Source organism: Mustela lutreola, chromosome 9, assembly GCF_030435805.1.
Source record: "Mustela lutreola isolate mMusLut2 chromosome 9, mMusLut2.pri, whole genome shotgun sequence".
In the NCBI taxonomy this organism is placed as follows: Eukaryota; Metazoa; Chordata; class Mammalia; order Carnivora; family Mustelidae; genus Mustela; species Mustela lutreola.
The window spans coordinates 115,128,522-115,186,061 of record NC_081298.1 but is presented as its reverse complement, the minus strand read 5'-3'; the positions used below and the strand labels follow the sequence as shown (position 1 = coordinate 115,186,061).

Genomic DNA, 57,540 nt, shown 5'->3' with positions numbered 1-57,540 from the left:
CAAATCTCTTTAATTTCTGACTTAACAGAAGACGGATGAAGACTGGTATCTGACTCTGCATTCAGTCTGTTGTGATCGCCAAGGTCATGCGGCCCCTGAAAGGCCCCAGTAAAGGTGAGAGATGGAGAGGAAGAAAGGCGAAGACCAGCCTATGACCATGGTTTGAAACTTGGGGATCCCCTGGCAGAGTCCTGGGGACCACCCACTCTCCTCTGGAGTCTCTGGATCACACTTTGGAAACCATTGCCTAAGCTTAAAAGTGTGATTTTTTTTTCTCTGGTGTGTCTCTCCATCCAAGCAATATCTAAGGGGCTTGATACAGGAAGTTGGTGGGAGTGGGGGTCAGTTTCAGGGCCAGTGATGCCCCAGCTACTGGTTTGAGAAGGAGAGCCTTGGAGACACGTGTGGACACATAAGAGCCCTGCGACAGCCTGGCTGGGCTATCCCGGAAGTACCATCAGCAGGCGTCTGGCTGGGAAGAGGCACCTTAAGTCCGAAGTAGAGCTCTGAAGAAGAGGCAGGCTGGTAGCCGGAGCCCTGCTGCCAGAGCCCAGGCGCTGTCTGAATCCGGTGGCTGGGAGAGCTGGGGGTTGGGGGGTGGGGCGGGAAGGGTGGTGGCAGAGGTGGAGGGTGAGGGATCCTGCTCAGGTGTGAGCCACAGCAGCTTTTTGGAGGACGGCAGTTCTGTCAATTGTAATGACGACAATAAGAATATACTGCCAGTAATGTGGGATTACTATTTATTGAGCACTTGGACCCAGGCAGTGTGCCAAGCACTTGACCGAAATCCTTTCGTTAATCTCTCACCCCTAACCCTTTGAGGTAACTATTAACTGTAATCCCTCTTGTAGGGACAAAGTAAGGTGGGAGCAGTTAGAATTACCAACCAACGTCACACCACTGCCTGTGGCAGCCGAGCTGAAATTTGAATCCAGGTCTACCAGACCAAAAACTCTCTCCCAGCTCCCAGCAGGCAAACTCCTAATGGAGGAAGATCCAAGTTCAAGGGCAGGAAGCCTGAATGTGACTGCTTCCCACTGGATGAAGCATGGGGACAGAGTGGACACCCCTTCCAGTTTTAATCACCCTCTTGGGGGCTTCAGAGCTGAATATGGGGGTCATCAAAGACTGCGGGCAGGGAGGAGCCAAGATAACAGCACTGGGTGTATGGCCCCTGGCTTTTGGGGCCCCCCACCAATGACCCTCCCGATCCAACTCTGCTCCCACCCAGCCACCTTGCCATTGTTTGCCTCCAGTGGGGCAAGCGTGGGCATTGGCATGCCACAACCACCCCCCAAACCTTCCCCCCTGAAGGTCTATAAGAACTACATCCCTTCAAGCCCTGCCTTGGGGTCCTTCAGAGCCCTTCTCCCCATCTGACCGTCTGGCACAAGGCCACCTCCACAGCCCGCGCCTTCTGAGCTCAGGCTCCCAGAGGTGCGAACTTCTCCTAAATGAGCTCTATCTGCGGTTCCCTGAAAAAATAAACAGGGAGATTGTGTGAGAATTCTCTTCCAAGGCATTCTCCCCTCTCCCTCTCCAGAGGCTCAGAGGAGTTCAGCTTTGCACGAACTTTTAATTTGCGTGCAGACAAGCACAAAAGGCCCAACCGGATATACCTGTTATTTCCCAATGACCTGAGAGTCCGAAGTTTATGTTAAGCCTTGGGTTATGGCTCAGCTTGCACGCAAGGCTCCAGGACTCCTGCAGGCAATTGAGAGGTGGCGCTGGAGAGGACCGAGGAGCCCCAGAAGTGACAGCACATAATTTAATTCCCCCTAAGCTTTCCAAGCATGCAGACTGTTCCTTTTTTGTCAGCCTATAACCTAAGTGATTTGTTCTACTCAGGCAAGAAATGTCTAATTTAAACCATATTGCAGCTAAACCCCGGTGAAGAGAGCTCCCTTCGGCTTGGTGGGTGTGTGTGTGTGTGTGTGTGTGTGTGTGTGTTGGTGGTGGTGAGGCTGCAGGGAAGCTGAGGGGAGGCAGACTCCCTCCAGCCCAGGTCCCGACTGGAGAAACCGGCATTCTTGGGCTCTCACCACCGCACTCACTCTTCCTTCTCATGCTTCATCCCCTCATGAAGGGGTTTAGTTTTAGTCTGAGTGTTTCCAGGAGAGCTCGGGCTGCCTGTGCCCTTTGTCCCGGGTTAGAGTTCCACGTGAGCCACCAGTGGCTGTGGGACTCCAGGCAAACTTCTTTCAACTCCAGTCACCATTTTTGCTTTCCTGAAACACAGCCGGGAGTGGTGCAGACCAGTTCTAGTGGCAAGTCATTTGGTGTCCTTGTTTCAGAGGGAAGCGATCTGTACCCCAACCTGGCTTTGCCTCTAACTAGCCAGGGATTTGAGACAAGAAATCTCTGGGCATCAATTTCCTCATCTGGAAAATAAGTGAGTTGGATGAGGTAGTCTTTGAAGTTCTTTCAACTCTAAATGATTATGTATGCCCTAAATCACTTCCAGTTTGACAAGATAATAAGAATAGTAGCAATTATTACTATTATTGTTATTATTACTATCTGTAAGTCCCTTCTATGGTTCCAAAGAATTCACTAGCCAGGCAAATCTTCTTTTAAAGTTTTCAAAAAAAAAAAAAATACTTTTATATGCCTTACTTCCACAAAACAAGGAGGATACCAGCCCCCCGCCCCTCCACGGTGAGATGTGATACGAAAGTTCTAGTCCGACTCATTCCCGGCAAATTATTGAATTTCCCCTGTAACCTCACTAGACAGCTAAAAATGGTCTCTGAATACAGCCTACACTTGAAGGCTGTTCCCTCAGCTAAAAATGCCCCCACCCTTTCTCTGCTGTGAAAAGCCTCATTTCCCTTTTGTTCCCCTCTGCATTAGGAAAGGAATTGTTTCTCCTCTGAATCCCTTGAGCACGTCGCACTATTATTCCATTGACTTCATTCTGTCATGTTATTTTTGGTTTCATATCCAATCTATCTCTGCTTAACTAGACCCTCAGGACCTGGGGAGCGGGGACGGGGTCTGTGCACAGCTCGGCCTCACTGCTCCCCCTCTCCTCCCTCTCCCCCTCTCCCAGCACCTGGTATATATTCAGTGTTCCTAGAAGAATTAAACTGTTGAGCTCTGTGGATTTTATCACAATGGGATAAGAATGCTCTGTGGGTTAGAAGTTCACAAGCCTGGGCTGAGCAGCACTGATCCCCAACCCCCTAGGATCACTGATTAGGCTGGTGACCACAAAGGGGGGGTTAGGGCTTGAAGGGCAGGTTGGGATCCCAGGAGCATGTATTGTGAGGTGCAGGGGAAAGCTGGCTTTTTAGTGGTGGGCAAAGCCCCTAGATAAGACGGACTGCATATTCTCTTCTCCTTACTTAGCCAGGTTTAGAACCAGCTGGTCGACCCTCTTGTCAGAATGTTTCATAAATAGCACCCAACTTGGATTACATGGGAGTGTTTCTAAAATTTAAAGAATAATTGCTATTCAGGTTTACTTGCCCCAGGCTCTTCTTTCTTCCAGGATATGGTAACTCTCTTAGGAATGGTTTCCTTTGCCCCACTCTTTCTCCAAGATGGACCATAACGTGCATCAATACCTTCCTTGCCTTTGGTGTAAAGTCATGTTTGGAGGCATCAAATTCTGTGTGGGCTTCTCATTTTAAAATGAACAAGAATTTAAAAAAAAATTTTTTTTCTAAATGAATGAGGATTTGAAGTTAGCCTAATTAAGAAAAGTTTAGACAAGGTGCTTTAAAACACCGTGGTAGAGAGAGAAGGAAGAGCTGTGCTATTGGAAAGGGGATTTCATGTTCAGCAAAGCCTTTTTACAACGAGAATGAACAAACAGAAAAGTGTTGTCATGAAGACTGGCAACCGCCCCCCAAAAAGTTTCTGAAATGCACCCTTGATTATTGCCCTCTTGCAGAAGGAATCATGGGTGCTGTACGTTTTAAGCAATTTCTCCAGAAAAGGATCCATTTAATTGAAAAGCTGAACAGAATTAGAGCTTAGATAACTGTGTCCTTGGAGGAACCTTTTTCTTAAAATATGTGAATAATCTCACCAAAGACATCTGAAAAAGAATCTTATGGTTGTTGTACATAGGCCACTAATGGCAAAGAAAGTTAGGGATTTAATTTTATCCAGGCTGAAGAAAAGCCAGAGGAGGAATAGAGGTCATTTCTGGTGACCAGGAGATCACTGTATTGGGAATTCCGTGGATAATAGGTTAGAGTCCTTTTGCTTTAATAATTGGGATAAACATGGCAGATGCAACTTTACAAAACATTCTGAGAGTGAGAGAGGCAGGCAAGGCTGAGACAATTTACATGAATGCTGGGGAAGCAAAGCAGATAAAACCTGTTTGCTACCACAAGTGCAGACGGGGAAGCAACATTCCAGAAATGGAGGAAAAATGAAGGAGATCTTGGGTCCCTAAGGGGAGAAGCTAAGGGGAGAAGCAAGGCAGCGCTTGCTGGCCTGGAATGCTGGCTCAGAAGAAAAGGAAGGGTCGGGAGGGTTATTTTTTAAGAATATGTCTCAGCAGTTATAGTGAACATGGCACAGCTGGCCCTCAAAGATGGGTAGGAGGTGAGAAGGGTAGCCAGGGCCTGTGACAGATCGGGGGAAAGGGGGCTTGGGGGAGGAAAGAGGGCTTTGAACCAAGGACAACATCTGGCAGCTTAGGTGGAAGGACTGCCAGACTTGAGGTCCAGAGACCGAGGAGAGAAATGGAAGGGCAACAGGAAGGACTTTGGGGGGAAGGCAGCAGGGTGGGGAGGGGATTCTCCTTTCCAGATCTGAGAGGGGACTTCCCACTGAGGAGATCCATGGAGGAGGGACAGGAAAGCCACCAGCAATGCCAGGAAGGCGTGTGGTATGAGGACCAGGTCTCCAGAAACAGTTTCTGCAAAGATGGTGACACCACAAGCCTGTGTTCCTTCACATCCGCTCTAAAAGTTACAGGTCTGTTTTATCAACACTCTGTGAAGTTGGCCTCATTTGTGGAATTCTGCAAGACAGCTTTCAGTCACTGGAGGCTATATGTGACCTAAGAAGAACCAGGCCCTTCTCTGAGGCCCCAGGGCCCTGGAGCCAATTCGTTGGGCTTCAAACCTTTTCTTGGAGATTTTGAGAACAGTGAAATTGGAGAGAGTGTTTACCTTAGAGTAATGTCAGGGAGCAAGAATTTCTGTCCCCTCCAAGGTCCTTCTAGCTGACTGAGAATCAAGTTGATGTGAGACAGATTAACAGGAGAAAATCAAATTTCATAGTGTACTAATGGGGAATCCACACAGATGTGGAAATTCCAGAGACAGGCAGGCAAAGTGAGGTATATATGTCCTCCTGAACAAAAGAGAAGGGGTAGGAGTCTGGGCCTTTGAAGGGAAGAAATGCAATTTATAGGGCAGTAAGAAAAAGAGCAGATGTTTGGTAATTAGATTTTTGCCCTGCCCTACAGATGGGTCACTCAGATAAAATTTATCTCTGGTAATAACCATTCTTCTGGGAAAGATTTCCAATTTAGATTCTTCTGTGTAGTTAAGGGAGAGGCAAAGAGTTTCTCTCCACCCACAGGGTCTCAGTTGCTTTCAGCTCAAGATAATCTTCAGGCCAAAGGGGTCCATCTTGGGATGGCCTGTCTTTGGCCCTATGTTCCATCCTCTGAAACTTGCTGAAGTTTCACACATTAAACTTGAGCTGGTAGATTGTTTTGTCTCACTGAAACACTTCTCCTTGGTCTTGACAATAGGTCAGTTTAGTTAAACTCACTTTAGGAGGTAGTGATGCACACGTATTCTCCAAGTTAGATCTATGGTTCGAGTAATCAGGTATTAAATAAGAGGCATTTCTACGGAAACAAAAGAAAAGCGGTGGCTAACGATTAGATCAAATGATAAACCAGTCTCTGTGTTATGAGGGTAGCCAGTTGAAAAGACTTCTAGATGTCAGGCTGGAAGCATGGTCACCTAGAATGACGACTGGCCATGGTAATCAGACAGATTTTCCTGGTTTATGGATCAAATGTCTCTGGTGATCCTTTGAGTGGCCCATAAAGCCACAGGCACAAAGATTGTCTATACCTGAGCTACTGTGGTGATTTCTCTGAAGCTTATGTCACATTGTTCATATTAAGTTTACAGGCCTTAGGAAGAAGGGAAGTTTTAGTTCTCATTTGATTCTAACTCAGAAACATGGGAGAACGTTCAAAAACATTCGTTTGGAGAGTTGCAGCCAGACATTGGAGGACACTAGAAGAAATCAGGATCTAGTCCAGTGAATAATGAATAGTGTTAAAATATAATATTGACAGGGGGCACCTGGGTGGCTCAGTTGGTTAAGCATCGGCCTTCAGCTCAGGTCATGATCCTAGGGTCCTGGAATCAAGCCCCACATCAGGATCCCTGCTCAATAGGGAGCCTGCTTTTCCCTCTCCCTGCTTGTGCACCCTCTCTCTCTTTGTCAAAAATATCTTTAAAAAAAAAAATCTAATATTTACAAAGGTGTGTTATGAAAACATAGCCTCTCTATAATACCCTCATTTTTATCAAAGACACCCAAATATTAACTTATTTGCAAAATAAGTCTCATTCCCAAAAAATAAAAACAAAAATTAAAAAACCTCCCAAACTCAGCCTGATTATTTACATACGTGAAACAATAATGGTTGACCATACAGGCTTTTTAAACTTTGCTTTGCTGGAAGTTTTCATAAGGAATCCCTAGAATGAACTTTTAAAAATCTCTTGAGGCGAGAAGCCAAGCCAAATCTGGCTTGGGAAGCCAAAACTTCCTATCTGATTTCATCTGCAATACTTATAGATTTGGATGAATTCCTTTCTTCTTGAGATTGCAACATATTCTGAGTTCCCTGCACCTATCAGGAAGTGATAGGCTTACCTGGTAAGTCTGCTGGGGACTCTGTAAGCAAAGTCACCATGACAATATTTCCAAGGGGCCTTGTGGGCTCCCTAAAGTCAACCTTAGTTTCTTAAAGCTGTCTGTTTATATCTGAGACTATGACATTCCAGCCAAAGCCTTGGTGACATATCCAAGATTTCCAACTGTGCCCTGTCATAAAGAGAACAGATTCTTACTGAACTTAGGCAAATAAATTTATTGACATAAAATGTAAGACTACTCACTGAGAGTTTCTGAATTCTGGTGGGTTCAAGTAGTAAAATAAAATAAACGTTCCAATTTATTCATGAAAGTCTATTTTATCAGATTGCTGTCAGCCTAAGAGAAAAAGTTTTCTTCAATCTAGAAAAAGCAGGATTTTTAAAAAGTCAGTGATGTTTCAAACAAAAAGTCATAAAAATTATAATTATCCTCCTTAGTATAATCAGGCCCTATGTAGACTATTAATTCTTGTTTTGCTTAAATCCAGTTTTTTGACTAGTTCTGGATTTTTTTTTTTTTTAAATCTAGTTCAGCTTTATGGTCTTGAGATTGTCAGAAACCTGTACTCAGAGTTCTTTCCATGTACCTCCCTGAAGATAAAGCACATCTGCAGGAAGCTTTTATAAAAGCATTTGAGTAAAAGTATAACCGTCAGGAAATAATAAAAGATTCAAAAATGGCCACAGTTAAAGATCTGATTAGAGTTCATCACAATGCAACTGACAAGGAAATTTGGTTAGTTTTGTGATGCACAACAGGTCAAGATAATAACATCCCAGGACATGAGGTTTCTAGGCATTTCATATACTTTGTAGAACACTGATTTAAAATACACACACCCTGATTTTAATAATATATCTACATAAATGTCAACTAACTGGCTTTACTATTACTTATTAGACAATGCTTCCCATGTAATTTAACGCACCAAATGTGCCTAATTATTTTAATTTCTCAAAAACTTGTTTTTGAAGAGTTCCAGGGGCCCTCTGCAAGGTTCAGTTAGATTGTGGTCAAAAACTCATTTTAGAATTCAATTTTTGGGAAACATAACAAGAAATACCAATCAAAATTGATTAAATAGGATCCCAAATCCCTATGAAACAATATCAAATGATCTCTGTAAACAAAATGACAATAAAAGGTTTCAAACAGGTAACATAGCTGTGAGCAAAATTTAGCTCTTTTAATAAACACCAAGACTCCATTTTCTTAAGTAATCAAAGACCTCATAAATTTAGGAGACTATTTGGGCAATACAGATCATCGTGTTTTAGGCAGATAACTTAAAAGAGAAAGAAAATCTTTGTTTCCAGTTTCTCTTTAAGCACAGACACATAGTTTAAGAAAATTCTGTCTTTTTCACAAAGAGAAGAGAAAATCTTACTTTTGCTCCAGTGTATTTTTGATATTAAAATTAATTTAGTTACTTCAACTTATCTTAATCTTAGCCAGTACTGACCGTGCACAAGATTTTATTCCAAAGAGTCTTTTTCCGTAAACCTTCTGTAACTTTTCTTTTTTACATTCAGATTTTGCCCTAAGTTTTCCCTCCAGTCTCACTTTAGGACAAAATTACTTTCTTTTCCTTCAACAAAGATGTGCGCTTTTTTTTTTTCCCTACCAAAACCACATACCTTACCTTCCTTGCATACAGAATTATCTCCTTTAACTCCAGTAGTCTTAATTACATTTATTAGAATTCTTCATGCTTAGAAACCTTAATTTTTAGTGAAAACTAAATAGTAAGAAATTGTGAATTGTCTGCTCTATCAGAATTTTTCAGATTGGCAAAGTTATGAATGCATTTCATAATTATTTTTATAATTATAATTATATATAAATATAAATATAATTCATAATATTTCATAAAAATGAGCTTTTTCATAATATAATCTGTTGATAAAGCATAAAACATGTTTACAAGCAGACCCCAATTTTTTTTTAAAGATGTTATTTATTTATTTGACAGAGATCACAAATAGACAGAGAGGCAGGCAGAGAGAGAAGGGGAAGCAGGTTCCCCACTTGAGCAGGGAGCCCGATGCGGGGCTCGATTCCATGACCCTGGGATCATGACCTGAGCCGAAGGCAGAGGCTTTAACCCACTGAGCCACCCAGGTGCTGCAACAGACCCAAATTTATCTTGAGTTTCTCTGTAATAAGACAAAAGTAGGTACGTTATTTTCAGCATTTAATGTTCATTATTTAACCTCATTTGGAAATTATCTGAATAATCAAGGAATTTAACTTTACTCACCATTTAACTTAGCAACAAGTTTAGGCTACCAAAGATTTCAGAAGTCATTTAAGAGTTAGCCTACAAACTTTTCTTTGGCAAGAGAGTTAACATGAACTTATCTGACTTCTAGTAAACACAAGCAGAATAAAAGTTTTATACTGAATGCTGATTAAAGATATGTCTATTTTAATTAAACCAGCAACCTTATATTAACTTTCGTTTCAGACATTTTCCCAAATCACAGGAACTTGAAAAACACTGAGGTTAGTTTCTAGCTTTCTGAATGTTAAATTGCCCAATCCTTACAAGTGTTTGTCTTCCAACTAACTAAAATAGACCTCTTTTACAGATTAATTTTAGCAGTACCATCCAGAGACAGAGAAAATATTTCACATTTACAACCTACAACACACAAAAATACAAACACAACATGCAAACAAAATCTTTTACAGCTTTTGCTTTTTTACTGATATTTGTGGAGAGAAATTTATAGGCCCAGTTTCCAAATATTTCCCTCTCCACCTCTGTGGCCCCACAAAAGATTTCTCCCTGAAGTTTCTATTTCAAAGAAGGGCTCTTAGGTTCTAGAAAAGGAAGGTTGGGGGGAAGTAGTTTAGTCACAAAGACACAGAGAAAGTACCCAAGTTCCCCCTCCCCCGCCAAGTGGATATTTGGAACAGATCTATTCTCAGATGCGCTGGAGTTTGGACATTAGAGTCTTTTTAGCAATTTGGATTTTAAAATAGCTTCTTCCCTATTCCCCTGCTCCCTCTTTCCTTCAATCTCAGGAGATAATGGTCTGTGTTCATATTTCAAAGACATGATAAGATTTATAATTTCAAGGGACAAAGGAGGAATGTAAAAAAAAAAAAAAATTCCCTAGAGATTCAGGATAGTTGCTATTTAAAATTTGCCTTTTTTTTTTTTTTTTTAAAGTACAGGATAATTTTGTTTCAGTATCTTGCTCTTTTATAACACCCATAAATATTTTGAGAACAGGTGAGCTTTAGAGGTTGGTAAAATATAGGTGGGCTTTGTCTTGTTTCTAAATTGCATTTCTGGTTTTGGAGAGATCTGTAAAATAATGATTGTCCCTAATTCCCCAAAGATCAAATTACAGCCTGAATAGTGAAGGACTGGCCCACCTTTTAAGCTAAATTTGCTTCTCTTTATCAGGGAGACTTTTAAGTAAAATGGAAACCAAAAAATTTATGCCTCTATAGTCTATATAAAACATTTTAACAAAATCCTTTTTTCTGGTATGCCATTAACTTTGGCTTCTACTAACCCTGATTACTGGCCGTTTGCAGATCATTTGTAGGAAGGCCTATAAGAAATTCTGGTCCTGTTTCTTCTTGTGAAGAGAACATAGTGTAAATATAGTCAAGTATTCTTTTGTAATTTGGCTCTAAATTTGGTAGTATCTTCTAGATATTAGATGTAAAAGGGCTTCACAGTTTTAAAAAATCTGCTGCTGTCCGGGAGACATGAATTCTTCTGTGATAAGCCGTCTAGGATACACCAGCAAAGGACTTTGTGTAGGAATGCCTGAAGCAGTCAGATCCTGATTAGGGAGCCCTGGAAAGCAGGAACAAAGGGAGCCTTATTGCCGGTCTCAGGAGCTTTTGTTAAATTCCTTTTCTGGCTTTCAGCATTTCCAGGAGCAACCTGTATACTTGAAACCTAGAGATTAGGCCAGGGTGCTGCTCTCTGTAAATCTTATAGGGAAAGGGAAGTTAAAACAGGCAGATGAGATTTTTAAGAAGGGGAGTTTATGTTGGATATGGATATTTATTTTTAAGTCTTAAACCTAATTTCTGTTTCTTTTTTTTAAATTTTATCAAAGGAGTCCTTACAACTAGTCAGACTAGTCATTATACTAATAAGACAATTGGAGCTCTTCCTTTTATAAATATATATAAAATTATATATATTTACACATTTAATTTAATGTTTATTTTAGATATTAAAGATTTAATATGTGTTTTATAATAATTTTATGAATAAAATTTTATATTTATTTATATTTAATTTATATGTTTATTTTTATATAGCCTAAATATAACCAACTTAAAGGATCCATTGCCCTGTTGCTGGTGAGTAGGATCTATTAATAGCAACTTTAACTAGTAAGCCTTCTAATGGCTTAACCGAGGATGCAGGAGGTGTCTGGAGAGGGCAGAGACGATGCAGCCTCCATGACCCAAACGTTTACTCCTGAAAGTAGTCTCCGAAGCAAAAGCTTTCACTGCAGAGGCAGGAAGAACTGTGGAGTAAGAACAGTGTCCCCCCAGATTGTGAGCCACCTCCAGCCATAGACCTGCTCAGCCGTGACACTGAGCAGGTGCTACAGGAATGGGACTTTCCAGCACCAACAAGCAACGAAGGTTGAGATGACGAAGGTCCCCGTAGGCGGGTGCCTGTCACGACAAACTCCATGGCTGGACAGAGAGAAAGAGACTGAAGACCCAGTCTATCTGATTGGCCACCAAGGTATAGCCCTGTTCATGTGTTCTTTGGATGGTGGAGATCAAAGAGAATGTTCTCACTGGTCACAGAGCCAAGCTCTTAGAACATACAACAGGACGAAAGGAAAAATCTCATCCAGTGTATGCACATGACCAGCTTTATCTAAGCCTTGGGTCTCCTGGAGCTGAACTACCACCTACCAGAGATATACCACAGGCGGGGGTTTTGTGATATTTTCCAGTGTACCTCATTGCACGCTCATTTTGTTCATGGGTGACCTTGTGTCAATCTAACCTGTTCCATGATCAACTGAGTCTAACACCTCTTCTTGAGGTGGCAAGTGCTCTCATGATGTTTAAGTGCTCAACCCATATCCACCATTTTGAGGCTTTGGCTAAGGTGTACCTTAGCAACAGCCTTTACCTCACATGCCCATTGGCCCACAGCAGAGTTCGTAGGACAAATAATGTAAAAGACACAGGCAAAAGAAAACAAAGACAGTCTCTGGGAGGAAACGGATCAGCAGCCAAAGAGTACCCTATCAAATTTAACCAGAGTCATTTAGTCCAAGGAACTAGTTTCACTAACACTTTCTCCTGCTCATCTAAATTTAGGAAGAGAGAAAAAGGACTCATCTCATCATTCTCACTTCGTCAGACTCTGCACATAGAGATTCCAGGAGAAAGTAAGAAATCTTGTTTTCTGCCAGCTGTGAGTCAGATGTCCTGGGATCTCTCAGCAGCAGTGTCAGGGAGAAGGGTGCCCTGATCTTTTATGACATCCACAAACATTTTGAGAAAAATAGGTGAGTTTGGGAGATGGGTAAGGATAGGTGGGCTTTGACTTGTTTCTAAATTGTTAAAGTACCCCGCTGACTATGTCAACTGTCAGAGAACAGAAAATCCTATCCCGATCCTATCTCTGTCAGAGAACAGATAATCCTGTCCTATCCTAAGTCCAAGGTCCTTCTAGCTGGACTAAGAATCAAGCTGACATGAGACAAGATTAACAGGAGAAAATCAAATTTCATAGTGTACTAACAGGGAATACACACAAACATGGAAATTCCAAAAACAGGCAGGCAAAATGAGGTATATATGTCCTCCTGAACTAAGGAGATGGGGGTAGGGGTTTGGGACTTAAAAAAAAAAAAAAAAATCATAGGGCAGTAAGAAAAAGAGCAGATGTTTGGTAATTAGATATTGGCCCTGCTCTACAGATGGGTCACTCAGATAAAAATTATCTCTGGTAATAACCATTCTTCTGGGAAAGATTTCTAATTTAGATTCTTCTGTGTAGTTAAGGGAGAGGCAAAAAGTTTCTCTGGAGCTCACAAGGTCTTGACTGCTTTCAGCTCAAAATAATCTTCATACCAATGTGACTGGTCCCTAGAGTAATAATAGCATCAACCACTCCCTTGGTGCCCAGTAGGCTTAAATCTCCTGGGATAATTAGCTTAGAAAATTCATGAGTCAAGATGTCCATACAGTGGGCCCCACGAAGTCTAAAGAGGAGGGATGGATAAAGCCGAAAGCCAATAGACTAAGTGTGTGTACATGCAGAAACATTCATCACTGTGCCTATTTGTAAAAATAATTTATACATATACAAACATATTTTTTCCTACACATTTAGTCCAAATGTTTGTTAAGATATCTGAAAACTACTCCAGACCAAAGCCCACCCCATCTTATTTTTACCTTAAAGGCAGTGTTATAGAGATACCCAAATGATCCAAGAAGAAGATCTTAAATACACAAGGATTTCCTAATTTTTTCCCTTTTTTAAAAAAAGATTTTATACATTTATTTGAGAGAGAAAGAGCAAGAGAGTACAAGCAGCAGGAGAGGTAGAGGGAGAGGGAGAAGCAGGCTTCCCACTGAGCAGGGAGCCCTATGAGGGGCTCGATCCCAGCACCCTGGGATCATGACCTGAGCTGAAGGCAGATGCTTAACAGACTGAGCCACCGGGGGACCTCAAGGATTCCCTAATTTATCACTGCATGCATGATGTAAATAATCACCCAGAGTGCTGAGTTGGATAATGTCCTTTTAACTGAATTATAAGTTAATTCAGGATGGGGGTGTTAGATTTCAAACATTAGTGGCAGCAAACTGTAGAAGAAAAGCAGAATGCTATAATTCATGACCTAGAAAGAAGAGTAACAACTTCTAATTTCCACTCATCCTTGGTGTCATATGATAAGTTTCAGAAACTCACTTAAAATTGAGAAAATAAGCTATTCCTAATTATACTCAAGTAAGGAAATAGTTCATTTATGACTCTAAGAAGATTAGAGAATCTTTAGTGTGTTTGTTTAGAAACTATGCCAAAATTTTCTTCGGAGGCATAAACCTGGTTTTCCCTTTCCCTTAAAAAAAAAAAAAAAAACTTTAGTAAAACCGTACGTGTGTGTGTGTATACACATGCACATATTTAAAGATTTATTTATTTATTTTAGAGAGAAAGAGAGTGAATGCACATGCAGAGCAGGGTGGAGAGGCAGAGGGAGAGGGAGAGAGAGAATCTTAAGCAGACTCCACACAGCATAGGGCCTGATGTGGGGTTTGATCATGATCTGAGCTGAAATCAAGAATTGGATGCTTAACTGACTGAATCACCCAGGTGCCCCAAGCCAAACATATTAAAAAGGGGGGGGGCAGCTTCAAGTGCAATTACTCCATTCAGAGATCTTGACAATGAACTCACCCTGCTCTGAGTGTGAGATTTTTGTACTTTATGGCACATGACTCTGGAACAGAGACTTTGTCATACTCACTCACCATTCTTTTTCCTCAGTGCTTGGCACCTAGTAGGCATTCAATAAGTGTTCATTGAATGAGTAGATAAATGATATGACAATCTGTATTTATTTCTTTTTGGGCTGTCTTTGTCAATTTTTGGTATTGACTTTATGTGTCCATTACTGAGAAGGAGAAGGGGTGGGGGAGGAAGAAGATGGGTTTTAAGGGCCAAGCACTGAGCCCTGGGGTGGTCCAGTTGTTCAGAGCCCATGTGGAGGGGAAGGTACTGCAAAAAAAAAAACCTGACCAGAAGCCTGTAAGTTAGAACAGAAACCAGAAGAGTATATTATCATAGAAGTTGGGATGGTTGGGTATTTCCAGGAGAGTGGTTGGCTGTAGACACTGCCTCTACTGCTGGAACTCAAGTAAGTCAAGGACCAAGATGTGCCCTTCAGATGTGGCAACATGAAAGGAATCTGTGATCTAGACAAGAACAGTTGGAGTGAGTAGTAGGGACTCACCGGGAGAGCATGGAGAGGGGATGGACAGTGAGCAGTTTGTGGTGAAGAGTGTGAACCACTTGTTCCAGAGGGAAGGGAACCTAAGAGAAGTGGAGTGAAGGCTAGAGGGGCCATGGGCTCAAGAGTGGAGTTTTGTTTTATTTATTTTTATTTTTGATTTGTTTGTATTTTAAGATGGGAGATGAGTTTCTTGTATGCTGTTGGCAACGATCCAGGAGAGAGAAGATAGAGATGATGATGATGATGTAGGAAGGAAAGGGGATGTTACAGGAGAAAAGTCCTGGAGCAGTTGGGCAAATGTGGTTCGAGTAAGGTGTTGATCCTGGTTAGCCACATGGGCTCTGCCACAGTGAAAGAGAAAAACAGAGAAAATGGGGCTCCAGTACACAGTGTATGTGGCAGGGATTGGGGGTACACTGATTTGGGGGTGGATAGATAAGTGTGTTGTTCTCTATGGTTTCTTCTTCTTCTTCTTCTTCTTCTTCTTCTCCTCCTTCTTCTTCTTTTTTTAGGTAGGAAACCAGGATATCAGTTGGACATGGGGGTGGGGGAGGGATGCTGTAGGGTTAAGAAGAAATGAAACCAATTTAAAGAATCATCTTGTAAAGTAGGAAAGCCAACTAGGTGGGAACGTGTGGTAGGATTGCAGTGCCGAGTGTCCATTTGAGTTCTATTTTCATGAATTTGAACTGTGACAGATTTGGGGATTTTCCCAATAGTCATGGTGGAAATAAAAATTGTTGCCACTCTTCTGGAGAGCAGTATCTTTTGATCCAGCAATCCCCTTCTAGGAATTCATCCTAAAGATAGATGACAAGTTTGCAAAGAGGTATATACAAAGATGTTCAACAAAGTATAATTGATAGAAAATAATTGGAAAGTACCTAAATATTTAACAATAAGGGATCGGATAAATAAATTATGAGATATCCAAGGGATATTTTGCAGCTGTTGAAGACTAAGTCTACACTTGTTGATATGGATAGAGAGTCAAGACGAGTTACGACTGAGAATAGAAAATTGCAGCTTTCAAAGAGGCGCATTGAGTAAAACCTGATGTGTTGAACTCTGACACAGTTGCTACAGAGTTCTCGGCTGATCCCACAGGGTGGACAGGAAGCTGGGATGGCCCTTTCATGGTGTCTGGAATCAAAGCAAGGGCCCAGGGAAGGAGTGAAACCTTGGCTGAGGAAGAGCCCTTCAACGGGGAGCAGTTCCCAGTGGGGCACTCAGCAGCTGACACTCCCCACAGCTGAGGGAGCAGGGAGTTTCTCTGTCCTGAGGGGACCTCTGGGGGAGAACACCATAGCATCCACAGGAGGCCTACAGTTCCCAGGCTTTAGGTAGAGGTAACTGTAATGTCTGTTGTGTGTTCCTCTTTGGGCTACTGGGAGGAGCTAAGGAGATAATCCATAAGAAGTTGCTCTTTCAACTGTAACAACTACCAATGGAGGTGTTTTCTTAATCATCATTACCTGCTGTTCTATCCTGCCTCAGTCATCTTCACTGGGTCTGAAGGATCACATTTTCTCTTTCTCCCAAGCTTTATTCTTGGGTCACTGACACAGGGAAAAAAATAAGATGAAAAAGCAGGGTAGAATTCTAAAAAAGAAAAGGTCCTGTGCTTTTCTGCCTGGCTTCTGTACAATCCTCAGTGGGTCCTGTCAGGAGCTTGTTCCTTCCTCTTGTCCGGCAGGTGGACATCCTCTCCCCGGCCAGGGTCGGGATCTGAGTAGGCTTGGGGAATGACCCTGGGAAGGTCCTCCCACCTTCTTCCACCACTGAGACACAGGCCCATGGATTATCTTGGAAAGATAGGAGAGAAAGGAAAAGCCACTCAGGGCAACCACATTTCACAGTAGCAAGAGGAAGTTGTAAGGGAAAAACTTAAAGCCAAAGTGAAAATCTGAAGAGAGGCCACAGATACCTTTCTTGTGGAGAGTCATACAAGGGGAAAGCAGAGAAAATGGAGACAAAATATTTTCCTGACTTTTTCTACAGAGGATTTTGTTTTCCTGTGAAGCTTGTAAACATCTCTTGAAAGAATGTGTGTGGTCACACAAGTTGAAGGGCTGAACAAATTACGTCCTTGATTCCAGATGGTTTTAAATGGTAGCAGAGAGGAAGAGGACCGGTGGAGGCTCCCCACCCACACCACAGGCCTCCCATTCTCCTCTCCCTGGGCCCCTAGTTTGAAAAGAGCTACTAGGGCTGCTTTTCAGACCCAAGAAATGCCTGCAGGCTGACTGACAGGCATTCAGGAATTAAAGGTTTGTATTTCCCCCAGTGCTACAAGCCCTCAACACCCCCCTCCCCTTCCAGACTCTGAACTACTCAGAAATTCTCAAACGATAGATCACGGGGCTCCTAGAAAACAAAAGAGCACAAATGAGAGAGAAAAACCACTGTGGGTCCCAGGAAAGAAGGGAAAGGTCTCTGTCTGCAGAAACACACAAGAAAGAGAACACAGCCCTGCTAAGTGCCCTCAGCTGCCAATGAAATGCTGTGTCATGGGATTTTGAGGGTTATAGGGCCAAACAGTGATCTCATCATCTTTACTTGTGCCTTGAGCCAAGTTTATGAGTAGGCTTATCCTGATTGTAGTTGAAGTATCTGGCTGGGTGCATCCAGACATGGGTTCCTAGACGAGAACTGAAAATCATGAGAATGTGGGGGAACACTCACAATACACCCTTAACTGAAAATGGCTTAATAGTACATCATTAACATAAACCAAACAGTACATTGGGTAGGATCCCAATTTTGAAAAACAAAATAAAGAACTCTCAATATGCCAAGTGAAAAGATGGGAGTGCCAGATATAAAATGTTCAAGTGTTTCTCTTGGTGATGGGATTCTTTTCTTCCTCCTACTTGGCGGTGTCTTCTGATTTTTTTTCCCCTACAGTGGTCATACATTTTTACTGTCTTCTGAGAAAGAGGCACAAGTATAGTTTGGTCAGAGGAGCTGGAGCTGGTTATGTAGTTGTGAACACTTCACAAATGCACAAGCACATGCATACACAGTATAATAGATGGGGGAGTGTGTGCACGCTCATGCCCACGTGTGCCCCAAGGGTCTAGGCCACTCCTTCCATCTCAACCAGAATCCTTTGTGTCTCTGGTGAAGACACAAACTGCTCAAACCCTATGTAAGCTTCTGGAGAGATGACCTTCTGGAATGGAACCCCCAGGCTTCTAACAAGAGTTCCTGGCAGGTGGCCATTGCCAGTGTAGGGATAATAGGACCACAGGGACCATGGACTCGGTCTCCGCCATCACTCTCTGGGTGGGAGAGGGAAGAGGAGAGGACCATAGTTTGCTGGCTTGCAGCTTTGCTCGGACGCCCTTTGGCAGAAGGATTCACGCATGCTGCCACGTTCTATAGGATTAGAGAGGACACCTCCAGAGAGGTGAACCCGAAAATTGCTGAGCTCCAGGGACAGGAAAGAGACTCTGCCAGAAGAAGCACCCGCAGGCCATTGGCACTCAGCTGAAAGAGGAAATGGATGAAGTGCCTGATTCTCCAGCTTTATGTTCCCATCCCCACTTTCAGAGGTTCTGGATTTCCTCTGACAGTAACAGCTTCCTGTCCTCACAGAGTAATACTACCCCTTTTCTCTAAGGCAGTTTAAACAGAGCAGTGTATTAGGTGAAGGTTCATAGTCTCCCGTGCCCCCTTCCTTTCCCGTCCTATTGGCCCTTCTCCCAGTCTATTGTTGTTCTCATTATGAAAGCCCATAAATCCTTAGCTGCCAGGGCATCGTCTTCGGGGTTTAACTCTACCACCACCACATACCTGTAAATGATTAATAACCAGCATTTGGCTAATAAGTAACATTCAGATCTGATATTAATAACAGATTTTTAAAGCTAGACACAGCTGGTGACGATTTAGTGACACCGGGTCACCTTCATTTTTTATGTGTTAGCTTGGAGGAGAGACTGAACACTGCCAGATGTCACCAAACTACAACACAAAACAAGACTTAAAACCCAAATGTAACTGTGTCTGAGGAGAGGAACCTGGAGACTGTGTGTGTGTGTGTGTATGTGCACAAGAGATTCCTGCTCATCTCACATGTCATCTTCTGAGACCCTGTGGGTTGATCTCATCGATGATGACTTTCCACAGCTCTTCACATCCCTAGAGCAAATACATTTTCTTGTAAGGGCTCACTGGTTGGCCATGAGTCAGAAATTAAGAATGCCATGGAAAAGTTGGGGAGAATTGGTTCCTCAGTAGTGACGCATCAAGCAGCATTCCTGACCAGCCATGTTTGTTCAGCCATATTGAATAGCTTACAAAATACTAAGTACTTCCAGGGGCTGGGGTTACAAGAAGAAAAATTTTGTCTTCCTAGGGCTTCGTGTGTGTGTGTGTGTGTGTGTGTGTGTGTGTGTGTGTTGGGAGTTTGTGGGGGGTGGGGTACCCTGAACAGAAATTCCATTCTGACCCGTTCTAGTTACAAGTGGATGTTTGACCTTGCTCAGCTGTGGCAGATGGCTCTGGGGCTCAAGCCCATCCTAGCACAGACATCTTTCTTCTAGCTCTTATCCCAGTAGGCACTGGAATTCTTTCTTCAGTCAGAGAAGGGAGTTCCTTTTTTGTTGGCTTTTTCCAGCCCATACTCTTACGCGCAGTCCAACAGGAAACCTCCCCTGACCTCACTGTTCACATGGGACTTACTTTAGGTTAGGCCAAACTTTCCATTTCCATCTCTCAAACTGGCTCATACTCATGGACTGGCTGCTTCTTGAGAAACTCATCTTCTCCTTGTCCTCAGTGTGATAGTGGCTTTGCAACCATCTTTCAAAGTTTTTCCTCATCATGCCCTCTTTATCATAAATAAAGATCCAGAAATGTCTTTATGTATATTAAATATGTAACATATAGAAAGGGACGTCTGGGGCACCTGGGCGCCTGCCTTCAGCTCAGGTCATGATCCCAGGGTTCTGGGATCGAGCCCCGCATCCGGCTCCCTGCTCAGCGGAAAGCCTGCTTCTCCCTCTCCCATTCCCGCTGCCTGTGTTCCCCTCTCTCACTGTGTATCTTTCTGTCAAATAAATAAAATCTTGAAAAAAAAAAAAGAAAGAAAGAAAGAAAGAGACTCCTATCTTCACTGAAAATAAAAAGCTATAGGAATGATGTATCTAGTCCATTTGACTACAAATGCTGACCTCCTGGAACACTAGGGAGTAGGGACAGGCAGGGGAAGATCCCAGCACAGACCCATTACCTTTTAGGCAGTCCACAGTTTTTCTGTTTGCAATTCAAAGCCCCTGCAGAATGACTGACAGTGTGAATTACTTTCCTCTTTTGAAGACAGAAAGAGACCCCTCTTTAGCAAGATCAGAGAGTTCACAAATTGCTGCCCAAATTCCCTCTTTTAATCCATGTCGACTCCTATCCAGCATCTCCAAAGACCACTGGTCTGCTGCCAGAGGGACCACCACTGCCAGGAATAAATGCCTTCCTCTTTCTCACTCTGCTTCCTTCTTCATAGATCAGCACCCCTGTCTTCCCTTTCCATGTGCTTTCTCTTCCTTCTCTTAGGAAAGAATGTGATATTTGGTGGCATGTTGTCAGACATCAGCATTCTAATTATAGCTCCATCACTATCAAGCTGGGTGTGCTGGGGAACAGTCTTGTAACCAATAAGGGATGACAAATTTCACTGTGCAATTTAGTTCCTCAAATCACTTCATCATTCTGACTCTTTTCCATTTAACCAGATGCTTTGTCAGAAATTCTAATTTAAGGGGCACTTGGGTGGCTCAGTGGGTTAAAGCCTCTGCCTTCAGTTCAGGTCATGATCCCAGGGTCCTGGGATCGAGCCCCACATCGGGCTCTCTGCTCTGAAGGGAGTCTGCTTCCCCTTCTCTCTCTCTGCCTGCCTCTCTGCCTACTTGTGATCTCTGTCTGTCAAATAAACAAATAAAATCTTAAAAAAAAAAAAAAGAAATTCTAATTTAACCATTTGAAAGGCTAAGGATAAGAGATTAACAAAACCCTTTCCCTTTTGGCACAAACATTTGACGTTTGGTTAACTTTGTTGCTCTGCTTCTGGGGAAACCTGATAAAAGAAAGTAAGCATGGCCCTGATTGTAAACTCTATCCAGACTGGGACAACTGTAAATACAGACTGGAAGCCATACCTTTGGGTGTCCCATAGGGCAGTGACTCTTGTAACTGGTATGACATCATAGGGACAACAGAAGTTATGTCCATGGAATATGGGGCTTCCTATACAGGGTGACCCACATCCTTCTAGCATGAGTCTCATCTCTTCACACCGGAGTCGTCATCTGGGGGCCAAAGAGAATAGCTTCTGACCTCAATATGGATGGCTTTGTGGTCTGCTGCAAGGTCCTGAAGAAAAGCAATGCCATCTGTGTCCTGCTGACACCCTCTGCATCCTGGCCTGTGCCTCCTTTTGAGTCTACTGGTTGGTGCCCGTGGGGCAAGGCAGTCTCATGAGTCTGCACAGTTGGCAGAACCTTAGAAGACCTCCTGGCAGACATGGAGGGTGAGGTTTGACTCTAGTGGTTTGAACAAGAGCCTTTGCCTGTGAAGCTGTCTGCATGAACCCACAGTCCAGTCATCTGATTTTTCTTAATTGCCATTTTTTTTTTAACAAATTAAAAGATAACACTGATGTAAAAATGGACAGATTCCTCTTAAGGACATTACACTAAATCAAAGAAACCAGTCATAGAAGCTTAATATTGTAAGATTCCATTTATACAAGGGACCTAGAGACACACAGTGGAAGGTGGTGGTGGAGGCGTGCTGGCAGAGGAGAGAATGGAGAGCTGTTTAATGGCATAGAGTTCTGGTTTTGTAAGATGAGAGTTCTGGAGACTGGTTATGCGACAATGTGAATGTACTTAATGCACTTAGAAATGGTTAAGATGGTCAATTTTATGTGATGTGTATTTGACCACCATTAAAAGAAAAATTTGACAGCATCCTCAGAACATCACCCTTAAATCATATTTTCAATGATTGGGCTTATGCTAGTTATTTCCAAATTTTACTATAAGTAGAATAGGAAAATTTTTGTCATCTTCCCAATACTGTCTTCCAATTTTGGTAAAAAATCATATATATTTCATTTATCATTTGACTAACTGACCGCTTCAGCCATCCGTTACCACAGTGGGCTCCCATATAAGTGGGTACAATGACCCTTACTAACAGAAGATGCCACCTAGGGGTCATTGTGGAACTATAGGCAGCCAGGCAGAGAAGTAAGGGCTCCCCCAGGCCTCCCCACTCCTTGAAGGGAAGAAGCACCTGAAAAGGGAGCCAGAACTAAGCACAGCCCATTCCCCACCATCCATCCAGTTAGTATAGTTTCCAAGATCTTGCTGCTATGAAAAGAAAGATCTCCCAGTATTTACAGTACTTGAGGCTAGAATAAATAATCTTTTATGGATAGAGTACTGAAATCTTGCTAATAAAAGCTTCAACTCTTAATCTTCTATTATTCTCTTAAGACAATACAGTATCTCCAGAGCAAATAAAGCTAAAAATTCTTACACAAACTCTTGTGCCCACTTAGGAATGAGATAGAGTAGTTTGGGAGAATGGCCAAACGATTTTGCATTTGGTACATTTGCGACAAGCCTGTATTGTATTATGGAATCCCCAGGTCACAGAACAAATCAACAGCTTGAGAGACCAGCTGGTTTAGAGACCACCTGAGACCAATAGTTCTCAGTCATTATAGTGACCCAGCTCCCTTTGACATTTTGATACAAAATGAGAGGCTTTTGTCCCACGAAAGGCTATTTTACACAAAACTCTGAAAATATTTTTAAAGTATTCATAGATGCCCAACCTCTACCCCAAAGTTCGTCACAGATTGAAGATTCCTGTGTTGGGTCCGTTATCAAAGGAATGAGACTGAGACAAAGTTACGTGAAGCCTTATTCTGTGCCAAGCATTAGAAGTTAGACTGACCGGCCAGGTCCGCCTCCAAAGAGAGCGATGCCCCTTGGTCTTACAGGCTAGTTTTTATAGGGCACAATCGCAGACATCACATATGTGGCTTTGGCTGATTGGGTGTCTCCTACCTGTGTGTTTTAGTAATGGCTACCTGGAACCGATACTGGTAACTGCTGCGTTTATTAAACAACAAAATGGCCTTGTTTTAGGTATGTGTTATGGTAATAGTTACCTAGAACTGATATAAAAAAATGGCCTTGTTTTAGGTATGTGTTTTAGCAACTGTTACCTGGAACTGATATCAATAACTGTTGAGGCATTTGTTAAACAACAAAATGTCTACCTAGGCAACATGGAGTCACTATGGCTAAGTAGGCCCAGGCAGGTCCTAGGAGGTTAACACGTTTTAACGTGGAATTGACCCCAACATCCCACCCCTTTTCTTTGGAGATTAGTCAATTAGTGCTGGAATTAGGATGGGAACCGCAGGTTTTGTCCGTTTTATTCCTGCAATAAGATGTTGGAATCCCTCAGGTCCTGTATAAGATGACAGTAAGTAGTCCCTTTCAATGAGACTTCAAGTTTTTCACTCGGTGGCGGCGTATCCAAACCAAGTCTTTGGGTTGGTAAGGATGTGGTTTTAGCTCCATTTCCATCTCAGTGTAGGCAGTTCAGATCCCTGCATGGGTTCTTCTTAAGACAGATTGTAGTCCTGTAGTGGCTGGAATACAGACTGATCAGTCATTTTTGTTAGGGTAACCTTTTGTAGCCATGGGCAGAGTGGAGGGGGTCTCCCGAACATTATTTTAAATGGGGTAACCTTGTTTAAGTAGGGTGTACATTGTGCCCTAAGGAGGGCGAAGGGAAGGAGATCCACCCATCCACAGCCAGTTTTCAGAATTAACTTCATCAAGGTTTGTTGTTGTTGTTGTTGTTTTAAGAGTCTGGTTCATTTTCTCTACTTGTCCGGAACTCTGGGGCCGGTAGGCACAGTGTAGTTTTCAGTTAGTGCCCACAGCCTTGGCCAATGCCTGTGAGACTGAACTCACAAATGCAGGGCTGTTGTTTGACCCAATTGCAAGAGGTAACCCAAACCTAGGGATTATTTTTTTTTAGTAGTTTTTGGCTACTATTGCTGCCACTTTATGTTTGGCAGAAAAAGTTTTTACTGAAAAGTAAAAAGGTATCTACAAAAACTAGCATTTTTTATTTTATTTTTGTAAAATCCACTTCCCAATAAACTCCTGGGTTTTTACCTCTTTTTCTTTTTTTTTTTTTCCATCCTAGTTTTCCCGCGTTTACTGCCTGACATTGAGTACATCTATCAACTATATCCTGAGCCATACGCCCTAATTTAGATACCTGAAATTGTTTGCCCATGAGTTCCTTAAGTTTGTGTGTCCCTAAATGAGTGCCCTGATGTATTTGGCTTATTAATTAATTAATTAATTAATTATTTTTTTTTTTAGTCTTCGAGGAAGGATTAACTTTTTTGTCCTGGTCTTAGCTCAATCCCCTTTATATTTAATTTAGTCCATTTTTGTAAATATTTTAAATCTTCCTCTGAATAATCTGGTTTTTCTGGTAGGTCTGGAGCCGGGAGTGTAACCAGTTCTTGAGCCATTTTTCTGGTTGTTTGCTTTGCTGTTTGATCTGCTAATTGGTTTTCTTTTCTTTTCTTCTCTCTCTCTTTTTTTTTTTAATTGGTTTTCTTTTAAATCCAGATCAGTCCCCTTTTGGTGTCCCAGGCAATGCATAACGGCTACCTCTTTCGGGTCCCAAATAGTCTGGAGGAGAGCCAGTATTTTGTTTTGTTTTGTTTTTTTATTTCTTTTTCTTCTGCTGTTAATAGGCCCCTTTCTTTATAAATAGCCCCATATATATGGAGAGCAGCAAAGACAAACCTGCTGTTCCTATACATGTGTGGCAGGGCTGCTTTTCAGAGTTCCTGCTCAGGAGAACCCATCGCAGCCCCGACCATACCTCTTTTCATCTGCCCCCGTCTGTGAACAGAGTCATCTCCACATCCGGGAGGGGAGTGTCTCTGAGATCCCCCCTTATTCCTGTGACCTGGGTTAGGACCTCCCCGCAGTTGTGTGGGTGGGGCGGGAGTATTGGTTGATTACCTGTTTCCTGGACTCAGACAGTGAACTCACTCCTTCTTGGAGATCAAAGACTAAATAAGTGGCTTGTCCCCCGCAAGCATGACTCATAGTATCCTCAGCGGCTATTAGCAAGTACTGTGGTCAGTCAGCTCCTCTGGCAGCAACGTGGCTGGATTTAGCACCGCTGGGGACCGGAAAGTCACTTTCAGTTCATTGAGGAGGAGGGCCTGATACCCCGTCACTCGGGCCTTTGTTCTTGTCCAGGTGAGCTGGCCTTGGAACACTTTCTGTGGATTGGACCACTCAAAAGCAAAGAGGGGCTGAGACTCCCTTGTATCCTTGAGATCTCAGACAGTATACATAGTTTTCTTGGGGCTCAGGAGGGAGAGTAGGGTATAGGGGTTAGGCACCATCGGATGGATATCTTCAACTCATTTGTTAACTTCCTGCAAGTCCTGAATGGGTCAGTCCTCCCCAGTTTCAGCCTTTTGACGGGAAGCAAAGGTGTGTTCTATGGAGATCCCTTCCTTTGCTTCCCGGGGTAAGGAGTACTGCCGGACGCGAATAGCCGTAGGCCAAATTTAAAGTCCTTTTTATTGTTTATTTATGTCTTTTTGCGCCATTTGCCTCTTGTACCCAGACTTCCTCTTCAGATAATTTTCCCATAGGCTCTAGTAATGATGAAAATTGGGCTCCCGTGTCCACCAAAAATCAATTGATTTTCCCTTCACGTCAATTTTTCCCCAAGGTTCAGGGAGAGGCTCTGAACCATGGCCCCTTCAGTCTCTGGTGGCCAGCACTGCCGTCTTTTTTTGGGGACACTCCTTGACCCAGTGTCCTCTTTCCTTGCAGTAAGCACACTGATCTGAAGCTAAGGCTTCCTACCAGCTTTCTCTGTACTTAGGCTTTTCTTTCCATTGACCATCTTTTACCTGCCTTTTTCCTTTCCATTGAGCTCTTTTCCTTTGTTTCCTCCCCACCTCATGTAATCCCAAAACTTCAACCATTTTTTTAGTTTGTTTTTCATCTTCTGTGTATCTCTGTTGTTAAACACCTTTTCTGCTATTCCCACTAACTCAGTCAAATTCTTTCCTTCAAATCCTCAATTTTCTGAAGTTTTCTCCTTATATCTGGGGCTGACTGACTGGCAAAGGCAAGATTTATTGCCCTCTGATTTTTGGGGCGCCTCGGGGTCGATTGGGCTATACATTTTATAGGCTTCCATAAGACTTTTTAGAAAAGCCCCTGGAGACTCATCCTTACCTTGAGTCACCGCACTAATTTTAGATAAATTTATGGGTCTCCTTGCAGTCACATGGAGGCCTCCCAGCAGAGCCTGGTGGTAGAAATATAGACCCTCCTTACCTTTATCAGAGTTTGGGTTCCAGTCAGGGGGTTCCTTTGGGCAAGAGTTCTTCATTTGCCAGGGATTGAGGTCCCATGTTAGTAATTCTGGTTTAGTTTGAATGTAGTTTTAGTTAGTTCTGGAAAATTTTATTCATTTCAGTTTCAGGATTTCAACATATCAAAGACCTGTATTTGTCCTGGAAGTCTCCCATATGAATTTTATTTAAGGCAGAATTTATTTTGTAAGAGATTTAAAATAATTATAAATGACATAAATTCAGAATAGATATGGTTTTACAGTTTAACTGGCAAGAAAATCAGGTTACTTCTGTGACACATAACATTTTAATAATTACAATATCAAGTGATGACCTTATCAAAAGGTTAAAACTTTAGGAAATGCATAGAATTTCTATAATAGTTATAGCATTTACCCATATGTAACCCAAGGTTTATCATTGGTTTAGCAGTACTTTTTGAGTAATTAGCATACCAAGGAAAAGCCTTATGAGTCAAAGAGATCTCACTTACAATTTAAGTCTTGTTGACAATTGCTAAAATTTAAGTTTTGGGGTGCCTGGGTGGCTCAGTGGGTTAAGCCACTGCCTTTGGCTCAGGTCATGATCCCAGGGTCCTGGGATTGAGTCCCGCATCGGGCTCTCTGCTCAGCAGGGAGCCTGTTTCCTCCTCTCTCTCTCTGCCTGCCTCTCTGCCTACTTGTGATCTCTCTGTCAAATAAATAAATAAAATCTTTAAAAAAAAATACTGTCTATTCCCATTTGTACAGCCCATTTTATTTTAAAGATTTTATTTATGGGCGCCTGGGTGGCTCAGTGGGTTAAGCCTCTGCCTTTGGCTCAAGTCATGATCTCAGGATCCTGGGATCGAGGCCCGCATTGGGCTCTCTGCTCGTTGGGGAGCCTGCTTCTCCTCTTTCTCTCTCTCTGCCTGCCTCTCTGCCTACTTGTGATCTCTCTCTGTCAAATAAATAAATAAATTCTAAAAAAAAAGGATTACGGATAAAACAAAATATAGAAACTGGCTTCTCTGGGCAGGCAAAGAGAAAACCATTTATACTCTCTCCTTAACAGCAGATCAATTAATCTAAGAAAAGTTTGTTTTTTGAACAAAGAGAAAGTAGATTTTTTATACCAGTGTTTTCTTAGTTTACATAATAGTCAAAATTTACTTGAGTGGATCACCAATATAGATTTGCCATGACACAGGGCTTTAGTCTTTTATTTCTTAAGAACAGAAACATTTTATAGGAAAAGATTTATTAGTCTTTTTTTTTTTTTGTGAATACATCCATCAAAACTGATCTAATATGGTTAAATTTCCAACATATTTCATTATTTTCTTTCAAACCTATAAACCAAGGCAAATAAAGGTCACTTTTCCCAAGCCTTTTATGACTTCCTAAATACCCTCAAGTTTAGTTTTTATTATTTTCTTTTAAGTTCTGGTGCAACCAGATATTTTTATTTTAAGACAAAACTACTTACTCTCTTAGGCCCTCTTTTCCTGTGTGTGTACAGTTTTTCTAAGCTTACTATCAGTTATCAGCCAACAGCCTTTCTTCTGTTTTTTAGACAACATTAAAACTTATAATAAAAACCTTAACTGCATTTTTCTTTTGGTAGTCTAGAATACATGGAGTCATTTCATGTGTATTTATCATTCTGATGTGCTACATTTTAAAATTCATTTTAATTTTAGTCTGTCCTGAACATACCTAAAATTTCTTTTTTGAAGATTTTTCTTCATAAACTTTTTACAACTTTTTTGCATCTAGGTTTTGTCCCAAGCCATTTTTTTAAAAATAATTATCTTATTTAGGACAAAATTACCTTTTATCTTTAGCAAAATGTATTTTTTTAATGTATTTCCTACTTTTTACATATAGGGTGGTTTTCATCAGTCTTAGTTACAGTTAGTAAAATTTTTTATTCTTAGAAACACTTTAGTCTCTAGTGATGGCTAAGTATTAACCAATTGTGAACAGTTACAACAGAATTCTGTAGATGGCAAATTTATGAATCAGTTAAGCACAAAACATGTTTACCAACAGATTTAAATATTTTTAGGTTTTTTTGCAATAAGAAGTAAGAATTACTGGAACCTGGTTCCAGTAATTAATGCTTTAGTATTTTATCCCATTTGGTTAAGACCTAGATGTCCAGCAAATTTAATTCCATTTGTCATCCAAGTAAACCTTTAGTGTTTCAGGTTACTAAAGACTTTGAAAGCTATTTTAACAATTACCCATTAAAACTTTGAGACAGACAATTAATCACCAGTTCAGTTATTTCTTTGCTAACAGATTTTAACAAATAACATGAGCTTATTTGACCTTCAGTAAACTTTGACTGAAGTTTCACATTTACTGCTGTAACTTTAAAGACATGTCTGTCTTTTTTTTTTTTTTTAAAGATTTTATTTGTTTATTTGACAGACAGAGATCACAAGTAGACAGAGAGGCAGGCAGAAAGAGAGAGAGGGAAGCAGGCTCCCTGCTGAGCAGAGCACCCGATGCGGGACTCAATCCCAGGACCCTAAGATCATGACCCGAGCCGAAGGCAGCGGCTCAACCCACTGAGCCACCCAGGTGCCCCAAGACATGTCTTTCTTAATTAAAACAACAAACTTAATTTAAATACTGATTTATGTTTCACCTGGACCCACTCCACTTCTAATGTTTACCTGAGACATGGGTGGGAAGATCTGGAGTGGGGGTGTTAGGTCCAGGGGGTGCTCTTCTTGTTTCCCGACAGTGAAGAGAGAGGGAGCCATGGTGCAGGAAGCACCGAAGATGGTCTAGAGACCAGTTATACAGGCTGCACCCAAGCTGGTGCAGAAACAGAAGGGGGAGACAGAAGAACAAAGTGCTGCCAGAGGGCAGAGAAAGGAATCCCAGTTTTAGAGCTCATCAGCTCCAAGAGAGGAGCAGATGCCATGCTTTCCTGCCAGCAAGGGAGAGGGGCTAGGCAGGCCAGGTCGGGCCAGAGAAGGCAAGGAACCTCCCCAAAACAAAGGGAGTTTTGGCAGCTGCTTGGGAATATTCCTTAAAGTCTTTGTCTCGAGTTAGACCAACCACAGTTGGCTCCAGTTATAGCCATTAACACAAAAAATGAGCAAGGGAGAAGTCCCACATCTATTAGGAGGAACGGAGAGATAAAAGTCAGAGTCCCCTTACTCTCTGCTTTTCCCATTTCTTCAAACACAACAAACAACACAACAGACAACAAAAAGACAAGACACAGACAACCACAGACCCAGTGGCCCTTACCCAGAACCTGCCGCTGGTGGGGATTTTCTTGGTCCCCTAGAAACAAGTAACAAAACAGACAACAAAAAGACAAGACAAAGACACACAGATCCAGTGGCCCTCACCCACTGGTGGGGGTTTTCCCGGCCCCCTACAGACCCAGATGACCGCCTGGGGGAGCTTGGACCCCAGACCAGAAGAGGGATGGAGCATCCCTGCATCCACTCCAGCCCTGGGGAGCATGGCTGTGTCCAGCTTCTCCCCAGTGGGCCATACCCTGGAGCTCCAAAATCAGACAGACCGGATCTCACAGAATATGGAGATCTTACCTCTGGAGGCTTTTCCCAGAAATTCTGATGCTGGCTCAGTTCTCGCTGTTTGATCCTGGACGAGCCCCCATATGTTGGATCCGTTATCAAAGGAACGAGACTGAGACAAAGTTACGCGAAGCTTTATTCTATGCTAAGCATTAGAAGTTAGACTGACCCGCCAGGGAAACGAGGCTGAGACAAAGTGAGAGTTATGTAAAGCTTTATTCTATGCCAAGCATTAGAAGTCAGACTGATCGGCCAGGGCCACCTCCAAAGAGAGCGATGCCCCTTGGTCTTACAGGCTAGTTTTTATAGGGCACAATCGCAGACATCTACATATGTGGCTTTGGCTGTTTGGATGTCTCCTACCTGTGTGTTTTAGTAACAGTTACCTGGAACCGATACTAGTAACTGCTGAGGCATTTATTAAACAAAAAAATGGCCTTGTTTTAGGTATGTGTTTTAGTAATAGTTACCTAGAACTGATATAAAAAAATGGACTTGTTTTAGGTGTGTGTTTTAGCAACCGTTACTTGGAACTGATATCAATAACTGTTGAGGCATTTATTAAACAACAAAATGTCTACCTAGGCAACATGGAGTCACTATGGCTAAGTAGGCCCAGGCAGTCCCTAGGGGTTTAACATGTTTTAACATGGAATCGACCCCAACACCTGCTCTAGTCCCACTCTGTGATTTGGAAGTCGGGTTTCTGAGGTATGCCACACAGGAAGAAGCAGCCTGGCAGAGCTGCAGGCTGGATGGAGATGTGGTCCCACACACAATGTGGTGTGGTGTCAGAGCCTATCCTGGTAAATGCCTCCCAGGAGTGCACGTGTTCTCTGTAGAGGAGGGGCTGGGAGGGTGAAGACAGAATGGGAGGACCCATTCAGAGTCAGAAACCATGAAAAACAACCATTGTTTTACTGGCTAGAGAGGAAGAGGGATGTGAGTAGGTGGCAATCCAGGAATAGTCAGAAGGAGAATGGACAATGACCCATGGGAATAGAGATGACAAACGTGGGGAATGTGGCAGCAGCATGGACTGTGAATACAATCAGAATATAAGACAAGTAATAGTTAAAGTAGCAGAAGGGCTACAAAAGAGGTGTAGACCAAGAGATGCTCCAGAAGAGCTCTGGAGAATTACAGAAGGAAGTCTGGTTTCCTTGGGAGACCTCTTCCCAGGGACTTGTACAAAAAAGTCCCTAGAAAGAACTGGAAGACTGGACTTGCAGCATAATGGGTAGGAATGCTGCTCCTTGGGTTCTTGCTACAAATGGGATACTTTCACTGGGAAAGGAATGTGGGGGAAGAGCCAATTCTGATACATTTTGGCTTAAGTTCCCCAATGAACCTGGAAGGAGTCACAGTGACAGTCCAGGTGAGTCTCCTAGAGCTGCTGCCTGGGGGGAGCACCCAGCTGGCATGGACTTTGCAGCAAATTATCAAAACTCTTCCTTGTCTACAAGAGAGGATCAGTACTTGTTGAACACCAACTTTCCTTCCAATATGGAAAATCTTCTGCCCCTTTGACCAGATTGGAAGGCCAGGGTTGGGCTCTTTCAGCAGATCTGAGTGAGTCATTTCTGAATTGTTTGTATGAACACTGTCCTCTTCACTCAGATATTCCCTTGACTCAAAATTTTTTTGGAAATTTCGGCAAGGGAGACTCTAAGAGGCTGGAAGGAAACCTATAAGAGGCTAAGAAAGAAAATGAAAAGGATGATAATCAGGGTTGGAATTATATTCAAGTTGATGGACTCCAAGAGAATACACCAGCAGACTTGGGTCTCACTGGACAACAGAGTTGGGGCAAGCTTGCAGGGTAAGTAATGCAATGGCTCCTGTCCCACTTCTTCACAATGCACAACTCTGTTCGGTTCCATTCTCCGGCTGGGATAATACAGCAATTGCAGCAGTGTGGCCAGCTCTGATATTTGTACATTTCATGTCCAGGGAGAGAGACTCTCCCTTCCTATGGCTCTCTCGTAAGAGTGGAGAATTTACTAGAAGCCACAGCAAATCTCGTGAAACCAAACATGCTCATTCCTGCACCTATCACTGGCAAGGGTGAGGAGATCGTGCTCAGACAATTTAGGCCTACCCTAAAAGGACAAGGACTACAAGGGGTAAGGGGGAATACCTGACAAAAGCCAAAGCTTAGGCGCCTGGGTGGCTCAGTTGTTAAGTGTCTGCCTTTGGCTCAGGTCATGATTCCAGGGTCCTGGGATCAAGCCCCACATCAGGCTCCCTGCTCCCTGGGAAGCCTGCTTCTCCCTGTCCTGCTTCCCCTGCTTGTATTCCCTCTTTCACTGTCTCTCTCTCTCTCTGTCAAATAAATAACATCTTAAAAAAAAAAAAAAGCCAAGGCTTGTTGGAATGATGAAGAATGGCAGCTGAGCAGACCACCATCAGGGTCTACCACATGCTATATTTCAAAAGTCTTACTGCATTCTTCTTTACAGAATCATCTTTTGAAATATGATGGCATGTGACCATGTTCCCCATTCTACAGATGGAGTAATTAATCTCGAGGTCACACAGTCAGGTTAGAGCTCGGGACAGAAACATCGCTACTCAGACCAGGGCCTCTCTATGTATATTCCAAAAGGTGTAAAGTTTTGGTTTATTCTTTTACCCAGGAAGTCTATTTCTGGGGATTATTATAAGGAAACTATTATAATTCATTATTATACTTATAATGAATGGGAATAAAAGAGAGACAATGTTTATCCAAGTATATGCATATATAAAATGTTATATATATTCATATATATATTTGTGAAAAAGTGGAAACAACGTGAGAACCCAATGATATGCAGGTAGATAAATCAATGGTGATACATACTTAACAAGAGAATATCATGCTGCTATTACAATTAAGTTATAGAAAAAAAAGCAGTTGCAATGGCCTAGAGAAACCTTCACAATATATTATTACTTAAAAAGCAAGCTATGAAACTGTTGTAAAAGTTGGGGCACTTGGGTGGCTTAGTGGGTTGAGTGTCAATTCTTGATTTTTGCTCCAGTCATGACCTCAGGGTCATGGGATCAAGCCCTGTGTTGGGCTCTGTGCTCAGAGGGAAGTCTCCTGGAGATTCTCTCTCTCCCTCTCCTTGGCCCCTCTCCTACTGTACACTCTGTCTCTGTCTCTGTCTCTCTCTTTCTCTCATAAATAAATAAATCTTTAAAAAGTAAAATAAAATTGTTGTACAAGAAAATCATGTCTAATCCAAATGGCCAACAAACACATGAAAAAGTGCTCAACATCACTCGACATCCGAGAAATACAAATCAAAACCACAATGAGATACCACATCACGCCAGTCAGAATGGCTAAAATTAACAAGTCAGGAAACAACAGATGGGGTGAGGATATGGAGAAAGGGGAACCCTCCTACACTGTTGGTGGAAATGCAAGCTGGTGCAGCCACCCTGTAAAACAGTATGGAGGTTCCTCAAAAAGTTGAAAATAGAGCTACCCTATGACCCAGCAATCGCACTACTGGGTATTTACCCTAAAGATACAAATGTAGTGATCCAAAGGGGCCTGTGCAAATGAATGTTTATAGCATCAACGTCCATAATAGCCAAACTATGGAAAGAACCTAGATGTCCATCAACAGATGACTGGATAAAGATGTGGTATACATATATAATGGAATACCATGCAGCCATCAAAAAACCAAAATCTTGCCATTTGTAACAACGTGAATGGACCTAGAGGATATCATGCTAAATGAAATAAGTCAATCAAAGAAAGACAATTATCATATGGTCTCTCTGATATGAGGAATTTGAGAGGCAGGGTAGGGGGTTGTACGGGGTAGGGAGAGGAAAAATGAAACAAGATGGGATCAGGAGGGAGACAAACCATAAGAGACTCTTAATCTCACAAAACAAACTGAGGTTTGCTAGGGGGAGGGGCGGGTAAGGATAGGGTGGCTGGGATAGGGTATGTGCTATGGTGAATGCTGTGAAATGCTGTGAAATGCGTAAGCCTGATGACTCACAGACCTGTACCCCTGGGGCAAATAATACATTATATGTTAATATAAAAAAATCATGTCTAGAAAAATGAAGAGATGAATACACAACCATTTTATCAGTGCTTATCTTTGCAGAGTGGAGCAATGGATGATTAATTTCCTACATTGTGCTTATCTCTGTTTTCTAAATTTCTTTGATGAGAATCTGTAACAAAGGATTTCTGCTGTGAGAACATTAGAATTAATTTTAAAAATGTCTGTTAGGGTTATAATGCTTTTTAGTAAATTATTTTCTTTTCACTAGAACACTGATTTTCATGCCTAGCTACCAGGTACCAGAGGGTTCCACAAAAAATTGCTGGAAATAATGCTGGGGACTAATGACAAGAGTCCTCACAGTGGTGGTACAACAGTCTCCTTGGACCTCTCCTCAGAGCTGATGAAATCTTAGCTTAAGAAACATCAGTCAGTGCAGTGCCTAAGTGGCTCAGTGGGTTAAGCCTCTGCCTTCGGCTCAGATCATGTTCTCAGTATCCTGGGATCGAGCCCTACATCGGGCTCTCTGCTCATCAGGGAGCCTGCTCCCCGCACCCCCTGCCTGCTGCTCTGCCTACTTGTGGTCTCTCTCTCTGTGTGTCAAATAAATAAATAAAATCTCAAAAAAAGAAAGAAAAGAAAAGAAACCAGTCAGGAGGATTACAAAATTTCTTGCCTCTGCTGCCTTCAAAGAGTGGTCACTGTACCCACAGCTGATGAGCGAAGCACAATATACGCTTTGGGAATCATGGGGGGAACAAAATGGTACAGATTCTCTTTAAGACAACACTTATGATCATAATTATTTCTGGAGTTCCAGGTATTTGGTGCCTAATAAGTATTGCATAAGTGAAGAGATGCTAGGCCAGGAAAATTATTTGAAAATATTAGGCAGTGAAACCACTAATTTCTACATACTCAGTATAATCCATTCTTCCAATTATATTTGGTGGAAGACAGAATGACGCTCATGAACTCTGCTTTTTCTGGACTCGTTCTTGCGCCTCGTGACCACCCAAGTACGCAGAGTCATCCCACATTGATCCCAGCTGCCACGGATGAGAAGCACTTTCTCTTCTGTTGACCTTCTAGCACCTAGTGATTTTGTCTCCTGAACAGACATAAAGTACCCAGGAAAGAGCATAACTGAAAAATTCACATTTTCAGCCTCAAAGTGAAACCCTAAAGGGGGAAAAAAAGCCTAAAGAAATTTAAGGTCCAAAGTTATTCAGGTCAGAAGCTAAAATGAACTGGCCTACCACACATTCTTCAAATAGGTAAAGACTGGAGGCTGCCAAATCCTGAATAAATATCTTTTAAAAAGAGCATATCCAAGGGTACCCCTGTGTCCACTCTGCTTTGAAGACAAACGGTGCCCTGTAATTAGAAACAGCTTTATTCACATGCCAGATGTCCATGCTTCCCTTCCAATTACTTTCAGAAACATCGTAAGATCCATTAGCAATAGTGTGAAGTATGCTTTAAAAAAAAAAAAAAAAACTGTTCATCCTTATGAGTTCGGTCTGATATGAAGATTGCAGTCTGCTTATTCCTAAGAGCTGGATTTTGTTCTTTGGGATTTTTTTTTTGGCAGGATGACTATGTGTTTGACTTAAACTTTTATTACCAGAAAGACTATCACATATTTGGTTTAATCACAAAGAGCAGTCTTATAAAACTTTGAACCAAATGTCTTCTTATATTGCACATGAGAGAACATGCATGAGCACACGTGCACACACACACACCATATTAGTATACCCTGCGCACTCCCTAAACATAATAAGAACAATTAAAAGTTCTTGGAAGCACAGGGTCCATATCATGAAGTAACAGTTCTTCCGAACTCTGTACTGGTCAGACCACTTGGCAATATACTGCTAAGTTCTAGAAACCATATGTGGCCAATTTAAGAAACTGCAGAAACTGGACTGTTTCTATGGACCACTATGGACTACAGACTTTTTAGGGAAGGGTCTGTGTCATGTTCTGTCTGGGACCTACCCCCCTAGTATAGCGTCTTATACATAGAAAATGATCAAGGCTACCTGTTGAGGGGTGTCTGGCTGGTTCAGTCAATGGAGCACGCAACCCTTGATCTTGGGGTTGTGAGCTCAAGTCCCCTGTTAGGCACAGAGCTTATGTAAAAATAAATAAATAATATTTGTTGAATGAATGAGTAATGAATCCATACTTTAAGCATAAGTGTCAAAGAAGTACACATATTTAACCTAGGAAATAAGATATAGAGGACACATTAGCTTATTTCAAAGACTTGAAGGGTTATAATAAAGAACAAAGCAGAGATTTATTCACTTTGTTCTTTGGACCAGAATTAGGATGACTTAGTGAAAACTATAGGATCCATATCATTATTGTTCTGTGTATCTACCTGGGAGAATTATGGAATGCCTGGCTATGTTTCAGTTGCTCAATTTTAGTTTGAATATTAAGAGATAGAGAAAAAGAAATTTGGGCTTGTGGAGAAATGAATAATTTCTTCAAGAAACCTTTATTGTGGGTGGTGCCAGATGACACTGAGAGCAAGGTAGGCAGCTAACGAAAAAAGGCAGGACTTCTGCATGTGGCTGTCCAATTTTCCCAATACCATTTGTTGAAAAAAATGAAACTGGACCATTTCCTTACACCACACACGAAAATAGACTCCAAATGGATGAAGGACCTCAATGTGAGAAAAGAATCCATCAACATCCTTGAGGAGAACACAGGCAGCAAACACTTTGACCTCAGCTACAGCAACTTCTTCCTAGAAACATGGCCCAAGGCAAGGGAAGCAAGGGCAAAAATGAACTATTGGGACTTCATCAAGATTAAAAGCTTTTGCACAGCAAGGGAAACAGTTAACAAAACCAAAAGACAACTGACAGAATGGGAGAAGATATTTGCAAATGACATATCAGATAAAGGACTAGTGTCCAAAATCTATAAAGAACTTAGCAAACTCAACACCCAAAGAACAAATAATCCAATCAAGACATGGCCAGAGGACATGAACAGACATTTCTGCAAAGAAGACATCCAGATGGCCAACAGACACATGAAAAAGTGCTCCACATCACTTTGCATCAGAGAAATACAGATCAAAACCACAATGAGATACCACCTCACGCCAGTCAGAATGGCTAAAATTAACAAGTCAGGAAATGACAGATGCTGGCGAGGATGTGGAGAAAGGGGAACCCTCCTACAGTGTTGGTGGGAATGCAAGTTGGTGCAACCACTCTGGAAAACAGCATGGAGGTTCCTCAAAAAGTTGAAAATAGAGCTACCCTATGACCCAGCAATTGCACTACTGGGTATTTACCCTAAAGATACAAATGTAGTGATCCGAAGGGGCACGTGCACCTAAACGTTTATAGCATCAATGTCCACATAGCCAAACTATGGAACTACTCACTCTTTTTTTTTTTTTTAATTTTTTTTTAATAAACATGTATTTTTATCCCCAGGGGTACAGGTCTGTGAATCGCCAGGTTTACACACCTCACAGCACTCACCAAAGCACATACCCTCCCCAATGTCCATAATCCCACCCCCCCTTCTCCCAACCACCCTCCCCCCAGCAACCCTCAGTTTGTTTTGTAAGATTAAGAGTCACTTATGGTTTGTCACTTATGGTTTGTCTCCCTCCCAATCCCATCTTGTTTCATTGATTCTTCTCCTACCCACTTAAGCCCCCATGTTGCATCACCACTTCCTCATATCAGGGAGATCATATGATAGTTGTCTTTCTCTGCTTGACTTATTTCGCTAAGCATGATACGCTGTAGTTCCATCCATGTTGTCGCAAATGGCAAGATTTCATTTCTTTTGATGGCTGCATAGTATTCCATTGTGTATATATACCACATCTTCTTGATCCATTCATCTGTTGATGGACATCTAGGTTCTTTCCATAGTTTGGCTATTGTGGACATTGCTGCTATAAACATTCAGGTGCACGTGCCCCTTTGGACCACTACGTTTGTATCTTTAGGGTAAATACCCAGTAGTGCAATTGCTGGGTCATAGGGCAGTTCTATTTTCAACATTTTGAGGATCCTCCATGCTGTTTTCCAGAGTGGTTGCACCAACTTGCATTCCCACCAACAGTGTAGGAGGGCTCCCCTTTCTCTGCATCCTCGCCAGTATCTGTCATTTCCTGACTTGTTGATTTTAGCCATTCTGACTGGTGTGAGGTGATATCTCATTGTGGTTTTGATTTGTATTTCCCTGATGCTGAGTGATGTGGAGCACTTTTTCATGTGTCTGTTGGCCATCTGGATGTCTTCTTTGCAGAAATGTCTGTTCATGTCCTTTGGCCATGTCTTGATTGGATTATTTGTTCTTTGGGTGTTGAGTTTGCTAAGTTCTTTATAGATTTTGGACACTAGTCCTTTATCTGATATGTCGTTTGCAAATATCTTCTCCCATTCTGTCAGTTGTCTTTTGATTTTGTTAACTGTTTCCTTTGCTGTGCAAAAGCTTTTGATCTTGATAAAATCCCAATAGTTCATTTTTGCCCTTGCTTCCCTTGCCTTTGGCGATGTTCCTAGGAAGATGTTGCTGCGGCTGAGGTCAAAGAGGTTGCTGCCTGTGTTCTCCTCAAGGATTTTGATGGATTCCTTTCGCACATCCATTTTGAGTCTATTTTCGTGTGTGGTGTAAAGAAATGGTCCAATTTCATTTTTCTGCATGTGGCTGTCCAATTTTCCCAGCACCATTTATTGAAGAGGCTGTCTTTTTTCCATTGGACATTCTTTCTTGCTTTGTCGAAGATTAGTTGACCATAGAGTTGAGGGTCTATTTCTGGGCTCTCTATTCTGTTCCATTGATCTATGTGTCTGTTTTTGTGCCAGTACCATGCTGTCTTGATGATGACAGCTTTGTAATAGAGCTTGAAGTCCGGAATTGTGATGCCACCAACGTTGGCTTTCTTTTTCAATATCCCTTTGGCTATTCGAGGTCTTTTCTGGTTCCATATAAATTTTAGAATTATTTGTTCCATTTCTTTGAAAAAGATGGATGGTACTTTGATAGGAATTGCATTAAATGTGTAGATTGCTTTAGGTAGCATAGACATTTTCACAATATTTATTCTTCCAATCCAGGAGCATGGAACATTTTTCCATTTCTTTGTGTCTTCCTCAATTTCTTTCATGAGTACTTTATAGTTTTCTGAGTATAGATTCTGTGCCTCTTTGGTTAGGTTTATTCCTAGGTATCTTATGGTTTTGGGTGCAATTGTAAATGGGATGGACTCCTTAATTTCTCTTTCTTCTGTCTTGTTGTTGGTGTAGAGAAATGCAACTGATTTCTGTGCATTGATTTTATATCCTGACACTTTACTGAATTCCTGTATAAGTTCTAGCAGTTTTGGAGTGGAGTCTTTTGGGTTTTTCACATAAAGTATCATATCATCTGCGAAGAGTGATAATTTGACTTCTTCTTTGCCGATTTGGATGCCTTTAATTTCCTTTTGTTGTCTGATTGCTGAGGCTAGGACTTCTAGTACTATGTTGAATAGCAGTGGTGATAATGGACATCCCTGCCGTTGGAACTACTCACTCTTGTCCCGGGGAGCCTTCTCTTATTTTAGTCCTGCAGATCAGCCTTGATGGCTTTCTTTTGCTTTTTACATTCTAATTGCTAAGACTTATTTTGAGATTCAGTAAATGAATTCAGATTCATTTACATCATTCCTGGTCTGTCTCTGAGAGTCAGGACTCTGGCAGAAATAGAACTCTCCAAGTAGAGAGGGAGCTTGGGATATCTGATATCAGCCAAGAAGATCGCTACACCAGGGCAGCATGTAACATGCTGGAACCAAGAGCCAAGCTTTAGTGAAGCCACACTCAACCCAGCCCGACATCATCATCAAAAAGCAGCAAACAATGAAAACATTCTGGAATTAGATCGTGATGATGGTTACACATCTTTGTGAATATACTAGAAATCACTGAAGCATACACCTTAAATGGGTGAATTATATGGTATGTGGATTGTATCTCAAGAATAATGAATTTTTAAAAAGACACAAGCCATGGCTGCTGGAGGAGGCTGAGCTTTATCTCTGGTTAAACTTCCTGCTTTCCTTGTGTTTATTGGAAAGGGAAGTATTTGTCTCTAGACATATTTTTGCCATCTTTAGAAATTCCTAACAACCTATAGCCCTTTTAAGACACGAAAAGAATCAGATCAGTGCTCACTCTATACATAGTATATTAATAACTAAATAATGACATGTTGTCAGATTCATGATTTATCCTTGTAAGCATGCTTTCATATTTGTCATCACAGGCAGCACCAAGTAGTTAAAAAGCATCTGGGGAGGCCCTGATTTTGCTATTAGCCAAGCCCTGGTTGGGGGGCAGATATCCTAGTACCTCTGGGTCTCTTTCTCCTCGACTCTGACATGAGGGGTTAGACTCAGTGGGCCCAGTTTGTCCTCATGATTCTGTGACTCACTGACTTCCAAAATCTACAGAACAACCCCAAAGGTAAGTAGGCAGAGGTTTCTATCCATATTTTACCCATGAAAAAACTAAGGGCCAAGACTAGTGTTTGAATCATGACCAGAATTGAGTTCACCTGAGTTCTAGTCCAATATTTCTTCTAGTGAGAGAAAAATGTGGACCCTCATCCTAAGAATTTTCCATCTAAGGTTATTCAGCTAGTGAGGGTTGGAGGCAAGATCATAGGCTCTGGAGGGCATAAACAAGGAAGGCAGAAACATCCGAAAGGGCCAGTGGGACCTGGGTCATGGCCACCATGGAGGAGGTAAGTCGGGGAAAGGTTCTTTGCTGAGGAATTTGCATCCCCCAGAGCAGAAGGAAAGCGGGAGTTGCCAGGAAACCTTGAGTTTTTCAATTTGGCCATCAGTACCTAACTGTGTTTTTATAGGAAATTGTTCAGCTCTTTGGAAATTTTATGCGGTATAAATATGGCCTTGGAATTCTATATATGTGCTTAGCAAAAAGCAGAAACAGTTTGGAACCTCTGCGTTTGGAAGATCTGCTTGCATTATCATTATAATTACTTTCAGTGGTATAATATGAAATTGTATTGCTAAATACAATTTAATTTTCTGATCTTTGTGACTTCTTGGTAACAAGTAAAACCCAAGCAGAAAGAAGGTAGTGTGGAAAAAGCAGTTTATTCTGAATCAGAAAACTTAGGTCATGAATGGCTTCTAGCTAACTGACTGTGTGTCCTTAGACAATTCCCTTGGTCTCTCAGATCTTCAACTTCCTCACCTGTAAATAAAGGAGTTTGAAAAAATTACCTCTAAAGGCCAGCTCAGCTCTAGAATGCTGTGATCAGATACCATATATGTGACCACATTCTTCTCCCTAAATCTTGGGGATTTCAGTCTCCTCCAGCCTGTACATTTCACCCTCATTCCTCTTTGCCTTGGAAACAGAAAGGCCAGCACTGTCTGGTGCCACTTCTAAAAGCTAGTTATTACAGGTGACACCCAGTGCCTCTCCCATGACTGTCTGCATTGCTTGGAAAAGTAACCTTGGAGGAATGTATGGAGCCTGATCATGGCTAGAGAGCCAGTGGCTCTGGAGTCAGACAGACCTGGATGGAATCCTGAGTCTGCCACAGATTAGTGACCATGGGCAAGCAAGTTCACCATGCCTGGTACTAGGGAGCACTCAGTGAAGATTAGCTGTGTAGGACAGCACAACCTTATAAAACCATAAGAGATTAAATGGCGCATAGGCTGTATTTCTAGGAGGAAATGCCATCTCTCTTTTCTCCAACATCTCTGGCAAAGTTGTTACCAAAAGGTAACAGGCCCAGCCAGTCACGGAAGGGAGGAAGTGATCTCCATCCAAAAGCAAGAGCATTAGACTTAACATTTGAGTGAATTGCTTAAATTCACTCAAATGTTAGGAATAGCGTGAGAGAAAAGGCAAAGAGAGGATGGATGAGAACTGAAGGAACAAGAGAAGAAACAGTAGGTGGTGCCTGAGGTTAATGTGATAATTTCTATTTTATGATAAAAGGCAGTTCTAAGCAACTTCTAACCATTTTATCAAGAAGGAGGAAAGAATTAGCTAACTTATATTCCTCTTAGAGAAATGCATGTGTTTTTTTCTCTGCATGTGGAATTTGTTTAAAAATTCAGCATTGCATGCTTTTAAATATATCGCTATATTCTGGGTATGCACATTCCATCTAATATCACCTTTCTCCCTCTCTTCATTGTATCATTGATTTTCTTCCCAGCTCCAGGCTCAGAGCAGACACCACACCTGGTGCCTCACTGGTGGTTTCACACCAGCTGCCAGGTATCACACATGAACCTGTCAACCGTTGTGGAATAGCAGAGCAATGCAGAGTCTCAGACTAGTCTAGGCAGGCCTGCAGCTGCCACATTCTGATGCATTAAAGCCACAGGGGGCTAAAACACGAGCTCTGGATCCATATGTTCTTGGTTCACATTTGACTCCATCATTTCCTAGATGTGTGACCTATGGCAATTACCTCCTTTCCTTTTTTCTTTTTCTTTTTCCTTTTAATCTGTTTAGAGCTAAGATTGAAATCTACCAGACTAGGGATGCCTGGGTGGCTCAGTTGGTTAAGCGTCTGCTTTGGCTCAGGTCACGATCTCAGTGTCCTGGGATGTAGCCCCACATTGGGCTTCCTGCTCAGAAGCGAGCCTGTGTCTCCCTCTCTCCCTGCTGCTCTTCTTGCTTATGCTCTCTCACTCTTTCTCTCTCTCCCTCTCAAATATATAAATGAAATCTTTAAAAAAAAAAAAAAAGAAAGAAAGAAAAAGGCAAAGTAAAATGCTGAATGACACCCGTGGAAGAACCACTTTCATTGTAGTAAAATACATATAACCTAAGTCATATCTTAACCATTTACGTGTATGGTTCAGTGGTAGTAAGCACATTCATACTGCTGTGTAGCCATCATCACCGTCCACCTCCAGAGTTCCTCATCTTGCAAAACTGAAACCCATACCCATGAAACAATAACTCCCTATTACCTCTCCCTGCCCCTCCCAGCCTCCGGCAACCACCACTCTACCTTCTGTCTTCATGACTTTGACTATTTTAAGTAGCTCATGTAAGTGGAATCATATACTCTTTGTGTCTTTGTGATTAGCTTATGTCACTCAATGTCCTAAAGTCTCATCCACAATATAGCACGTATCAGAATTTTTCCTTTTTAAGACTGAATAATATTCCATTATATGTATATACCATATTTAGCTTATTCATTCATCCAGCAACAGACACTTGGGTTGCTTCCAATGCCGCTATCAACATAGGTGTACAAATATCTCTTCAAGACCCTACTTTCAATTCTTTGGAGTATATATGCTGGAGTATATGGAGCATATATGCTGGATCACATGGTAACTTTATTTCTAACTTTTTGAGGAACTACCATACTGTTGTCTACAGTGACCAATCCAATTATTATCACCCTGTCCATCATCATCACCATGTTTTCACAACATGCTTATAAAAATCAGAGCCACCATTTATCATACCAAGCAGTGTGCTATCTAAAACATATGTGAAATAACTACACTGTTTAGACTTGAGTCTTCTTAAACAGCTTGATACCATGTGGAGTCAGGGGTTCTTTGGGCCAAATCATTTCCCCCTAAGGAGTGCAATGTGCCTAGCCCTCTCATTATATGAGGTTCCCGTATGTTTTCTCTACCTTCTAAGATTCAGAGTGTTTGTCTATATATGGACCCTCAGGATCTAACCAAATCACCTGAGAAATAGACAACAGACAGCTAGTATTACGTTTGAACTACAGACTGAGAAGCTGAGATACAAAGAAAGAAATAAAGCTGCTCTACAATTTAGAAAACCATGTGCAATGCTATAAAAATGTCTCACCATACTCTTGACCGCATAAATCATTATTTTTATTGCCCTCTCCCTAGATGAGATACGGATTAGTTTGAGAGAGTTGTTTATAGTTTGGCAAGCTATTAAGTAAAAGAACCTAATTTCAATTCTCCATTCTGGTGAGTGGTAGGAATAAAGGGAATTTAGGGAAAGAAGAAATGTTAAGCATGGGAAGGAAATGTCACACCTAAAAGTTTTGTTTAGAAGCCTACTGGATAGTCAGTGCATTTAATTTATCCAAGCAGGGGCGTGGGATCAGGTGGAGGGGGTTGAATTCCTGAGCCATCATTATGTTAATGGTAGTTCTGACAACCTCCTTTCCACAGTAAGCCCGGGACTGAGGTAACAGTTAGCTGAGTTAATATGTGACTAGGGTGTTGCAAAGAAGAGGTCACAGAAGCACAGGAAAGAAAAACAGCTCATTTCTTCCATCTTTCTCAATATTTCTTGCTCCCTCTCTGTTGTTCTCATCCATTTTTTTCATTCCATTCCATTTCCTCTTTCTTGCCTTTCATTTCCTCATTTGGGGACAGTGAGAGGTCACAGTCGTGCTGCCAACAGTTGCGACACTTTCAGTAGTCATGGCCACCACAAAGCTCGGGTTGGACCCTGTCTCGAAGCCTTGAGGGAATGTCTGTCTGGAACTGCGCAGGGGGGACCCTACCTGCCCTGCAGATCCTTCCTTTTCATTTTGTTCACAATGTCTTTTGTCAAAGCTCAGTGAAAATTTAAGGGTGCAAAGTCTAATCAAGTCAGTCTTTTCTTCATGGTTTCCAGGTTTGTATCTTAACATAGGAAGACCTTCTCAATACTAAGATTATATATTTAAGCAGATATATCATATTTCTGTAAAAAGAAAATTTCAGCAAACTGACACATTGGAAACAGGGCCATCTCATCACATTTGCACTGGAACCAGGGCTATCTCATTGCATTTGCATGTGTGGATATTGTATATGTGCTTGGACTCTTAAGATTTAGTCTCCCAAAAAAGGTGCCCAGAATTCTCTTTCCTCCTGGCTCTCTTACTCACTCCCTGCCCTCAGCCCCCACCCCATTTCATTTTAGGGTAGGGGATTATGCAGTTGCTGCAATCAGAAACTCACTCAGACTAACTTAAGTAAATGGGAATTATTTGTACATTTGTAAGGGAATATTATGAAACCCAATTTTGAGAATTATTCCTGTGGCAGTGAAGAGCTAGCATCCCCAGGCAGCTCCTCTTCCTTCTTTCTCTCATTTTTCTTTGTCCTTGAACATTTGCTCCATTCTTCCCTCTGTTCCAGCTTCCTTCATTTACACATGACTTAAGATGGCTACCCCCCTCATGCCTAGACCCACAGGTCTTATGGGTTCAACACCTCTAGACAACTAACAGCTTCAAGGCTCTTGGTATCCCAAATCCAAGTTCTAGATCAAGACATCTGATTGGCTCAAGGCAGGTCAGATATCCATGTCTGACTCAATTATTGATGGCTGGGGCATCAGTCATGTGTTTGCCTCTTAGAAACAGTGGGCTTGGTAAGCTTCTAGAAGAAGGGAGTGTGGCAGAGAGGAAATGACTGATGTAACTAGTCCAGTTCCCACACCCGTATTATTCTGTGACTTCTGTTCCCCTTCAGGCCTGCCACTGATGTTGTCTCTGACTGGATTTTGTTTCTACCCATGATAGGATTTATACCAGATCCAGGATCTTTTCAGTATGCACTGTGGTTACCTTGACCAGAGGAAGCTCTGATCTACCACCAAATCCTCCTGGAAGTTAGGGAGAGAAGAGAGAAAACAAAACAAAACCAATCCTGGGCTATAAATGGAGAAAGATGAGTAATTCCAACAGCTCTGGCCCTGGGTACCTCTGACAACTGTCTCACCACCATGCAGGCCACCAATGGGGGTGGGTGTAGGAAGAATGTAGAAAGGCTACTTTGGTCCATTTCTGTTTCTTCTTTCTGCTGCACATTACTCTTGTTATGTGGCTGGTGGAGTGTGGTGGTGGCAATGTGCAGGAAAAGATGAATTTAAGAGTTGCTCCCAGAATTCTCTTCATAGGCGGTTCCACGGTGTAATGGTGAGCACTCTGGACTCTGAATCCAGAATTCTCTTCATAGAGTCAATATAGTCTTAATAAGTTTTCTTCTGAGAAATCTTTTCCTTTTTTTTTTTTTTTTGCAACCAGACTAAGGATTTGGTATACATGGAAGGAGAGGATATGGAAGGAAGTGGAAACTTAATCAGTTACACAGCTTTCATGATGCTCTATTTCCTTATCTATAAAAGAGGGAACTATCTGCTTGGTGATAGAAGATCTTTTGATATCCTACTAACTTCAAAATGATGTTATTTTATTAGTACTATTTATAACTTACAAATAATTTCTTCAATGTGCCATTTTTTAGCGCACCAAAGAACATTCATTGCTGAAATGTTCTTTGGAAAAAAATATAAAGGCTACATGTTAAGACCAACTACATATGGAAATTTTGTTAAAATGTCTCTCTTCTCCACTTTGCCTGCTTTTAACCAACTACCTTCTTCCAGAATATTCCTCCAGAGTATAAAATGCTTCATCAGCATGAGAGAAGAGCAAACATTTGTAATGATTCTCCATACAGAGGCTGTTACATAATCACCACAAGGCACAGTTGGGTTTGAAAACCTCTTCTCACGCTAGTTTTAATCACTGACTCAGATTCTGTTGCTAACACAGGAATTGGCACTGATGACATTGGAAAAATTAATCATCCTCTTCTAATACATGGTTCTTTTGGGAAAATAGGATAATCACAGTTACCTGCAACAATTTGGATTTAGAACCTCAAGGTTCAGGTGTGGCAAATATGTAGGATCTTAGGAGGGTTTACAGCTATCTGGTATTTTCTGAGCCACTGTAGTGGGAAAGAGTTTGCAGTTCTGTTGTTTGGGCCACCTCTGATTGAAGGTGCAGGCCTGGTCCATGGAAGTTCTGAATCACATGGACCCAAATGTAATCACAGCTGCATCCACATCAAAATGATTGGTAATAGGCTTACCAGTATCGGTACCTGGATTCATGGTCCGTGAAACACAAACATGAATCACTTATTCTTTTTGTTTTTATTTCAGAGTGGTCTCCATATAGTCAAGATTTCCTACTGTGAGAATCTTCCATTCTAACTCCACGGAATGTGCAAGAAGATGTCGATGCCCAGACCACTGCAGGCTTATGACATCTCTGTCGACTGCCCTTGTCTTGCTCATCAGAATCCACAGGGAGAGACGGCCTCCCTTCCCCACTGCTACCAGGGGTATTGCCTGAAAGTAAAGATGATCCTGGCCCTCAGAAAAAACTGTCATTACTCCGAAGCAGGGGCCAACAAACTGTTTCTGTAAAGGGCCAGACACTAAATATTTTTGTCTTTGCAGGGTTTTTGGTCTCTATGACTTGACACTGCCATTCGCAAGCAGTCATTAGACAAAATATTTATATGAATGGGCCTGGTCAGACCTGGCCTGCGACCCAGAGGCTGCAGTTTGCCAGCCCCTACAAGAGACCAAAACTTCATGAACCAGATAGTTCTGTGCTTAAAAATTGGGGCAGAAAATAAGGGAAGGCAAACTTCACGCATCTGATATCATGTGGATCCTAAAGCACGTGTGTCACTGTGGGTCTCCAGGAAGGTCTTTGGTACCAGCTACGTGTTCCCCTTGGGGAGAAAGGTTATTGGAGTGGAAGGCAGAGAATGGGTACCTCGTGCCCACCAGGGCCTCACCCTCCAGACTCTGGTCATAGTCTCCTCTAAGTTCTCCAACTGGAAGCACAGGAGTCACAGACCCCCTGCCAGGATGGGGCCCCTGGCTCCAGGGTAGGCATGCATTGTGGAAGCTTAGCTTAGTACAGAGGGAAGAGTGCTAAGTGGCACTCGGTCAACACCTTTCAAACATCATGTTTCTTACTTGTATTCCCAGATGTGTATCATCGTCCTTTCTTAAAGAGAAACAATATGAGCCTTTTCTTGCAGCTCAGACTGGATTAGACAGCAATTTACAGAATATGATCTTGACATTACTGTAAGCAGGCAGCTGTACCCTTTTGTGTCCCTCCTTCAAACTGCCTGACCCTGGCTCTGTCCCAGAGTAATTTGTGCTCTCCCGAGCACTTGTGCACAAGAAGCCCATCATCTGTTCACCAGGCTCCACCAAGGATTCATACTGTTGCTCCTGTTCCTACATGGGCTGGGGGGACACCCCCCTGTTGGGACCTCTCTCCTGGGGCTCACATTCCCACTCAGTTCAGAAATGCCACAGAATACATCGCTTCTCGGCCTTTTGGCTAAGATCAAGTGTAGAAATGCCACAGAATAGCAAGTATGTGGGCCAGCTTCACATGGATCCTTTCAAAGAATGTCCTGGAAGTTTCCATGGTTTATAGCATTTTCAGCAAGTTTTCACTGAATCTTTTAAATTGTTGCCACAAGAGAGCTCCTAAAACTAAGTCTGGGGTTATAAGAAGTTTAGACAGAGGCTTCTATCAACATGTATTCTTTTCCAAACAGGCTGAAGGAACAGAACCTGGGCAGGTACTATATGAACAATGCCCAGAGAGGCAATAAAAAGAATGAACCTCTATAGTATTAGGGGAGAAATTAAAGAGGTGGAAATTACCCTGGAAGTTCATTTTCTTAAGGCTCATTACTTACCTTTAAAGGACTGTTAGTGCAGAACCCAAGGACAGGAACGTATCCTTCCTCTAACAGTATTGACTGTTAGTGCAGAACCCAAGGACAGGAACGTATCCTTTCTCTGGCTGGTTGCCTTCCTGATGACGGTAGATATGAAAGCCCCCGGCAGGGAACTGGTAAATCACTCAGTGGAAGCACAAATTGGAAAATGGGGGGGAGGGGGACGAGCTTCTTCAAGCCCTGGAATTCACCAGCATCATGAATATGTAAGATGCAATAGTCTGTTAATAGGCTCCGAGACATTGCAGATGCTGGGCGTGGGGGGCGTAGGCGAGCGCCACTGACGCAAAAGTTGGTGTGTGCGGTACACTTTGCCAAACTCTGGGGGCCTGCCTGGTTTGCAGTACACATGTTGAGGCCTCCAATGGGGCTGTGCAGAGGCCAGGGAGAGCTCAGAAGCCTGGGGTTGGGGAGAACAAGACAAAACTGAACAGATGCCTCAGAATTCAGGATGCAGAGCCGTGTGTGAGAAATGTGAGTCTGTGTTGTGAGTCCTCTCCAGTCCTCTCCAGTCCAGGACCTGGGGTCCCCCAAAGTAGCAGGGTGACATCAGCAAAGAGGGGCCAGGAATGCCAACCTGCCTATAAAATTTAACATGTACCCATAGGCCAAGGGTCTCAAAGTTTCAAGCCATGGGGCTAAAGGCAATGCTGTTCACTATAGCACCGAGTTCAGGTGCCTGTTCCAGGAACCAAATAACACATAACAGGTCCCTGAGGTCCTTCAAATTGTGCAAGTGTCAAGCCTCTTGTGAAGACCTGTTCTTTTCATGCACTCTCTTGTTTCATTCCCTTGGTTTTTGAGGCAACCCAGGTTTATAGGTGAAGTTTATAGAAGTATAGTATTTATATAAGCAGATGTTCATATTCTCCTGTGTCATAGCATCAAGAAGCTTGAAGAGATCAGAGCCTACTGGATGGGGTTAGTGGTGGTGGGGGTTCAGAATACGCCCTTAGAGCTGTCACAGATCGAACACCCAAGAAACAATGGAAGGCCAATGAGAGGTAGATTCCAGAGCTCAGGCTGTGTGGTCTTCCTACTGAAGGTCTGATGGCCTTTCCTCTTTCTACTCTCCAAGTTATGGCCAAAGAACCACTTCCATATTGCCCCAGTCCTAATTTAATTGGGTCTGACTAACCGCAGTACGATGACATGGCAGTGGGGCTGTCAGAGGCCCAGAACAGGCTTTGCTCCCTCTCATCAGGCTGCAGACTTTTGCAGATTGTTGTTGTTCCTGACAGCGATGTCAGAGATCTCTCCCCTCCCCTATTATGGGAGACTGTGTTCAGGTTTTGCCCCTCTTCTCTACCTCTCTTTATAGCAATACTCCTTGCCTTAGCTTGGGCTGCATTAACAGATTCCATCAAGTGGGTGGCTTGTCAACAACAGACATTTATTCTCATGGTTCTGGAGGCTGCCAAGTCTGAGGTCAGGACACCAGCACAATCAGGTTCTGGCAAGGGCACTCTTCGGGTTACAGACTGCTGACTTCTGTCTTCCCATGGCAGAGAGCAGAGAGAAGAAGCAAACCCTCTTGTGAATCATAAGGGCACTCCTCCCATTCACCAGGACACAACCCTCATGACCTCATCTAATCCCAACCTCCCGAGAGCCCCACTTCCTAATACCATCGCATGGAGGAGGATAAGGTTTCCACATATGAATTTCAGGGGAAAACAGACATTCAGCCCACAATACCTCTGTTGTCTATAATTGCTAAGTTTAATTCTCTCCTGTGTGGAGCTTTGAGGGTTGTGAGGAAAGCCTAGTCTTTTCTCACAAGACCTATCTGTGATGCCTTCAGCAAAAAGAAACATGGGGTCCTTAGACACAGTGATCCCTGTGTCACAGAGCACACTCATCTGTGTGATAAGCCTTTAGACTCCCTTGGTTCACTCTTATGGAAAGTGAAGATGTGCATTTTAGATCTCCAAATTTACCACCCTTTGTCTTTAGCGAGTGGCCAATTTACCATCTACACAGCAGGAAGAGGCATCAGAGACAAAAGGCTCTACCAGGCAGATCATTGCCTGAGCCCTGGTGCCTGCACTCTCACGATTCTTTCACCCTTCTGGATTTCCCTTCTTCCTGGCTCCTCGCATCTGGCCTGGTATCTATTTCTTCTGTAAGTTCTCACTGATCTGTTATTTCCAAGCTTTGTGATCAGAAGCATATATCTATAGAGTTGTTATATCTTCTTGATTAATCAACTCCTTTATCATTAAAAAATGCCCTTTAAAAAAGTTAGGTACTCCTTGGTTTTACCAAACTTCAGTCTCTGACTCCTCATTGCACCAAGATGGCAGATCTCGGTTTGTCCCTCCCTTTGCTGCAAACTGCAAACTGCCTCCAGACAGGAAGTGAGGGCTTTCAGGGTTCTCCTGATTTGTTCTCCTCTTTTTTTTTTTTTATTTTTTAAAGATTTTATTTATTTATTTGACAGAGATCACAAGTAGGCAGAGAGGCAGGCAGAGAGAGAGAGAGGAGGAAGCAGGCTCCCTGCTGAGCAGAGAGCCTGATGCGGGACTCGATCCCAGGACCCTGAGATCATGACCTGAGCCGAAGGCAGCAGCTTAACCCACTGAGCCACCCAGGCGCCCTGTTCTCCTCTTAATCACTGCAAATTGTGCCTGTTGCCCAATATTTGAACTTTATATTTCATATATTCATTCTATATTCTAATAACTAAAGGCTAGAGGTGAATATCTGTTTTTCTTTTAATAGGTAAATTAAGGTTTTTCATATTTATTGATGTGACCCATTTTTGGACCCAACTTTGTCATATTGTGTTGTCATTGCTGTAAGCATAGTGTCATATTTACTGAGTTCATTATTTTATTTGGTGTACTTTCTTTGCTTTTTGGAAAATTTCTTTTGGTATTAAGAAAAATTTTTTTTTTTTTTTTTTTTTTTTTTTTTTTTTTTAAAGATTTATTTATTTATTTATTTGACAGAGAGAAATCACAAGTAGGCAGAGAGGCAGGCAGAGAGAGAGAGAGGAGGAAGCAGGCTCCCTGCTGAGCAGAGAGCCCGATGCGGGACTCGATCCCAGGACCCTGAGATCATGACCTGAGCCGAAGGCAGCGGCCTAACCACTGAGCCACCCAGGCGCCCAAGAAAAATTTTTTTATTATGTTTCCTAATGAGTATATTTGCTAGTGCTCTTAATAGCTTTTATTTTAAAATTATTGATTTTATGTTTCAAAAATAAAATTTTTATTTTATTAAAAAATAAAGGCAATTTATTTTTTTTAAGATTTTATTTATTTATTTAACAGACAGAGATCACAAGTAGGCAAAGAGGCAGGCAGAGAGAGAAAGGAAGCAGGCTCTCTGCTGAGCAGAGAGGCCTATTCAGGGCTTGATCCCAGGACCCTGGGATCATGAACTGAGCTGAAGTCAGAGGCTTTAACCCACGGAGCCACCCAGGCGCCCCTAAAGGCAATTTTTGAAAATTTAAAAATCTTTTACTATGTGCTAAAATGTCCCCTGTAATCTCTTGGCTAAATAAAGTTCATTCTCTTGTGGATTCCTCAGGAAGGGCACATGTGTTCCCTTATTCCAGAGTTCTTGCATATTCGACCCATTTTTTCTACTCCTTGATACTTGAAAAACAGCTTGGCTGGTTATCAAGTGTCTTGAAAATGCTGCTCCATTTTCATCTGCCTGACATGTTTTTGAGAAATCTGATGCCAATCCTCTCCCCTTCAGGGATTTCACATCTCCATCAGGAAGCTCTATGGACTTTTTTTTTTTTCTCCTTAAACCCAGACATTTTTGCTAGAATATATTTCTGGGATGATCACTTCAGGTCAATTTTACTAAGTGGAGCTTTTCACTGAGTAGATTTAGTATATGATTTATTTCTGGAAAGTTTTCTTGGACTGTAATTTTAAACATTAGTTTGGTTCCATTGTTTTGAAATTCTTGTTCAGGAACTAATTGGACCCACTTTGCCTGTCTTCCATCTTATTTGTTTTCCTCTGACCCTTTTACTTCTTTCTTTATCTCACTTTTATTCCCTTGGTTGTTTTCCTGCTTTTTTAGTAATGCCTTTTATTAAATTTCTCTTTAAATGTGCTCTTTCTTGAACTCTGTAGTTTACTTTCCATTTCTGGTAAGACTTGTTTTTCTTTTTCTTTTCTATCTTTCCTGACTTCACCAAGTGTGATTTTATTTCTTCTGCTTTGCTTTTTTGGAACCTTTGTGTTGTTAGATTTTGTATTTTTTATTCAAAATGTGGTTTTTAAATAATTCTTCTTTAAAGGTAGTTAATTTTTATTGATTTCAGGGGGGTTTGGGGAAGCATATTTTTTCGAGCTGAATTACTTTGATTTGCATTTTTCTGAAACAATAATTGCTTGGATATGATCTCTTTTTTCCTATTGTTGTTCTTTCTGTGGGGAGGTTTCTAGATTGAAGGCAGCATCTTCTACCAGCTCTGCCCTTCTCTGTGTAGGTTCATTAATGCGAGGTGTTGATGGTGAAGTTGGAAAGAAGGAAAGAAGTTAATGTGTCTTTTTTTTCTTCAAGATCATTAATTTTACCCTCTTATCTCCTTTTCTTTTACTGCTTTGTCCCTCAAAGACACCATCTCCTACCTATTATTCTCCCCAAGAAGCAACATTTATCCAAGGCTGACACTTGTGGTCTCATTCATTTAATTTCCTTTCCCTGTAGCTGTTGTTGGGAACTATCAAGTTCTATATCATGTTTTCTAACTTAGTTGGACTTTCTTTTTGTAGGGTGGGGACTGACTGTACTTCGGGTAAATCCTTGATGCCTCTCTGCTCTTTTCAGATAGTCCTTTAATTCCCACTTCACTCTTCATACCCACAGGCTTGAAGCAGTGATCAAAAGGCAACTCTGTTGGAATTTGATTCATATTTTTACTTGCTGATAATTTGAAGCTTATAATATTATCTGATTCCTTGGTAATGCCAAAGGCATGGTATTACTTTTTATTTTCTCTCTTTATTTACTTCTAGGTTTTGTTTTTGAAGTTGTGAGGGGGAATTCAAAGTGAGGCCACCATCATTGTTTTTCATACGTCAGAGTTCATAAGTTCTAAGTTAAGCAGCAAGAAATTTGAAACTTCTGTATTTACACATATATTTCCTTTTCCAGTGCATTTTATTTGTGTAATATAGATCTCCATTTGGCATATTTTTTCTTCAGCTTTAAGAACATTTTTGTTTAAGTATTTCTTTTAGTGTGTATCTATGGGTAAATGATGCCTCTTAGTTTTGGTTTGTTTTAAAAGTCATTATTTTGTCTTTATTTTCAGAAGATTTTTTTCCCTAGGTCTAAAATTAAAAGTTGAGAGTTTTTCTTTTAGCTCTTCAAAGATATAATATGAATATTCAGCTTCCATTGTTTCTGATGAGAAGTTGGGGATTACTCATATATTTATCCCTCTGTTTCATGTGTCTTTTATTCTCTGGCTACTTTTAAGATTTTAAAAAATCTTTGCCATGCAGCTATTTGGTTACGATTTCCTAGATGTGGTTTTCTTTGTTTTTATTTTCCAGTAAGATGTTCATTCACTGAATTTCTTGAATCACTGCTGATACTTTTCATCAAATTGGGGGGAAAATCCTATTATTTTTCTAAGATTTTTAAAATCCCAATCTCTCTTCTCTTTTTCTGAGGCTCCAACTACATTTATATTGGAGCATTTAATAATGTTTCACAAGTAACAGAGGCTGTGCCCTTTTGATTTTCAGCAGGCTTTTTTCCCTTTCTTCAGTTTAGATACTTTATGTTGCTCTGTCTTCAAATTCACTGATCCTTTCTTTTGTAGTATTCATTCTGTTGTTAAGTCCATCCAATGAAATTTATCATTCCTGATACTTTATTTTTTAATTTTAGAATTTCCATTGAGTTTTTTAATCATTTCTATTTCTCTATAGCAGTCTCCCCTCTGTCTACGTATTATGTCTATCTTTTCTTTTAAACCTAGAAACATATTCATAAAAGCTATTTTAAACTCTTTATTAAATTCCAACATCTTTGAGTCTGTTCTATTTTCTGTTATTTTTTTTTCCTAGATATAGGCCACATTCTCTTACTACTTTACATGCCTAGAAATTTCTTACTGTATTCTGATCATTGTAAATACTTGAAACTTTCTTCTCTTAGCCTCTGTGACACAATAATCTTTGGGTTTTTCTCCTACTTCTCTGGTATTCTGTTCATCTTCTTTAACACTCATTGTCCTCTACCTGTCCCTTATATATGTTAGAAATCCTCATGTCTCCATCTTAATCTTGTCTTTTATCACACTACACTTTCTCCCTGAGCAATCTCATCTACACCTCCTGCTATGATTACCATCTATACATTGATGATTCAAAAGCATATAAATTCAGTTGAGACCTCTCCTCTGAGCTCCAGGCTAAATGCTACTTATTATTTTTTTTTAAGATTTTATTTATTTATTTGACAGACAGAGATCACAAGTAGACAGAGAGGAAGGCAGAGAGAGAGGAAGAGAAGCAGGCTCCCCGCCAAACAGAGCCTGACGTGGGGCTTGATCCCAGGACCCTGAGATCATGATCTGAGCTGAAGGCAGAGGCTTTAACCCACTGAGCCACCCAGGAGCCCCTACTTATTTCAATATGTCCAGAACCAACCTCATGATCTCTTTAGGCTGCCTAAACACACACACACACGCACAGATACACACACAGAGTTTAAAATGTTTTCCATTGCTTTTAGGATAAAAACAAAAATTATAAAGATGGACTGGCCCCTGTCTGACTCATCTTAACATGTTTTCTTTGCCGTATGCCTCTCTGTCATCCCAGTCCTGTCTTTGCCCTTTAGCATTCATCCTGCCTCTGGTCTGTATCTATGCTCTTCCATCTGTATGAAATGCTCTTTTCTCTCTTCATCACCTGGTTAAGACCTTCTCCTCCTCCATATCAGAACTCAGTAGCCCTTTTCTAAAGAAAGCCTTGTCTGATCCCCTAGACCAAATCCAACCCACTCTTCTGTGTTTACATTGGCACAAAGTGCCTCTCATTTGTAGTGCTTATAACAGTTGTAATTTTATGATGTCATTCATGTGTGACACATCTGCTAAATTTAAATTCCATGAAGTTAAAAGTTATGTCTGTCTTTATTCATTCTTGTATGTTGAGCATCAAGTATAGTATATATCAATAAATATTTTTGTGAATATTTGTGAATAAATGAATAAAATGCTCTTCCATTGTTCTTTTTATAACCATGCTTAGATTATTATTAGATTATTAGATGCGCTTTTGAAGAAATGATCTAAGCAAAGGAGGACATTGAAGGGACTAGTTAAGCAGTAGGAAAATCAAATAAAATGTTAACAACATAAGTTGGGTCATTTATAATTAGGCTTCTCAGAAGAATTCTTTGTTTCTTCCTTAAAGATAAAATGGGAATATTAAAATTGATATTCTGGCCCCCAAATGATAACCTTAAAAACCATAATCAAAACATATCTCCTGTGGTGACTGGTGGCTCACTCTGTTTTTCTTACCTATAAGCCACAAGGAGCCATCCAAATGACTGTGTCATCAAGGGGATCACAAACCCTAGGTCTTCACTCACCTTTTAATGGTTTACTTCTAACACGAGAACATACCTTCTCAAGGGATTCCCTGCCAAATTGTCAAGCCTCCGACTTTGCAGGGCTATATATGGTATCAAACCTCTGACTTTGTGGGGCTATATATGGTGTAAGATGGTCAGTGTTTCTAAGGTAGGATATGGTGTGGGATGATACTGAAGAGGAAAATCCTGGCGAAGTGAAGATGACTATTAAGACTGAGTATGAAATAATGACTGATAGCCAGAAGTGAATTAATATCAAAAACTTCTATAGAAACAGGGATACTTCTCAGGATGGAAATCCAATACATGGTCTGGGAATTAAAAAAAAAAAAAAAAAAAAAGACAAAAACTAAAGATGAGAGAAGATGCAATGGATGATCCAGAAATTAGAGTAGATAGGGTGGGTAGCAGGGGCAGAAAGGTATCACGGGCAAATAAGGCCATGGATGTGCTGGTCTGGAGCACAAGACATAATATTCTTAGGTAGGTTGGTTTTGTTGACTATTAAACTAGATAGATTTGAGGCGTTTTTATCTATGCTTGTGATCTTTATGTGATGTTTTCTTTCCCTAATTCTTGCATTACTTTTGTCATCTTCAAAACGTATCAGAAAAAGACAGAAGCACTTATTTGACTTATTAGTAAAAGAGCAAAGTACTGGGAGAAATTGAGCCTTCCTCTCATAAAGATCTTCTCCATTTCTCACTAAAATAGAACTTCCAGTCTAAGTACTTGATTCTTAAAATAAAGAAAAGAAAGCATGAACTCTATCCCTTTTTTGACTAAATACTGTGAAATAACTTGTCTGATTGTTAATTAGAAACTTTCCTCTCCACATGTTAAGTGCATAGATTTTTTTAAAATGCCATTTGGCCCCTTGCTTCCTGAGTTCTCAGCAGAAAAACAAAATGGTCAATAACTCATTTCAACATTCACATTTAGCTGAAAAGCTTTTGGTGATTCAACCCCACAGCTGTAAAGTAAAAGGGTTCCAGAGAGCACTTGGGAGCCATGAGTTTACCAAAACTGTGAACACATTCTTTTTAAAGCCTGAAAAATCCTAAGGCTTGTCCTTGTTTTAGGAAGAATAACTACCTCAGAAGCTTCAGGCCACCAGAAGACATGGCCCATCATAAGGAGGTCAGGGACAGCTGGGTCCAGGCCACAGCTGACATGTCACCCACCTCCGGCCTCCTGCCTGACTTACAGCTCTCCCCAGAGATACCACTGGGTGGGAGGAGGTCCATTGCCAGAGAACAGAGTCTGATGTTTTCCGTTCCTGCTTCAGGAAGTCCCCTTTCCCCTGCCACCCCCGCATCCTTAGCCTTGAAACAACTTTTAGAGAGGAGAAGAGGATCAAAGCTGCAAAAGACACATATCCATAGTGGCGTTTGAAGAGAGGAGCCCCTTGTTCAAGCATTTCTCCTCCGGACTTGTAAGAACACTTCAGATTCATTCATTCTGGTTTTGATATTCCTCAG

At 41.6% G+C, this 57,540-nt stretch overlaps 1 long non-coding RNA gene across 1 annotated transcript; it reads right to left on the bottom strand.

The window, feature by feature from the left end:
• Positions 1-8,813: 8,813 nt before the first annotated feature.
• LOC131840516 (uncharacterized) lies at positions 8,814-30,789 on the bottom strand. Its single transcript, XR_009357389.1, has 2 exons — positions 29,855-30,789; positions 8,814-9,032 (listed from the first exon to the last, which is right to left on the bottom strand). It is a non-coding gene; the product is annotated as an uncharacterized LOC131840516 (long non-coding RNA).
• Positions 30,790-57,540: the final 26,751 nt, after the last annotated feature.